The 68,640-nt window shown below is 41.1% G+C and overlaps 1 protein-coding gene across 4 annotated transcripts; it reads left to right on the top strand.

Moving 5' to 3' along the window:
* The first annotated feature begins 8,057 nt into the window (after positions 1 to 8,057).
* tfec (transcription factor EC) lies at positions 8,058 to 45,842 on the top strand. 4 transcript variants are annotated; one of them, XM_075471416.1, is made up of 8 exons: positions 8,058 to 8,270; positions 38,557 to 38,811; positions 39,540 to 39,641; positions 41,607 to 41,727; positions 42,717 to 42,773; positions 42,899 to 42,974; positions 43,863 to 44,010; positions 44,579 to 45,842. In XM_075471416.1, exons 1-8 carry the CDS (start codon positions 8,058 to 8,060, stop codon positions 45,107 to 45,109), a joined length of 1,503 nt encoding a protein of 500 aa, XP_075327531.1. In that variant the 3' UTR covers positions 45,110 to 45,842. The 4 variants fall into 4 exon arrangements, with proteins under 4 accessions (XP_075327531.1, XP_075327534.1, XP_075327535.1 ...); XM_075471419.1 differs by lacking the exon at positions 8,058 to 8,270 and adding an exon at positions 34,486 to 34,695; XM_075471420.1 differs by lacking the exon at positions 8,058 to 8,270 and adding an exon at positions 37,411 to 38,052 and having other exon boundaries at positions 41,607 to 41,652.
* Positions 45,843 to 68,640: the final 22,798 nt, after the last annotated feature.

Below are 68,640 nucleotides of genomic sequence, written 5' to 3'. Positions count from 1 at the left end.
TTGGGGTTTACATAGTTGTCATCATACAGTGCAAAAACAGGTAAGTGATCTGATACATCACATATTAGCAAACCACTAATTTTGGTAAATTCAATTTTATTTGTAAAAATGTTATCAATAAGTGTTGCACTATGCGTGGTAATTCTACTTGGGCGGGTGATAGTTGGGAATAAACACATGCTAAACATTTTATTGACAAATTCTTCTGTTCCAACATGCTTATTCGGATTCAGGAGGTCTATATTGAAGTCACCACATATAAATAATATCTTATTCGTGGATAAAAACATATTATCAATCCACTCATTAAATTGTTCAATACTAGAACCTGGGGATCTATAAACACAGCTAATAATAACATTCTTTTTCTTTCCACAGTCTATTTCTATAGATATGCATTCAAGGAGATCATTTACTAATGACATTTTTTCAATAATCTTGAATTTAATTGTTTTAAGAACATATATTGCAACCCCGCCACCCATTTTGTTAGCTCTATTGACATAATTGAAGTCATAACCTTCTATTGTGAAATTACCACCTTTTTCTTCTTTATACCATGTTTCGGACACTGCTACTACACTAAATTTATGTTTTATTTGCTGTAAGTATTCCTTGATTTTGTAGAAGTTTGCATACATACTTCTACAGTTGAAATGAATGATAGAGAGTTTCCCTTCAGTATTGATGGCATTGTATTGTTCTTCAGAATAATATTTACAGTCAACAGTATTATTTGCAAAAAACATGTTATCTGGGTCTATTTCACAGTATGGGTCATGTTCATCCAGGTTGCTGGTTGGGAGTTCATTTAGTTCCAAATTCTCTACATGATTTAATCTATTGTCTTTAATAGTGGATGAGTTGTGATACATTGTCACTGAGTGAGTGTACACAGGTGAGTATTACCTGATCTTCTTTGATATTACTTGTACTTCTCCAAATCCTTCTCATCCTTGATCCAGAAAACCATTGCCTGCTCCGGAGTTCCATTTAACTTGATAAATACTCTGCAATTCGATGTCCATGTTGCCTGGATCTTCTGCTGCTTGCGGAGATACCGTGCTTCTTTGGCAATGAAGGCATTTTTCTGTGTTAAATGTTCATTTATGTACACATTTGTTCCTCTGAGCTTCCTACCTTGTTTAAGTATGGCATTTTTCTGCTTCCTATTCACAAACCTCACAATAATAGCAGGCTTCAATTTCTTGTCTTTCCGGGGCAGCAGATGGCATGCCTCTATGTCATGACTCTCAAAGTTGATCCCCTTGCTCTGCATGAAACGAGTAACTTGTTGTTCAACAGATTCTTGATCCTGTTCTGTCGGCTCCTGATTTTGTGCAACAGCATTTGCATATGTGCGTGGCTTAATATCCATCCCAGATATGATGAGATCGTTCAGGCGTGTGTATTGCTCCAAATCTGCCAAACGGTATTCTAAAGCATTTATTCTCCTATCTTTTTTCTCGTTTTCCATTTTCAACTCTTTCAGTTCACGAGTAAGACTCATTATTGTGTCTTGTTGATCTGAGATTTTTTTTACCTCACTTGTTAGAGAGTTCAGAAGTTTCTTTATTTCCTCCAATTCTTCCTCCATTGCTGTGTTGTATTTCTTCGGCCCCATGTCTAAGCGTCCACTGCACTCCGTAGCCACAGCACAGTCCCAGGTGGAGAGGACCTAGCAGGCCACAGTACAGTCCCAGGTGGAGAGGACCTAGCAGGCCACAGTACAGTCCCAGGTGGAGAGAAGCCAGCAGGCCACAGTACAGTCCCAGGTGGAGAGGACCTAGCAGGCCACAGTACAGTCCCAGGTGGAGAGGACCTAGCAGGCCACAGTACAGTCCCAGGTGGAGAGGACCTAGCAGGCCACAGTACAGTCCCAGGTGGAGAGGACCTAGCAGGCCACAGTACAGTCCCAGGTGGAGAGAAGCCAGCAGGCCACAGTACAGTCCCAGGTGGAGAGGACCTAGCAGGCCACAGTACAGTCCCAGGTGGAGAGAAGCCAGCAGGCCACAGTACAGTCCCAGGTGGAGAGGACCTAGCAGGCCACAGTACAGTCCCAGGTGGAGAGGACCTAGCAGGCCACAGTACAGTCCCAGGTGGAGAGGACCTAGCAGGCCACAGTACAGTCCCAGGTGGAGAGGACCTAGCAGGCCACAGTACAGTCCCAGGTGGAGAGGACCTAGCAGGCCACAGTACAGTCCCAGGTGGAGAGGACCTAGCAGGCCACAGCACAGCCCCACAGGTGGAGAGGACCTAGCAGGCCACAGCACAGCCCCACCCCACAGCAACTTAGAAGCGCTGAAGTCGTGAATCCCACACACTGCAAAGTGTGTGCACCTCTCTGTAACGTGACGGAAACTAACTCAGATGCTCTCAGGTGTCTGCTGCTGCTGCTGCTGCTGCTGCCCGGACGGTTTCTCAAATGTATAATGCAGTCCTTACTGCTGTAGTGTGCAGTATGCTTAATTTATCGTATTTGGACTTCAGCATCCAGTGAGCTTATTGAGTTTTCATGAAACCATAACAGACTTAAACTCAAGAAGAAAATCTAAACTTCATCATCTATATTTTGCATGGATTCTTGGTGGAATTAGATTATGTCACTTTCCTATTTCAGCGATTAGAATAAGACCAGAAATCTGACAAGGATCTGAACCGCACAGGTTGGAGACTCAACTCTAAATAGTGACCTCAACTTTTCAGACAAGCTGGAGCTCTTCATCATTATCTTGGCTCAGTGATTCAAGTCTTGAGCACAGAGAACAAAACTCTCGCGGATGCCTTGTTCCTGACACAACAAGATGCTTGGAAGAACAATAGGCGAGTATTAGAGGTTTAAAAAAGCAAATAAATACATGACAGCCCAGCGACAAAGCCCACCGTGGAGGAGAGGAAAAGCGAGGCTGATAGAGAGAAAGAAGAGGGGAGAGTGAAGCCTTGATGAGTAGTGGAGCTCAAAGGGAGGCAGGGGTTGAGCGGATTGGAGGTGATGATGAGTGAAGAGCTGCACAAAGTAGAACATCTATGGGAAAGGTTTTAATGAGGCAGACATCAGTGTGTGTGTGTATGTGTGTGTGTATGTGTGTATGTTTTCTCAGCTGTGGCACAGACATTCAGAAAATCCTCAGCAATGATACCCCAAACTTCCTGGCTCCACGTGGGTGGGTGAGGATTTGTGTAAGTGTGGAGAGGCAGAAAAAAACAGGCGGATGGATAGGATGAAGATGATGCAAGAGTTAACAAGCAAGACTATCAATCAGTCAGGAGATGCACAATATAATGCAGACATTTTTTTTTTTTTTTTTTTATAAAGAAAGTGCTTTAAAAAAACTACGGGGACCTTAACTGCTGGAAAATAAGATAAAATGATGACCAACTCTTATTCTTATATAAAACAATTAGTTTGCCTTCACTGAAAAAAGCGACTTTTTGGTGAAGTAAACTCTATCACAGAAGCTGTCATAATTTCTGCCTTGTATTTTTAAGTTTCAGTAAGAACGAGAGCTTCTTAAGTAAAATTAAACATTTTATTAACTTAATACATGAATTATGGGGAAGAGTAAGTTTTACTTCGGTTTCCTCATACAATTTAAATGTTTAATAGTTGTATGTACATAAACCTAGAAATACTACATAAACTTTACTCTGAAAGTGTATCGTTAAAATCTATTAAATTACTTAACAACAGCAAATACTACAGATATATAAAATTTTCTTACAATTTTGAGTAAAATGATGTTCCTGCCTATGAAAAACAAGTAGACTTTACTTAATTTGTTTAAATAAATATAACTTAAAACTTAGATGTAATTAAGTAAATGTTACTTAATATCTTTAAAACTGTTATGTTTTATGGTAAGTAAAATTTACTTGATTTTGAAGCATTAAATATTACTTAAATCATTTGAGTGCAAATACTTAGAAAAGGGTTTTTTAAGTAAATCTTATGAGTTGTTTTTTTCAGTGTACTGCCAAAAATCCTAAAGAGCCGAAGTGTGAATGAAGAAGGTAACTCAGGTGTGTCTGTCCTTCTTTTCTGTCCAGTTTTCTGTTCAGTGTTCTTCTTGTGAGCTCGACCCAGGTGAGACCGCAGAGTATATCCTGTTGTGAGAATCTCCGGCTGTGTCGTACATGTGTGAATGCACGGTCCTCGACAACAACTGGACGTGTTTCTCGAGTCATTGTCCACTGTTAGGAGGAAAAATAAAGAAATATACAGACAAATAAACTTACACAAGAGCTGCCCGTGAAAGAAACCAGGCCTGCAGCCTAATTTAAAGAAAAACAGAGCAGCACTGTCGCTTGCATCTACCAGCATCCCTAAGGCTTTGTATATCAGCAGAGTGTATCTCCAGAGCCGCAGGAGGCCTTTAATTCAACTCTTAGTTCTCAGTTGGAATGAAAGCAGGCTTAGCAGGCTCAAACAGGAGCAACGCTTGTTGAACAATCAGGGGATCATACGGCGGTCGTCTCATGAGATCAGGACATCACAGTCAAACTGTTTACAGCATTACACGACCATTCAACAGATAATCAATAATGAGCCATCAGGGCAAGCTCATTAAGAAGGAAAAGAGAACACCTGATGCTCCAGGAGAAGCTTCCTGTTGAATTCAACCAGTAGCAGAACTTGATCGGGAATGGAGGCATGCTTGAAAGAAATGCTGCTTTTAAAGTTGATTTGTGACTCCTTGACAGATCAGGTTAGATAAGATTAGGTCTATTAGTCTATTTTTGTGAAATGCCTGTTCCATTGACTCACGTCTCAGGAGTAGCTTTCACTTTGAATGTTGAGGTAATGGACAAATATTACTGGAAGACAATTCATGCAGACAGTAACTGTAGCTCTGTAGTTTCCATTTTAGCCAGTAAAATGTAAAAAAAACAAAACAAACTTTTACATCAATCAATCTTAGCACCCAAATTTGTAAATGTAGAATTTTAGAGAAAGATCTGCCCAAGAAGGATTTTTATTCACGAGATGAATAAAATAAATCAGTACAGAAAAAAGGATTAAAAAAGAAATTAAATGTAAATTAAAGCAATCGATGTTGTGTTATCTTACCCAATCACATGCAAGGGGTGAGTATAAGGTAAACAGGCATCAAAGGAACACCTAATATCATACTTTCCTTCTTTCATTAATTCCTATAAAAACAAGAAACCAAAAAAATGTATTAAAGCCTTAAAGAGTGTGGCTCATAAATGAATGGGATAAAACATCTCCCTAACTTTTGTTCCACTACGATGCTTCCTGATATACTCGCGTAGCTTTGTGTTTATAATGTAGAGTCCTGCTTCCATCTTCTATATACTTCCTTTGTTAATTCCAACACTCTCATTAAAGTTAAAGCTTGAGGAACTTGCTGCAACTGATCAGGTTAACTGGCAACAGGTCAGTAACATGATTGGTTATTAAAAAAGAGCACCTTGGAGAGGCAGAGTCTTTCAAAAGTATAGATGGGCAGAGGTTCAACAGTCAGCAGGAAAAACAAATTGTGGAGCAGTTTCAGAAAAATGTTATCCTATAAAACTGTGATGATTCGGAATATTCCATTATCCACATAATATTGTGAAAATATTCAGACAATCTGGAGACATCAGCACAAGGGACAAGGCTGATATTGAAATAAAAATTGGATGCCCATGATCTTTGGGCCCTCAGGCAGCGCCGCATTTAAACAGACATGATTCTGTCCTGGAAATCATTGCATGGGCTCAGAAACACTTCCAGAAATCATTATCTGTGGACACAGTTCACCGTGCCATCCACAAATGCAGGTTAAAGCTATCTCATCCAAAAAAAAGAAGCAAAATGTGAAAATGATCCCTTCTCTGGGGCAAATTTCCTTTCAAATGGACTGAGGCTTCTGTTCAGATGAATCTAAATGCGAAATTCTTTTAGGAAATCATAGACACTGCAACCTTCGAGGCTAAAGAGGAAAAGATTTAAAAGCCCAAACCATTTCTGATGATATAAGAGTATCTAAGTGCCAACAGAAATGTCAGCTTTCCCATCTGGAGAGGCAGTGCTGAAAGGTTTATACATATTTTAGAACAACATATGCTTCCATCCAGATTATGTCTGTTTCAGGGAAAGCTTTGCGTATTTCAATAAAACCATGCCAAGTCGCATACTGCATCTATTACACAGGATGGCTTTGTAGTAGAAGGGTGCTGGACTGGCCATGGATGAGAAAAAAATCCATGCAACAGTAGGCATTCATACTTGCAGCCATCAAAAATCCATCTTAATGCACCCTTCATGGGTTAACAGTATAGTCGGGGTAACTGGGCTAATTGTTGTTTAAGATAGATGCCTTGCTTATGGGTTTAACAAAGAAGCCCTCAAACCCCAGACAAAGACTCAGGCTGAACCCAGACAAGCCATCCACTTGTTCAGGATGACCATTTTTGTTGGAATGCAGCTAGGTGGACAAAACCCTTTTTCTACATTAACAAAAACCAGCTTTCTCATGCCGGGTGTGCGCCATCTACGCCGTTTAGCACAGTGCCCAGAACTGCCGGGCCAATTCTGCAGCCGAAGTATTCTGCAATGCTGGCGATAGAATAAAGGCAATTAAACAGTGTTTGCACCATGCTTGGTATGCTGTGCCAATTAACCTCCCAAATAAGGAGGAGGGACGGAAAAGAAGGGGGACACCCTGAGATTAGAATCACACCCATTGTTCTACTTTCTCACCCACTCCCTCTCTTTGTGTTCACTCAGCTCTGCTTAGCAAAGGCACGAGTCTCTACTCCAGTGGCAGTGACAGCTAATTTGCACTCAGATTTCGTTATACAAATATGAACTGCTTACTCGCTTTCATACGTGCACCTTTGTTAGCTCCCTTTGGGGACCATTAACTGACGACTACTCCAATTCTGACCCACTTCAGCCCCCCCCTCCAGCTCCAGCTGAGACTCCGAAACTTTACTGAACTGCCTTCAACAACAATAACAAAGAGTGGAACATTTTAATTTCTGTCATGTCAAAAGTAAGTCTCCACATGAGACTCTGCATAGGAAGTAAATCAAATAAAAAACATCAGGGCATTTAATGTTCACATTTAAAAATGTTAATATGTGTATTTTCCATTTGTAGCCATCCTAATGTCAAACTTTTGCCAGTTTATCTCCATGATGTGAGTGTGTGCGGGGAAAAAACCCAACTGATTTCTGGGACTTTTAATGAGCCGGTTGCAATGAAGGAAACTTCAAGAAATGGCCTTCTTGTAACCTTACCCAATATCTTTGTGACATCACCAGTTGAGTGACAGATGGACGGTTGACAGTAATGTTTTTTTCTCTATTCAGATTGACAGTTGATTATACACCAACTGATTCTTGTTAAGCCACCGCCACCGAGAAGCTTTGATCTCTTGCATGCTGTTTGTTGTTACTTCAGTCACACCAATAATCAAGTTTGTTTATCCATTCACTTCATCATGGAAAAAAAAAATGTTTATGAAACTAAACTCCCTACAAATTCAAGGACCCATTTATCCATTTTATGAGAAAACTAACGCAACGTTCTATTGTTTCTGAACTTTCCATAGGTTTATGTAATAAACGTGTGCATGTACATCTGCTGGGAACAGGACTAACATGATGGCTGAGGAAAAAACTATTAGAAAACTAATATGGAGACATGACACCGCAGTGTGGTCAATGCGTGCAGATGGGTAGGAAAAATCATCAGTTTCATGTTTTGTTTTGTTTTTTAAAACAGCTCATTGATCATTAGGATTAGCAGCGAGTCAAACCAGTAACCACTGTAATCAGTTCAAGTCTGATTCTGTCTGAAGCAACTGGTGGAACACTGATTCTACCCAAGCAAATTGGAAGATGCAAAAAACACACACACTCATGCTTCTGCCCTCTTTTTCCCTCTCCCTCTCCTGAACCAAGAAATCCAAGTATAAATCATGATTTAATAAGCATAATATGACTATTTCATTACATAATTAGTTAATTGACTGGCTAATTGTGATTTCCCTTTCTTTTTTTTTCATTTTTGCTCCCTCCTTAGATCCAGCTTTGGGTTGCCAGAAATGTTCCAGTCGTGCACCGGCCCAGACAGCGAGTGGGTGATTAGTGGGAGAGATGACGGGCAGGCTTTGTATGATCCTGGACAGCATCCACATAGCTGGCCTGAGTTCTATCAAAGCGGTACCATCCATCATTCTGGCTTACAGTGTCCCTACAGCGGAGGCTACACCAGGGCACAACCCCCTGTGTGGTGGCAATATAAAAACACGAGAAAGGTAAGAGGCCAAACAGGATGTCGTAGTAACACTGTGCACCACACAGACTCTCCCGGAGGCACACTCTCTGGGAGGCACAGCAGTGATTTGAGCTAAATACTAAAACCATATTCCAAATGTTCAGCAGGGACAATTTCACACACAAGAAAGATTTAAATAAATTTGAGGTCTGCGAGATTGCTTGTAAAGACATTTAATTCCTATAAACAGATGCACATTTCCCTATAAATGTAAAACATGTAGCGGTGTACCGATTGGTGGTTGTAAACCATGAGATGATTGCGTATCCCTCGGTTTCTTTTCAGGCAGGCAGAGTTCACATGACATAACCTAACCATAAAGCTAGCTACTAGTAATGACCATGTACTTGACTAAGCATTATCTGGTGGGAAAGAAGTAGAAAAGTGAGGAAGCATAAAAGGAAGGGAAGTAGAAAAGTACAATGACTGTTAAAAACATTGCTCAGGATGAGTCTCAAACAAGCGAGCTCCTGTACGAGTAGTGCATCCTGCCATTCCCTCCTTCTTTCCTACAAGATTAGACGTGGAAAGTAGACACTGTCACGTATCAACACATATGGGCGTCGACATGTTGACAATTCTAAACTTCAATTGTCGTTGTGTAGGGAACAGAGTAAGAAATGTGTATTTTTGCTGAATTTTTGAGCGATGTGGGTATTTAATCTTCAATAGAACAGGTTGGATATTTGCAGACAAGACAGAGCATTATGACACGAGAATATACTGGTTTGTATTTCATTTGCAATCCGAATAATACTGGAAAATCGTGATTGGATAAGTCCAGGTTGACGAATCACATGCTGAACAATAAAAGGCTGAAACCAACTATCGTCTATGAACTAAGTAGCTTTTTAAGTTTAAGAAAACTATTCTAATGCATTTACACTTTTGGCTATCTCTGGTGTCCCACTGTGAGAGATTTCTAGCACAACTATTTTCTTCCATGGTGCATGGAGGGGGAAAAACTAAAAAACTCAAGCAACAAGTTTATTAGCCCATTAGATTCCATTTTATATTTGATAAAACCGTGCTTCTTCTGTGCAGCGTGTTTAATTGTCATGTTTATTTGGATGTGGTATTCTCCACTTCCATTCTTAGCTAAAAATGGGAAATTAAGTCAAGTTTTTGCATGTGTCTATAGTTTCAGAACGACTGAGATATATAAAAGAGAACAATACGCATGGACGGCGTCATGAATTTGGTGAGAAGAATGTGTAAAACCTGTGATCACAGTTAAACTATCTCGTGTCAAAAAGACCTACTATCAATGTGGGCCCCCCCGCACACACACACTTGTCCTAATAGCCCATGTAACACCACAGGTATATAATTACTGAGCTGTCAGGTAAAAAAAAAAGGGTTTACACATGTTTAATTACAGAGCTCCACCAAATGTCATAAATATGAAACCCATGCAGGTTGTAAACACAGAGGGAAGCCTCTGTTAAATCCCCTCCTGCCTGCTGCATATCAATATAAGTTGTCTATTCATCACAGCTATTTAGGGGCCTTTGAAAAACAGGACTGTTACAGTGAAGGTTACAGTTGTAAAAATGTTCATTTGCTGGCTAAACATTTACGTCATATGAATCAAAAGTAAAACACCTATACGCTTATAATTAATGTGGAATCTGTTATCAATACTATACAAGCTTATTTGCTAATTTGTTGCTGTTTTTCCCCACATGGTGGAAACCAATTGAATAACCTGTTTTGGAGGCCACTTGTTTGGAACTGTGGGTTGCCCAAATAATGGTGCTGCAACCTTCAATGAGCTGACAGATCTCTTAAGGCTTACTGACTTCTGCAATGACTCTATGCTAGTGGATGTCTGCATATATTGTGCATTCATTTGCTGTTGCATACTATATGTGTGATTTTTTTTATATCAACTTGTTTTTCTGGGGGATTGCAAGAAGATTGCAGGATTCATCTGGGATTAAAGGGGGATAAAAAAAAACAGATATTTTTTTTACACTGCTTTGATGCAAAAAAGACTGAATTTTGGATGTTTGGGATACTTTGGGATACTCCCAGACTGGCTACAGTATATGAACGGGGGTATATGAATCAGACTTTTAGAAGAGGAGGAACAGAAAACATCCCTACATCAGATGAATAACTGGTGGACTTCAAAGCATTGTTGCAGTATGTTTTTCACTTCAGTAGGAGGCCTTTCATGTGCTAAAGTTGCTCTGGTGTGTGTTTGTGAGCATGCACAAATGCTTGTGGGTGCTTGTGAGTTGATATCAGCCTCAAGGTACAAGCTACCCCCTCTACTATCTGAGGAGGTGTGGTTGTGCTGACTTTAAATGCCTATCTTACGTGGAGTGGCATTGTACATGAATACAATTTATGCAAAATATTCATAAAATGTGATGTAAGATCCAGTTTGGTCTGGAAATAATGCTATCCGAGATTTTTCCTACGGAAAATGTAATTGATGCATAAAATACTGACGTCTTCATCATTTCCTGATCATTTATATCAAGGTCAGAACTGTGAGTTTGCCTTCCGAGGCAAATCCTAGAAAAGAGAAATTAAAAGCATTTTTATTTTCTTTTTATTGCATATGACAACCCAGTTTGTTCGTCTTAATATCCATGGCAGAGCCTGTGAGACACTAAGGAAACAGACATAACTTCAGTGTGAAGCTGGGTGGAGGATGAAGCATAAATGCTCGTACACGCTGTGCAAACCAAAGAAAAAAGCAGCCGCTTCGTACAAAGTGTCACTCTGTCTACAAACACAGCTTATCTTGTTACCATGAAACATAATTGGACATAACTGTGAAGACTCTTCATTTGTCACAGTGGAATGTTTGACAGCAGACTTCAGCGTCTGGCCCACACTGGTGAACACTTATACTTACGTTATGAAGCCAGTACAATACGTAGACAGACTAATGAAAGCCTCAAGATGGGAAACTTACACCTGATGGATTATGCTGCTTCACTGTATCTCTAGTTGCAGTGATATTTGGATCTAAGACCTTAGTCTGAATAAATGGAAACATCATTTTCTGATCATCTTTACCTGAAAAGGTTTTAGATTTGGAGTAAGCAATAATGTGCCCTATGATGTATTCAGTAACAATAGGAACTCCAGACTTAGCGAATAAAAAAAAAAACTAGAAAGGAAGCCTTGTTGCTTTCCCCACTTTGTGAGAGGTCAACTTGACTTCCCACTTCCACAGAAACGGGATAACTGCAGGAAAAAAATAGACACACTTTTGGAGTGAAGGAAAAAGTCGAGTAATCCGCAGTGTGTTGAGGAAAATGGATGCAATGAAGACTTTAGATGAGGACATAATTTAGGTGAATGATCGAATTATGCTTTGTAACATGTAAACAGGAATATGAAAGGAACATCCCATGTGCAACTCATGTAAACTTCATAGTTAGGACACTGTCTTATTTTCACTCTTCACTTTTTACCTTATAACAATGACAAGAAGAGGAGTGAGATGTGTATACGGAATATGGAAATTGGATTATGGCAAGGCAAAACATTTTAGGGTGAGAATGTAGCAGAGAGCACAGCCGGAGGAAAATTGAAAAGGACGAGACTCCGCGAAGATAAGTGAAATGGAAGAGAGGAGAATAAATATGAGGAATGCCCGAGACAGGAAAAAGGGTTAAGAAAGAAGAGTATTAGGGCAGCAGGGACACAAGCAGGCCACAGCAGCAGTGGTTTATGTGGACCACCCATCTGGACTGGCTGAGAGCCTGGGCTGGCTTCTCTTTGCCTGCTGGACTGGATAGATGCCTGAGTGAAGGCATAAACAGACAAAAGTCAAGGGTAGTAGTTCTGATACATGACAAAATATAGCAGCAGGAGATCCGAGTGTCTGATTCTGAAACATCGCAAATAATGTTTTATCCAAGTTCAATCTGCGACTTTGGCTTTGTACGTTCTATTCCTATGCACCCGTTTCAAGAAATATACATGTGGAAAGTATTCTTTTTCTTTTTTTTAGTTGGGCTACATCAAAAGTATTGGAAAACACGTGTGTTGTGTAGCTTTCATTACAAATACCTAATTTGTATCCCCTGCTTATCAACCTGTACATAATGACATCACCATAAAACATATTAGATTATAGTTTGCCTAAAGTTTCACCAGCCTGAAGCTATGGGTGAACATCTGCCACTGACTGATCACTGAAGAATGGAAGTATTTCAGACAGAAAGTGACAAGGTGTGATACAGAAAAAAAAATCTACTTTTTGAACGTGAAGCATGTAAACCCATTCTAGTAGAGCCCAGAATAAAAGTCCACTTTATGAACTTAATATCATTTCACAGCTGAACAAAAATGAAACAAAATGTACAACTTAAATAAATTGAAATTCAATATTCCAAAATACAAAATGTTTCAACCACCGTTGCATTACAGGTTTATTGCTGAAAAAGATTGGTTTCATCACTCCACATAACAGCATCTCTAAACTTCTGTGGTCTTTACAGATTGTCTTTTGCTTTGGGGTCAGCAGTGGTTCACACGGTGGAAAAAGGTCCCCAGCTGGCAGCTTTTTTTTTATGTCGTTTGCAATCATTTGGGTATTTTATCTTCTAAGAAACTAAGTGGTAGTCATTGATAACTTCCTCTTTCTTCCATGCCCAGGTTATGTAGAAACATAATCTTGAAATCCATCATTAAAACTGTATCTCTAGAAAGATTCAGTGTATTTGCGATCTCTTTTCCTTGCTTGTGCAAGGTAATCATCTCTTCTGCAAACATTCTGCATCTCTCTCTTATCGTAGCCACACTGCTGTTTAAAAATGAAATGCAGTATGCACATATAGACCTCATAAGAAGGCAAATAGGAACTCTGTTGCTAAAGTAAGTTTGCAGGCCACTTATGAAGGTTAGGGCTGTGTTTCAGAACAGCTGATTTACATATATTTGGGATGTTAAACAAATCTGTAATCACCAAAAGTAGCCAAGTCTGTTGAGTTAAGAGAAAACACCTGTCAGTTGTATTAAGCTATCCATAGTGCCCTTTATGATCTGATCACATATAAATGATGGGCATGTGATGTGCACGTGTGCATTTACCCTTTCTTGGCAGCTTTCAGTTTAAAAAAAACATACAATAGATACAATAGATGCATTAAAGGGTGCCTTTAATTACATCTCAAGTTTACGATGTCACCAGGAACCTCTTATTCATCAGTAGAGAACAGAGGTTCAAAATAGGGAAGGTTTTAAACTGTTCTGCATTTCCTAATTAGATCTGTGTTTATAAAAAAAAACTATTAGCAACTAAAAGTCCCCTCACAGACCATCTGCACTAACCTTAGTTACTGACCCCTGTTCTATGCTCAACTACCATTTTGATTTACACAGTATTTTATAAATGAAATTAGCTAATCAGATGAAACCTCGGTTTTAGATTCTGTTTTCTATGTGACCTGTGACAATTATCCCTCACAGGACAACCGCTTCACTGTATCTTCAGTTAAGCCATATAAAAACCACACACAGGTAACGTATTGTATGTTACTGGCACGCAACTGTCATTAACACAAGTAAGGAAACTGTTTTCTCTCCCTTTTTTTCCGTACCCGCTAATAACCTAAATTTAATTTCAAACTCACTATCAAACATAGCACTCTGACACCCCCCCCACATCCCCTTATTAACAACCAGAAAATCAGCAATGAAAGAGTGGTCTTGAAAAACAAGATGAAAACACATTTTCATTCCAAAAACATGATTATCAGCTATTCTTATAGAAAAGTGATGCAATCCTAGTTTTAATAGGTTAGAAGAAACACAAATACCTGGCCTAATGCATGCTTACAGACCTCATTTAGATCAGTAACATAAACGTATCATTCTGTCCATCAACAAAAATCTAAATTTAGACAAAACTACCTTTTGTCAATGCATAGGACTGATATACCATCTTCTTTCCGTCTTCCTGTTAAGTTTTCCTCAGAGTTCTTACCCCAGCCTCATCTGATAATCTGATGTTATCGAAGACACTAATAGGATTAGACAAAATAGCCCACTAAATACCTCACATTCACTTCTCAAGTGTTTCACAATGGACATTATTCCAACTTAACAACACACTCGTACACACGCACACACATCACCACCTGTCCTGCTCACCCCTGACCTCCTCCTCCTACACCAATTGTTCTTACAACAGCAGAGCTCAAGAGATCAAGAGAAAACACAGCCTACTTTTGGTTAAAACATATCATAATCCCTCAAGGTGGTGCGGTGGGGGGGTTCAAGGCCACCAAGAAAGCTATTCACAGCGCTCAGAGACACGAAGAGACCTCCGGGAAAGACATTATGAGGTGCTGGTATGAGACTGGGTATGACACTCCTGGGAAGAATGGTGATTAGAAAAGAAAGGGATCAACAAGAATCTCGGGCCTTAGTTACCATCTGGAAACACACATGAAAACATTCACCAGTGCTTCTTGATGCCAACGATATATCAAGAAAAGATGTTACACCCAAAGGAGAAACGACAAGCTTCTTTCTCTCCCTGTTGCTGTGAGTGGAATTCAAGGCCTGTAAATATCAGCATGACTGTCAACCTTTGCAGATGAGTTCAGGGCATGTTGTGTCAGCGTGCAGTGTAACCATGTGGTGGGTTCAAAAGGGGAGAATGAAAGAATAGGAGGAAACAGCAATGTGAACATCTTTGTAAGACATGCAGGTTTGCCTAAATTTGGAGTGAGGCGTCGTCCAGCTTTTTAAGCGTGACCACAGCTACAGTGGAGGATTGTGTGAAAGTATGCGAGACTCGGGCCGAACAAAATATAGTATAATTCAGTCTCACATCAAGAACCCTTCTTAGACCTGGTGTGTAACAGTATTAGCCCCTTCATTCTGTGAAAGTCATGACCTTCAGTCGCTCAGACACTGGTACCCTTTACATTAATGTTTCTTGTTGACTCATACATGCCTTCCATCGTCGTGATTTGACAAACACGCAAGACTGGAAGGAACAACGAGTGTGCCGTAATGAGTTTTCTTATATTAACACGTTATGTTGCAATGAAAATTTAAATTAACCTAAGAAGTAAGCAGTTGTTCTTTAAAACATTTACAATTTTTCTGCTTTTTCTGCTTGTTAACAATGTCATAAAAAATCTGAACAGTTTCTTCCTTGCAAAACTTTTATTGCACTCATACAGTAACACTTACGCAATAAAACAATACAAAACATAGCAGCCAACTTGAATAAAATCCCACTCCATGACTTCACCGACTCCACTGCTGCATCTTTCCTGGTCGTTTTGTCCTATTCATTCAATGCACAAGGCTGCGGGTCAAAATCAACAAGGCACTTTGGAAAACCAAGTAAAGTTTAACCAACATGGTTTAGTCATTTATCATTTTAAAAGCAGATCATTTGCCAACTGAACCTGCAAGCGATAATCATCATTCCAGTAAGAATACCATTACAACGACTAAATAAAGAATAGTAATCAGCTGAAAACTTATCAATCTGTAACCTTCAACCCTACATCAAATTCATTCTATTAAATTCTGTTGGAGTGCGTTACTATGGATGTATGAGCTTAAAATTTTCACAACTGCTCAGCAATTCAAGTCAATTCAACAACACTTAACCACTCCAAAGAAGGAAACTTAATGGTGGTCAGGTTCATTTCCCTGTCATTATGGATAGGAAATGTTCAGTGATGTATGTGACACGTTAAAAAAGTTACAAATCATGTTCACCAAACATAGATCTTATTTGATTTTTGCTAAAATGTTCAGTCTTACATACAATGCCAGTCAGTACTTGACAAAGGGAAAAACCAGGAAAGGACCTGGTTAGGAAAAACTCCAGTGTGGTTTGAGACACAATTGATTTCAACATTGAACCAAATCTCGGATCTTTCTCTAATTTTTGTTGCCTGACAAGATTCTGAAAATGAAAGTACCGAGTTTCGTTGCTGTAAGTTTACTCGTTAAACTGTTTGGCTGAGTGATATATCTAATTATTATTATTATCATTATTATATAAATATATCTATACAGAGCTATATTTAGCCATTATTAGGCCTGTTCTAATTTTAAATTGAAACCCTAAATGCCTCTTTTCCATATGTGCTTTAGATATACATATTTTCTAAAATTCTTTGAAGTTTTTTAGTAATTGTGAAATTGATGTTTTTGTAACGTTACAGCAACACTTGAATTTGTTCAGCATTCGAATTGTTTGAAATAATCAGTTTTGATGTGTTTGGTAACTTCCGCGTGCAGCGCAGTCTGTGAGGATAATCATCTCCATCTGCATATCCACTTTGTACAAAGAGGAAAACTAAAAATCACATCTCAGAATCTTTCTGTATGCCTCACATGGGATGAGATGAGTTTTCAAGTGATGAAGTTTTGTGTCAATAAGATAAAGCAGCACAGTGATCTGTCATAATCTTCCGAGGATGACGCCCCAGTCTCCCTCTATCTTACCCCATCTCTTTATATTTATATCTTCATCATTTTTCTTGACTATGCATGTTCTGTGGCAGCGTTTTTGGCTGCTGACCTTCATACATTCCACAAATCTGTCACAGATTAAGAGCAGTGAGATGTTCATTGTGCCAGTCTGAGTGTTTTGAATCCCGAACGGAAGTTTCTGTTGCCTTCACACTCCTTCAGCAGAAAAGGAAACTTATTTCCAACTTTTATTGTAATATTGTTGTCCAAATATGTTACAATCATTTCAAGTTACCAATTTATTTTACTGAGAGATGCGCATAACCTTGATCACAACATGTCCTTTGATGGTGATTCACCAGCTGAGCCAAAATGATGACAAAAAAATAATTTTACACGTCTCTGATATTCCAAAAGAGTGGCCAGTGCATTATTGTGTGAGGCCAATCCAAATTTGATCATGTTTAAATGATAAAATTTTGGTGATTACAGCAGCAAATAGAAATAGAATAGAATAGAATAGAATAGAAAAAGACTTTATTCATCCCCCAATGGGGGAAATTCTAATTAGTCAAGTAGCTCAAACAAATTATAAATATTTAGAATTGTTGTATATTAGCAACAACAATAATAATACCAATTCTAATAAAAATACTACAACTACTACTACTAATAATAAATGACTAAATAAATAAATAAATTTGAAAAAAATCAACCAAATATAGCACCCATCCCTAGTATGTCTCTTAATGATGCCATACGACTGGGCAACGTCATAATGGGGATGGCTTTTATATGGAATCTGAATAAGACCACCTACGTAAATTTGTACATTTTATTTGTCAGGACTTTGGACATTGAAGCCAATCTCGTGCCATTTCCAACACCATGCTTTCTGGCTACACCTGCAACCTTCTGCGTCATTAAAGCACGTTTCCACCCTTTGGCCACCCTTGCCCTGGTACTGATGCCGTCTTGACAGACGCAAAAACACCTAAAGCAGCAATTCATCCACTCAATTGTGGGCATCACTGGGGCCTCCACATACTCCATAACCTTTATCAGATTAATGCAATGGATTGAGCCGGTGTCTGCCAAAATTCCATTCCTATTTAAAACTCCAGGCCCATACCAGCAGCCTAATCCTATTAGGCCCAATTGAGTGAAGTCGACAGTCTTTTTCAGTTAAACTAAGTTCATGCACTAATAGGATTCAAAAGGGAGTAAAAAAAAAAGGTACAATGTGTGGAGAGTAGAAGTGTGAGTGTGCATCTTGGGAAGAGGACAGTTTGTATCAGGGAGCTGGTAAGCAGGGACTGGACTATGTGCTGGGACCAATAGAGGCCTCCTTCTGAGTTTAAGGAGATTTGTTTAAGGAAGAGGGAGGGAATGGGCTGGAGGTCTCCCCAAAGGTGAGATAAGCTAAGAGTGGGGAACGAGAACATCATCACCGTCGAGTTGTTGATGCAACCCCCTTGTGTGTTTACAAAAAGTTACAAATTTATATATATGTGTGCAAACTTAAATACAGTCATATAGCTACACTGACAAATCTCTGTTAAACTGTAACAGACCAATGCTCTGAACAATGGAAAAGGAAATGAAGAACATTATGTGGTTTAAAAGCACTAATATAATTGATCATAATCATGCATTTATCTGAATGTCAGCACATGCAGTATATTGTGTAAAGGGATATATTACATTAAACCTCATTATGCATGTCACAAGAATCCATGGATCATTTGTTCCTCATATTCAATTGAGAATACAAAATCGGAAAATGAAGAAATGAATTAATTGAATTACTAATCTATGAATAATGAAATAACGACACAGACAAACAAACATAAACAAACCAAAGCAAAAAAAATAATAATTTTGTGCTCAGGTCAAAAATAGAAATTGAAAAAAGTTGGCGACTTCTGTTCCATGTCAATGTTTTGTTTTTCCGAGGAAACCATTTAGGAAAATTTTCAGTACCATCGGACACAAACGAGTTACAACAGCGAGGTCCTGATCCAAACTGGGCTACGAAGAAGTCATGACATTCAGTTTTCTCATGAAAACAAAATCCACCGCATGAGGCAGGAGCGAGAATGCTTCAGAAGAAAATCAACCCATTAAGATTTAGTATCAACGTAATTCAGGGAGAGTTATGATACCTGATGATCTTTAATGTGACCTTTAGGAAAAGCTTTCTACATTAACACAAGTCATAATCATTTATTGGTATTCTTTAGCTGAACACAGAATTGAAAGCAGTAAAAATACATTACTGTTTGTTTTTATGTTGATAAAAAAAAAAAATAAATCAGTTTTGGACTCACAATTGAACATAATAGAAATTTAAATACACACAAACTAATTGCAACGCACTTCCAAGATTCTTTCTTTGACTTGTAATGAAACACACGAAAAAAAGGGAAACTGGCGACTTCCAGCCATCACTTCCTGATAAGAAAGTAATATATTTCTACGCTGAGAAGTTCTCAAGCCAGAAGACTTTGGAAACACCAGCGTAGATCTTAAAAATTGTCAAAGTTTAAACTTTCTGATTCTTGGCTAGCGACTCCTACTCCGTCACCCTCCCAACCTCCCCACTCCCTCATGCCCCTTTGTCCCCGTCAGGAGCAACTCTGCGAGGCAAAGCCTCACACACTCACACACAACAAATTAAGGGGGTCAGAAGAGGACACCTTGTTTAGCCAGTGGTGGCAAAGACAGAGACATGGCCTTAGGATCTTTCATTTCGGAGCTGACCGTAGCCAGAGGTGCTGCACGGGACCTCCTTTGAAGAAAACACATCCAAAGAGACTTGACAGACAAAAGGTTAGCACAGCTTCTGTCATCTGACATGGCTTCATTTTCTTAATGAACAAACAGACAGGAAAGGATCAAAAGAGAGATATATATGGTAGCCCATGGCCTTGTTGTTATCAAATGATCACTTGCCATCAGATATTAGATTATTAGAAAATCTCATAATCATTTAGAAATTTGAGACCCTCCAGCTCTGCAGGACATCTGACTGGGAGGTGCTTCAGGCCGTCAGATTGAAAAACTTTTCCATTATAAGTCACGTTTGTATTAAAATGCTAAGAGTAATGTTGCTATTAAGCTCTGGTTCTGTATTTGAATCATGTGAACAGAACTGATCTTATACAATCCCTAAATCAAATTAAGTTAATTTGGCCCAGAAACCAAAGAGTTTTTACATTTTTTTAAAAACTATTTCAGTTTTTGGCTTCATCCCAGGTTTTACAGCGCATTATGCTCTGAAGTTTGCTCCAAAAGACCTTTTAAAAACTTGTAAAACAACTCGCCTTATCGACAGTTGAGATTGATGACGTTAGAAAATGATAGATGATTAGATAATTAGACCGTCTACATTCATAATCATGTTAAAAAGGTTTGTAGCCGTAGAGAATTCCTGATCTGCTTACGGGTCTGCTTTTCGTCTATTAAACTCCATTGTCTTTCTTTCCTCTTCATTGAATCCCAAAATTAGATGGAAAAAAAAGTTTTCCGACTCAAGCTGAGATGACAGTTGCTTCCTCTCCATATTTGGTATATTATATAAGTAGTGGAAAAAGTCAAATACGTATATACGAATAGCAAAATCCCTTAAATTAGATACTTTATCTTTATTGTTATACCAGAAATAACTGAGTTATTTGAGCAACAAGTAACACATTCCCACTGGCAAAGGTCAGACAATTTAAAGAAAATGCTTGTGCTAAACAGCTGATAAGTTATCAATAAAATGTTTATATTCGTTAAACCAAATGATTATCACATCAAACAGCCTTGATTTTCCTCCTCTTCCTGGCTTTGCAATAATTTACACCCAGACTGCATCTTATTATAAATAAATAGAGTTTTTTATTCTAAATAAATAAATCTATGCATAAGTGGGATGATAGTCCAAGTAAAATACTCAGGTACTGACTTCATGGCTTCAACCTCAACTACATTGAATATTTACTCTTAAGTGGCTTTCCTTTCTTAGACGTTTCTCAAAAAAGTTGTTTGTTAATTAACAAAGGCAAAGTTTTACAGTGAAAAACCCAGAGAAATTACTCCAACTCACGTGCAGAATCAGAGTAACAATGAAAAAGCAGAAGATAAGAGAAAGAGGGGAGTTTAATTCAATTATCCTAACTTTGTCTGCTCACAACACGCAATTTTGTTCGAAAAAAAACGCCACTGATTACATCCATCCCCTTCGCCGACCTCAACACAGTTCTTTCTCTCTACAGCTCCATTAATTGCCCGATGAAAGGACCTCGGTGAGCCACGTCAACCAATTAATACCCCGAAGAAAGCCTCTTTTTGTTAAAGGAATGGTTTAACGTTTTAGGGAAATACACAAATTCCCTTGCTTGCCAAAGACTTGGGTGAGAAGATTGATGCTCTTTGATTCAAACTAGAGCAGTTGGATGGCTGAGGAGCTTAGCCTAAAGACAGGAAACAAACCCTCACCAACACTTCTCAAGCTTCTGACATCTTATTTATTTAATCTGGATAAAAAAACAAGTTTAAAAATGAACACTTATGCCTCTAAGCATTTCAAAATGAACTGGTAGGGGCTTCATTTTAAGCCAAAGGTTGCAAAAGTGCCAAACTAACTCAACTATTACCAAAGCAGAAGTTCATTTTACTTTGGTAAAACATTATATATATATAAGTCAAAGTAAAAAGTAGGACAGAAATCTGAAAATTTAACTGAAGGATCTAGTACATGTACTTTTTTTTACTTTCAACCTCTGTTTCAAACAAACAGCAATGAGTTAAAGCAATACAATGTAACTTCTCAAAAATCCAATTATGGTGCTCCCCCTAAAGGCTGTTCTGAGAGCAACTCCAGTCCGGTCTCTTGCTTTGTCGGCCTCTCTCTTTCTCTTCCTTGCTTCATCAGTCAACGTCTTCTTCTGTTTCTTCGGTGCCTCTGCCATGATGATCGTACTGACAATGTTGCGCCAGCTTAGCCTTATACCTGGGAGCGTGAGAGGGGTCTATTTGTTTTTGCGGTAGGTGTGCCAGAAAGCAAGTCGAAGTACTTCCGCTCAGCTCCCGGGCCGGTCCAGCAAAGTTACATAGCGCAGTTATTCCAACTCAGACCCCCGAAGGGCATAGGAGACAGGCCAATCGTAATATTAAAGGGGAACTCCGGGGCATTTGAAGCGCGTTTCCATTGCTAGAGGTTGTCAAATACTGATAGTAGGACACAGACCGGTGCAAATCTGCGCTCCCTGTGTGGAGATCGCGCTGTTCGCACACCCTGTCATGCGAGGCTAATACGTGGTGGCTAAGGGGCAAGAGCTAAACCTTCCACGTAAAACAACAACTTGCACACTGCAGAAACGTCACACCACTTTATAAACCATCCGACAATAAAGTCACAAGCCTTACCATCAAAACCATATGCATGGTTCTCACATTACTGGCATGGGGACGTTACAAAACAACTTTATAAACAGCATGTAACTCACCGGGTAGTTGTAGGCTCGCGCATGTGAAAGCCCAAAAGAGTCGAGGGACGATAATCCCATATACAAAACAATTATCTTCTCTAGAAAAACTGCGTTCAAGTATTTAAAACATTACAACAATATTACTGGGCATGTATTGTTGTAATGGAATGCGCTTCAAATGCCCCGGAGTTCCCCTTTAAAACTCATTCTAGCCGCACAATTTTTTTCAAGCTGTTATTTTAAGGTAGAAATGTTACATAGTATTGCTTTAAGTGCTTGCAACATGCAACACAAACTGTAAAACTGTCCCTATAGTGTTATCTAATAAATTAACCTGGGAATAAGGACTTCTGTGAGTGTGCGGAGTGACATGTGGGAAAAGTGTTGCACTGCTAAGTGAAATGGTATGTAATACTTATGTTATAAAGAGTCGAGAAGACCTCAACTGTCCATTTGAAATACTAAAGGTCCAAACCAAAGTACAACGGATATTTCTATGTGAGGGATAAAGACAGACTCCAGCGATGTAGACTGAATTCAAGAGGCAGGAGGGAGGGGGGGAAAGACATACAATGATGGAACAGAGAGAAGGAGGGGGAAAGAAATCAAAGAATTGGAATAATTGGCATAATTCAAGGTGGCTGGGCACAGTCAGGGGGAGTGTCAGCGTTGGGCGAATCTTTTGCCATCCTCAAAGAGAGACGGTCTGGACAATTAGCCACACGAACTCTGACCCCGCTCAGAATAATTAATGAATAACAGAGGGGATAAAGACAAAAGGCACGGAGCGGTCTGCTTGAGTGGTGAGGGAGGGTAATACATCAAAGAATGCCGTTAATTGGCCCTGTGGCTTTCATTCTTTGCCCTATTTCTTTCAATTCATTGACTCAAAATAATGGGTTCAGGTTCATTATCAACAGGTCGCAAGCCCTGGGAGTGCCAAAATTCAACAGGAGAGTCAGGGGTGTGTGAGTGAATGTGCGTAGGCTTGCTTGTCCATGTGTACAAAATTTGTGTGTAATGGCTTAGCTTTCGCCTGCCCCCCCAGGTCCCGACAACAGCAAATCCACACAGGGAACACTAACAGTTGTGCTGAGAAGAGAGCGACCGTGTTTATTTATTCTTTTTTATTGCTTTTATTGTGTTTGCCTTTGTGAGTTACAATGCTGGAATATAACTGGTACGGACAGGTGAGTGAAAGTGACACACCTATGCATGCAATGGCGCTGTCAGAGGTAGACAAATGTAAACATCGGATCTTGTACCTGTGTAATACGACCTGTTTAATACCGAATGTCTGTTCAGCCTTGAGACTATTGCTGTATACTGTGAAAATCATTCAGTTTTTGACCACCAGACTTGGACTAGAATGCTTATGATCAGCAAGTAATGTAGCTTAAACTGGATTCTAGACTACCAATTACTTTTCCATCACTTTAAATCAAATTTGCAATTGTTTCGCTTGTGTAATGTGACTGTTTCATTGCGGGTAGTAAAAGGCGGCCTTGTTTCTGGTGGCTCAGACAGTGCCTTAATGACACAGTTGCATCTTGAAATAAAATAAAATATGTATGGTTTATGCTTAAGACTGAAAAATGTGAATTTAAATAGCATCAGACAGATCAAATCCAGTGTGGTATTCAACTTATTTAACCCTGTTGGCAACACCAAACTAAACAGGAAAAAATGACTGAGAATCAAAGCAAATTTTATTAGATTTTTACAAAACAAAGAAGGTCTGTAAAATGGCCATCTCTTCCATTTGGGATTTGGCAAAACCGTAATGAGTTCAAAGGATTTTACATTTCATTTTGCAGTTTTTTACAGTTAATAAAAATGCAGAATAGAGCTCCAAGTGCTTGAACGGAAGGAAACTCTATTCAAGTACTTATCGAATCATTCCCATGACCCCAATGACCAAGAATCTACACCCACATATGTAGAGAATTAAGTTTCACAACTACAGTTCAGAATTCAAACTACACGTGAAAAATAACAAAACAATAAGAATGGAGTATACTCCATCAGCATAACAAGTGGTTCTCTTAGAAAAACATTGCTGCCTGTCCCACACTCTCAGTCTTCTCTCTTTTTCAGTCCTTAATTAACACACAAAGGTTTATCATACCTGGGTGAGCTATGTCAACCAATTAATATCTTAATATCAGCCTTTTAAGTGAGTCTTTTGGTCTCCGGACCTCCCAATTGTGATGAAAAGCTCGGTGTCGTCTCACGTTAGCCTCGCACAGGTGACTTCCCTGCTAGCACATCGGATCGTTACCATTACCAGAAAAGCAAAGAGTAAAACGATAGTGAGAAAGAGGGAGGGAGGGAGGAAAGAAGTCAGACATGGCATAAGAAGAGGGCAATGGAGAGAAATTGAAGAAAGGTAGATGTTGCTGTTGGTCCTATTTAAGCATAGAATATGTTTGGTAAAACACACAAACAGGACTGTTAATGTTCAACAAGAATAAGAAGTTTAATTTTCATCTCGCACCGACCCATTCCATCAACACTTGTAGTTATGTGGGATGGACTGTACTGGGAAAGTTGTTGCTTGTTGATGCGCTCAAAGAGAAAGAAGCTCTGTGCACCTATAGATACAGTTCACACATCCCAGCCATCATGGTGTGATGACTCTGCAGCTCGGATGTAAATAGATATAACAGAAGGATGGATCAATGCTCATAAAAACTATTACAATAAAGATTATATAAAGTTTGCATTTAACATGGTAGAGCGGCTTCCTATGTGCACAGTTTGTACTGTGTTGCTAAAATATACAGAGATGAAAGTGATTACAAATGATGCAACAACAATATCACATCATGGTCATTTACAGGATGGCGCCTGTCCAACTATGTGTGCACGTTGGTGTAAAACAGGCAGAGTTGGCATCAGGTGAGCAATCAAAACGATATATTTCTAGAAGGCTGAAAAGCAACACAGCTGTTGCAGACAAAGCAGGAGAGAAAAATGACTACAAAAAGTACAACCATGATTAATAAAATTAAATTCTGATCAATAGTCACATCTTTAAAGCACAAAGACCTTGATCTGATGATGAATGAATGCGTACTTCTAATAGGCTGCACATGTATTCCAGCACGTGAGAAAGTTTCAGTCCTATTCCGTCAGATGCAACGCTGGCCGGTATAGTTGCTCTTTGTACCAGATAAAGTGATTAAAAGCAGTCAGTGGAATTACTGGAAATGCCTAAGTTAATTTTTTTCATTATTCAGACTCAAATGATGAGAAAACAAGGGTTAAAATTGTCCAGTGATTTTACTTAGCCCAGTTTAAGACATTTTACGAGGTGGATATAAACATGAAAATACAGTCTTTTGATGTAATTACATGTAACATGTAATTACTTGTGTTGATCTCTTATCTCAAAACCTAACCCTCTCCATAGGTCAACCTCTCTTTATGAAATAATTTTAGTTCTTCGGGTTTACAGGCATTTGTCTATGCACAGCTCTGGTCAGGTCCAAATCTGAGGTCCGGACTTTGACTAGAACAATGTGACACATTGATTCTTTTCTTTTTTAAATTTTTTTTTTAGCAATTTTCATTTAGATTTCTGTGTTTCTGTATTTGTTTGTGATCATTGTCATGCTGAAAGACCTGATTTTGGCCAAGCTTCAACTGTTGAACAGATGGCCTCGCCTTTAATTGTGAAATACTTTGGGATACAGAGGAGTGTTTTCTGGACTCAGTGACAGAGCGAGCCCAAATCATCAGCTCTCCACCACCGTGTTTGACAGTTGGTGTGTAGTGTTTGTGCTGATAAGCTGTGTTTGGTTTCCTCCAAATGATATCAGAAACACCATGGCAAACATTCGTCAAGTCTTTTCATGACTTTATTTACAATTGCAGTGTCATGGCTTTGGCCCATGGAAACCTCTAATGTCTAATCTGACATTGTGTTCAAATCTCAACAGTGACTCACAGACAACTGCCCGTATAAATGCCTGCCTGATATGTAGTTGCTTCATCTTGGTGCGATGGCAGGGGTATTTAATCAAACCATTTCAGTTCAATTCTGTTTTGAGTTTGAGCCAGTCTTGGGTGACAGTTGATGAACTTATACTATTTTTTTATCCCCGTACGGTGAATAGAAATTACTGGCATGCACGCTGAAGAGGGCAAACAGAAATGCTTAAATGATGGAAAAAAATAAATTGAACTCAGGCACAGCTAATTACTCAATTTAGCAAAGACTAGCAATTGGCGTGATAGGAGAGGGTGACTGGCAGAGCTGAATGATCCAAAAGGAACTGGAAAATAAATAGGGACATTTGTAAAAATTATACTGATTGCATTAACAAAAACAGAAAAAGATTTATATTCTCTGTACTGGACTGTATTGATTTGGGGTGTTTGGAGGCGGATTTTTAGAATGTTCGAGTAAAACTTCTCATTACTTTCTTTGGGTTTATTTTTTATTTTTAAATATTATATTCTCCAATTCGCAGTCAATGCCATGATCTCCCGAGACTTGGGCTCTGAATCGGACTCTGGTTGCTGCAAGACGTGGCTGTTTCTGCTTCTGGGTAACACCTGTGATAGCTGGGTTACTCCCAAGGAAATGGGTTTTGCTGATGTAACATTTTTTGAGCGATGATATCAGCACAGGGGTGTTGCTCTTCAAACTAATTGCTTTGTAGAGTTTTTTCCTTTTATTTTGTCCTTCTCTAATGGAAACTTATCATTAACCTATAGTGTAAGTATTCATTTTGAATTGTTAGGTGAATCCAAACTCTTGAGTGGTACCTAATGCTCATATTTGTGGTGCAACTGGAAGCTTCATCACCCAACGCTGAACCCTAAATCCACACTTATGTTTAATCGTGGTCCATCTGATCAGAGCTGCATGCTGCTTGCACTTCCCTTTCATTCTCAGTCTGCCTCTCATGCTGGGAAGAGGAGCTTTGGCACTCCTCCTTCCATCACAGCAGCTTACTCGTTCAAAAGGCAGGGGCACAAAGATAGCCAGACGCAGCGAACAGGCAGCTCTTTGTCCGTAGCACAAACCATATATTATTAGCTCTGGTAAGGTCAAAGTTGATTTAATTTTCTGCTTAGTTCTCATTAAACAGCTATTGCATTATTTAATTTCCCAAAATCAAGTTAAGGAAAAGGGGCAGGGGAGCAGGGAGATGGGGGTGGCTAATCAATACAAGTCCACCAAAAGCTTTTGAACAGTGCTCGGCAAATTTAGCCAACAAATGCACTTTATACTGGTGGGGCCATGAAGGATGCTCTCTCTGATACCTCGTTGGGCTTGAAAGGTCAGAGTAGCTGCAGTGAAATATTTCGGATTTTGCTGAGAGCAAAAGTACTTTTCTTTGAAGTTCCTTTGAGAGAAGTAACTTCTCATGAAACTTAAACACTTCAAAGTTGTATCCAAAGTTATTGATATTGAGACATTTACAGCCCCTGAACTTCCCACCACACCCAAGAGTCGACCATAGTTCTTACTATAGTAAGAGAGAAAAAAACACAGTAAATCTAAGCAGCTTGATTAAAGTAAGGGCAAAAGTGTTCATATAATTAGCTAAAAAAAAGTGTGGAAAATGTTTTCCAGCCACCACAGATTATATCGTGACACATGCTCTGTTGTTGTGCTAAAAAAAAACATACTCGAATTGAAGAAGTGTGACACTTAAAAGCAACAGTGAGCAAGAAAAAAAACTTCAGGTGCTTTACACAGGATCTTAGCTTAGCTAACAGGTGATATTGTTTCATTCATTATTAGATAGCATGATGAAAATATGCTACAAATGTTTCTACAAAGAAGAAGATAGAAAAAATTGAAATGCTAAAAGAAAGATAGTTCCAAACAATGCTGCTCATTGTTTGTAGGATCATAGTTTTCCCAGGGTATTAATTCTAATATCTTCAGAAATCAGCAGATACAGATATTTAATTCCACCAAATGTTGTACAAAGTTCTAAATGTTCCATTATTTTCTAGTATAGAGCCTAACTAGATCAGTCTGTAATAAGACTAGTTCAAAGAAACTAGGAAAAGGCACATTTCCACATTTTTCCCATGAGAATCCTTCCTAATTCTGATGCTTTTACTGTCTCTTTCTTGAGTAATGCCTGTCCTATTCTCCGATTCAATGTGCAATATACACTCGCATCTTATTTACTTTGTCATCAGCTGCTCTAATTCAATAAAACTGTCTAGGAAATATATTGTGTGAAGACAATTCTGTTTAAATAATCTAATGTTATTTGGTTTAAGCTGGGAACTTGTGTACTCATTAACTACTATTCTAGATATTTAATCATTATGCTGTGGACACATACAGCAGGTGTGGATTAAAATGAGAATTTTCAGGTTCAATCTATCTAATCTACATTCCTTAAAACTGCTCTAATTGTGAGAAACATAACCAGATGTTATATCTCCTCTTTTACTGGTACCCTGAGCCAGTACCCAATGTCTGCCATGTCGATAGTGTTTCTAACAACTATCACTCACCCCATCTCAGACACACTTTCACTGACAGAACAGAAACCGAACAGTTTCAGAACAGATCAAACATTGTATGAACACACACAAATGTCAATAAGAACTCCAGGGTGTTAAAGAATAATGCATATTGAACATACTAGGAAAAAAGCATATTAAATTAGAGTTAGCCAAACAGCTATACTGAATACAAGTTAAGAAATAGAGTAATCATTTGCTCTATCACGTTTATGTTAAAGTGATGTTTAAGCAAACCGTACTCTCTTCTGAGACATTATCAAAGATTTCTTTGTCCTAGGCTTTCAAGGCCTTTAGCTTGCTGAGCTGCAACTGTCTTGCGATCAATCATGTGCATAATTTTAATAAGACTTCATCTTAATAGTTATAGTTGGAGCTCACTGGGGCTCCCTTTCACTGTTTGCCAAAGTGAGAGATTAAAGGTTGTCTGTAGTAAAGCTTTCTGACATCATTCAGAGAAGCAATGCTAAACACCAATCTAACCTTTTCCAGTTCACTGGACGGTGAGGGTCAAGGATGAGATTCCCCTTTCAGAACTACAACACAGCAGTTTACCCATAATCCTCATATCCGCTGAAGGCAGCTTTGCTGTTTACTTTAACTTGACTTTGACAGACGATTACAACTTATCCTATATACTTAGTTTATTTAGAAGACATTTTTTCCAAGCGGCCGAAATGAGTTTCCTCCGCAGGGTGTCTGGGCTCTCCCTTAGAGATAGGGTGAGAAGCTCGGTCATCCGGGAGGGGCTCGGAGTAGAACCGCTGCTCCTCCGCATCGAGAGGAGTCAGATGAGGTGGCTCGGGCATCTGGTTAGGATGCCTCCTGGACGCCTCCCTGGTGAGGTGTTCCGGGCCCGTTCCACTGGGAGGAGGCCCCGGGGAAGACCCAGGACACGTTGGAGAGACTATGTTTCTCGGCTGGCCTGGGAATGCCTCGGGGTGCCCCCAGAAGAGCTGTAGGAAGTGGCCGGGGACAGGGACGTCTGGGTCTCTTTGCTCAAGCTGCTGCCCCCGCGACCCGATCCCCGGACCAGCGGAAGATAATGGATGGATGGATGGATGGATGGATGGACATCTTTTCCAGATGATCACAGATTCAAATGTTGCAACTGTTCCATTTCAACTTAAGTACATGCATATTGATGCATTATTAAAACTTTTATATTCAGTTCTAAAAGAAAACACAAAAGAGGATTAAAGTATGTAAGCAAACAAAGAAATTACGTGCAGCTACCATGATAACAACATGCTTCTCCCTACTGATTTGGCTACCACACCTGTTCCCGACAGTGGCAACGACGCCACAACTTCTGTGAAAACGGGAGATGTTTATTCATTCAGAAGAGAAGAGAAATCAGGTTTTACTGTTATTGTTTTGGCAAAGGAAATGTAACAAGACACCAAAGTATCAGGCGACAGAACAAAAATGTAACTGAAAACAAAATGAATGATGAAGTAAAACCTAAACAACTAAAGATAAAGATGAATCTCAGAAATCAAACCACGGTCTGCTGCTTAAAGGTTCCACATTTGCAGTAGTGTGTACTTTGTAATTCTGCGCATTTCCTCATTTCAGATTATTTTTGAAAAATGTGAAACAAAACTCAAATGATGGTGCGACTGAAAAAGTGAGAAATACTGAGATAGAGGTGAGTTCAAACCAGGGGTCAAAAACAACACAACACACATCATCGAAGGGATGAAAGTCTTAAAAGTTGGATGAGAAATGATCCCTTGGCATTATGAACATACCACTGACATAGACTCACAGACAAGAGGAAAAAGAAGAAACAATGAGAGGAAATATAACAGAAAGATGGAGCTCTTGGGGATTTCAGGAGTTGACCAGAGTTTGAACTCTCACAAACATTCACACAACACACAACAAGCGGCCCTGCAGCTACAGTAACGTATGCATCATAAACGACCTGTTTGGGTTGAATAAACATGGACTGTACTACAGTTATTGAATTAACTGTGTAACTGTAAAGCGTAAATATTCTTCATGTTGTTTTTGAGCAGTCACACAATATATCAACATGTTATGATTTTATAGTTGCCAAGCAACCTTTAAAGTCTGAGAGATTTTAGATGTTGGGTTGTAAGTTCAGATCATAACAGAAGGAAAGATCTTAACTTGTGATTTGGTGTGAGCTACTTCATTGACTTTGCAACCTTTACCAATGTTACACCCTCGCAAACTAGGGAATTACAAGGTAGACCATTAGTTTAGGTAGGAAATGGTATATACACAGCCACTAACTAATCTGTTAGCAGGATACACAAGAGGCTAAGCTTTCATAGTTCGTCTCTGTGAAGCACTGTGCGTGCAAGACTGTGCAAGAATGTATGCATGTGTGTAGAGGATCTACGACCTCTCAGGTGTTCCTGTGAACAGGCTCCTTTTCACTGCTCACAGAGAGAATAATGTGCTCTAACTGATTTAGCGGCAAAAATTGTATTATTCCATTTCGACTAATTACATCTCCTCTGTACTGACTGAGAGGCTCGGCTGAAGTGCATCCGCCTTTTTCTCCTCCCACAATCCCCTCGTCTTTCTGAAGTCCCTCAGTTGAGTAAAGTTGTTTATGTAACATTTGTAATTTGCACAAATGGAGGGAAATGAGTCAGTAAAAAGTAGAAATACTTCGCTGGTATCTCTCAGATGTTTTGAGACCAGCTTCTTCCTACAAAATTTATGCATTTCTGAACTGATAAAATTATTGTTTATCATGTTAACTTCCCTGCCAACATCTGAAGAATTAAGTTATTTGCTTAAGCTGCTGGCATACGTACTGGTATCGTTTTTTTTTTTCCCCCAACACTAACGGCGGTGCAAGCATTTTGTTTTTGTTTGGCAAAAAAAGAGCATTTAAAAGGTATATCTAAACCCTGTCATGTCTATGTATTGTGCATTGTGCAAATGGATCTCCGCAACGGTGAATTAGGCGCAGTGTAAGGTCCGGCGTGCAAACCGTGCACTTTGTGCTGAAGTTTAAATAAATAATTTACAATAACTTGGAGCCCAGAACTCTGTGATGACCGTTGATGTTTCCAATCAGTGGGAATTTAGCAGATCTGGACAAACCACCCCTCTCCTACGCTTGCCAAACACTGTTTAGAGTGACGGCCGCCTAAAGATGGTTCTCATTTTTTTGTGTCTCTGTGTCAGATTACTCCTTACACAGCCTGAAGTAGACCTAGAAGCAGCCATTGCACAGGTGCAGCTCCTGGATGAGCCTAAACTGTCCCAGCTCCTGAGGATGTTATGAACCCACACCCTCTCAGCTGCTGCTTGTCTCCACCTCCCCAGGAACAGTAAAGGCACATTCCACTGACAGTCTGACAAATACAACCTACATCCAAGTTTCCAGCTCCAAAAAGTACCCCTGTGGGGAATGCAGCACATATGTGAAAGCCCCATTAGGCCGTCTCTGAGGGCCTTTATAAGAAGAGTTACTTACAGCATATCTAGACTGTCATTCTGCTCTAATAATATCTTGATTTAATTATAACAAATCTATCATTCAAGTAACTTATTGACAACATCTGTGCAGTGAATTCATCCATACATACAGGTACAATGATCTCCCACAGATATAGTTAGAAGTTTCAGAATATCCCTAATGTAGTTTCACAGTCCAGTGTCATGATGCTGGACATAATTGGGTTAATAATTTGATTCCCGAGGATGGGGGTCTAATTGAATAACCAGATCCAGCTATAACTGTAGGTCAACTCACCTGTGCATGCAACTGACAGACCTGATTGAACATGTTTGATTGGGAGAAAATAATTTTGACAAACTGAGAATGCAAGAAAGACAAATATTCACAGGTGCACCAGATGTGCCCAATGGCTGACTATCAACTTGATATAAAAGCGGCCGCGGGCTTAAAAATGGAAATCCACAGTGTTTTGGAGGGAAAGAACATGTTTGTTTACAATCAAAACTGCCCCTTTGAATCATTTTACCTTTAAATCAGACCATCTTTACTATAAGCATGAATCCTAATTATTTTCACAGCACTGCAGGAGCAAACTATTTTCATAAATTCAATATTTCATCAAGGTAACAAGAACACACTGACTCACACACTATCACACACGATTTCACGTGCAATCCAGTTAAAATAACTGTAATATTTAATTCATATGAGAATCATTAAAAGTGCAGTGGTGCTGTGCCCATTATGCATTCCTTTTCTAGCAGGATAAAACAGTCCTCAGATGTTGGAGCTGCACTTTGAAGTGTTGTCTCAGAAGCAGGCCTGCTCTTACAGGAAGTCCCTGATGTTTTAAACATGCCGTGCAGGGGGACTAACAAAGGTGAGCACTTGTGGCTTGCCCCAAGACGAGCCAAAAATGGCCAGCCAGGAATTTGGATAGATCTGCTAGTATGTACAAAAAGAGGACATCAAATAAATAAAAAAAGTAGACAAATACACACATGGGTAATGGTGGACAGAACTAACAGAGTGAGGTACTGTAGTGTGCAAGCGTCAACATTCACCCAAATCACAGCAAAATAATGTAGACACCAGTGTAAATGATGCTACTGTATCTGACTGAGACTTGCACAGATAACTTTACATGTACAGTCATATCAAGACTGGCATTCTGTGTGTAATCAAATCATCCTCCATGAACACGTGCAGGACAAACTGCATTTTGACAGCTGAAAGGAGACTTCCTCTTCAAAAAACATATTCTATGTCGGCCTGATTTAACTGAATCATTGTGATTCAATTCCCCTTATTACATTGGATGTCCTCAAATTAATTCTGATGTGTTTATTACAGTGTATCAAAAGATATGAAACCCCCAGTTTCTGTTTGCAATAATCACTGAATCAGCAATGAGTATAAAACTGTGGCTCTCCTTTGTCAGGACATTGGACTGTTCCGGGTTTTAAATTTGTGAGACTGCAAATGTAAACATTGGCCAGACCAAACTTTTAACAGTTGAGGCTGCGATTAAATACTGAATAATGCATCAGTTACCAAATAGGTCCGTGTGACAAGAGCAGGTAAATATCTGAAGGATTCACAGCAAGCAAATGTGCAAGTTGAACAGTCGTTATTTCAGATTCTTCTTTGCTGGCCCATTCGTTAAAAGTGCTGATACACGCACAAGGCATCACTAAAATGTCCGCAGCATGCTTTTTGCACCATGTCTTGCCTCCTGTACACCCCACCAAGGTGGAATGGATCAGGAATTCTGCTTCTGGGAGGTGCATGCATGAACAGGAGAAGGCCAGAGTTCCCCCTTCCAGTTTAGGTCCAATTGACTCCCAGCTGCTGCATAGTATTAGCATTTTATTCCAACTCTCTGGTATGTTTGCAGTCTTAATCATATGTTTACATTTATTCTTAATGTGTAACTTTAGTTGTACTAACGCAATTTTTTTTCTAACAGTCACTTAATGTACTGACAGACTGCATTTAGTATATTTGCACAAATGAAGAGTTTTCAATGCGTTCCCCTTGCTGAAAGTCTAACTGTGGTGGTTAAATGGTGTTCAAGGGGAAGTGAGTGTCATGAAGATAACCTGGGAGAATGTGCTGAGATGGGCTTGATCTTTCGCAGGCAGGAAAGCGCAATGATCCACAAGCAGGAACTCACTTTCTGTCAACTTATTTCGCTTTTACACGCGACCCCCGAACTGTCATTTGTATTCTTGCCTCTGTCAGGCCTTTTTCTGACCAAAAACCCACACACACACAGGAAACGGCCTGTGCGGCTCCCAAATAAGCTGATGTGTCATGCCTTCCTTTCTGGTATTTCTGCAAAAGCTCAGGAAAGAGGCTGCTGCACCTCTCTTTTTCTTCCTCTTCTTGTCACCGTGGTCTCGGTGTGAGACACAGCCGTAAGCAGTTGACTCTTGTTCTTCTTCTGTAAGAATCTGCAGCTCCTGTGGTGGGGGACGCTGCCACTCTGGAGAGCCATGAGCCGTTGTTGTGTGGTCAAAGTGATCACCCTGACAGAGATCCAACTTCTGCAGGTAGGGGGCAAAAACCTAGATACTGCCCAGGGAAACTGGGGCAAGGTCACATGTAGAAAAGTGCCTTTGTGTGTATTTGTGTGCATGCAAGAGACGTTTTCAACGAATTATAAACCAGAATAACTGAATAGCCACCATGGAATGCAAATTTTGTGATAAGTTCTCCATCCCAGTCTTATCTTCCCACGTATTTCATCACAATCTCTTGTGCGGTTACAGCTATTTACTGGTTAGCAGGCTCAGCAAAAAAATATAGTAAGCATAACTGAGAAGGCTTTTTGTTCCACTTTCATCTTATCTTCGTAGATTCAAGATGGGGAAAAAAGATCATTAAACATTTCCACTCTGCATTCCCGAACTGTGTCAATATGGTATATAGCAAAGCATTTTTGCAGAAATGAATCCAAACCTCCTACAAGGTTTGTCCACAATTTGTACAGCTAACTAATGTCCCCATCACCCAGTGTTTCATAAGTTGTTGGATTTTTCTGAAGTGAAAGGAGAACTTGGGCAAGACTGAAACCGAGTTTGGCAAGAGCTGTTCGTACACAAGAAAAAGCTGGGAGTTGGGTTGTTTGAATGACTTTGAGCGCAGCATTTCAGTTCGGACTAGAGAATTACATCTTTTAACTGCGAGGTAAATAACACAACTATTAAATGCATCACATAGCGAAAGGCTGGAGAACATAGACTGTATGGCTGCAGAAATGACAGGATATTGATGTAATATTCTCTTTAGTTGTCACCATGCTATTGCTTTGATATATTTTATAGCTGCTTTTATGTGCACTTGTGTACCAGTAAGATTTGATTAATCTGGAAAATTCATAAAAAACTAATCAAAGACTTTTCGTGACAGAGTGAGGAGAAGTTTGAGAAGGAAAAGGAGAAATAGGCATGCGTGTGGGATAAGGGCTTCATCTGGATCTGGCATCCTGATTTTAGGAATTTAAAACATCTCTAATCAGGAGAATGAGGTTAGGAAGATGCTGCTGATTTCCTGATGACTGACAAGTTTAGATGTTTTATCTAGACACAGGAAGTACAACTGCAAATTGGAAAAATTGTGAAACATAATGAAGAACATTGTGGAAAAATAAATCAAACCATTTTTTTTTTATACTGTAAACAAAATAAAACAACAAAGATGCAACCATGCACCATGGGGTTGCATGTTAGCAGTAGCAGTGTAGATGTGTGTAAACAGAAAGTGAACCTGTGACCTCTTCTCTGTCTCAAACACTGCCTCAATTGTTGAAGCAGGTGCTGGTAGCCTTATTGAAAAAGAGAAAAAAACCGAAGGGTCTGAAACATCCACAACAATCCCAAAGTTGAACCTTGATTGATTAGATTCTTATCTCATTCCTGTCCAGTGTGTATGGCAGGCACTGATAAATTTCAGCATGCACACTTCACACATGCACAGGCCCGCCATTGTCACGGCTGGCCTTGGTGACTGAAGCACCATTACTGCTCAAATCTAATCAGATTCCCTTAAGTGGATAACAAGCGTGTCTCCGGCATTTACAGTAGTGAGAGGGCCGCAGTGAAATCAGGACAATCCGCTGTCACACAAAGCAGATGTGGTGTGTAGCAGTCCTGGCATCCCTCCTGCTATCCGTAGTGGAAAAAAATGTTGATTGGCTAACAACTGAGATCTTGTTTGGCCAGGAGAAGTCAGATAAGAGCTCTCAGTTACTACTGACAAGTTGAGTATTGTGATGAGCTTGTTCTTAGTTAGGTGGACGAGTAGTGAATAAGACAAGCAAGTCCAGCTGACAAGGAGAGTTTAATAAGTTTGGGTGCACTGGTGCATTGCCAGCTAAAAGCTAAAATGTGTGTGCCAGTTATTAGTTTTGTTGTTGCTGTAAGTGAGTAAATCTAATGAGCTTAGAGCAAGCTGAATTCAAACAAGTCCATTTGTGCGACTAAAATTTGAAAGAAAAAAGAAAAGCGATTTTCCCCTCTTTTTTTGTTGCTACTATTAGCTACTTTCCTTTAGCCTTTTTAGCTACTGCAGCTTTTTATTTAGTTTATGGACATATAATCCATGAGAAGAATTTTAAGGACTCTAAGTCAGCCAATAAAATGTGCTAAGAGCAAACTATGTTATGAATTCCAACAAGTCAATTTGTGACTAACTTTAAGCACAAAAAAAAAATTTGTTGCTACTTTTAGCTAATTTTCTTAAACTTTTAGCTACTGCAGATTAGCCACTGCTAATCAAAAGCTGCAGAGTGTTCGTATGCCTTCATGTCCTATGATTTGCTTGTAAGTGACATCTGTCACCTGTCTGTTTTTAAGGCTAAGTAAAGTGTTCTAAATGTGTCAACTCAATGTAGGGACATATAGAATGAGAAAGGTCTTGTTTTTTAATATCAGGTTTCATTTCCTCAGTCGGTTAAGTAATACAGCAGAGTCAACAGAGTCCGCTACCACACCAACTCTGCTGCTTATCAGAGTTTCCTCTAGTTCCGATTGATTAGCTCTGGTCAGTCATGGAAAGAGTACTCATTTAGGGATTCAGATTAAAAAAAGATTGAAAAAAAACCAAAACACTGGGGAATACACCAAAATTCCTGACAAGTGACTAAGGTAACTTTGTAAAATCATTGCTAAAATGACATGTTATTCTTAAGTGCTCACCAAAATACTCTGTAAGACATTAACTCATAAAACAAGTTACAACACAAAACCCCTTTGTGAGAATCAGGCATGTGAGAATTTTAGCCATTTAAGGTGAGATGTTCTTTCTGAAAATAGCGCTAATTTCGCAATAGCTTTATTGCACCTATTATACGTGAAACTAATAACGCTTAACTATCTACATTCAAACCAGTGAATGAATGAAAAGGCTTGGTTAAAAATGGCATTAGAGGAGTTATTTAAAACCCTCATTGGAAAACAAGGGTCAATTGTGCAGCACAATCCCTGAAGCAGACAGCAGAGGACTTTGGGAGATGACCACTGATTGGTCAGCCAGACTGAAAAGGGCGGTCCAGATGAATTAGTGATAGACGCTAAAGGCAGATATCCTGCAGTGATCAAACCCTGGATGATCTAACAGTCTGGTGTTTGAAGTGATTATCAAGCTAAGCAACATAAAGGCTTACGCCCAGCTGTGGGCCTAATTAGTTCACTTAGGGCCCTTTATAAAACACTGGTAGGGGCCTGGAAGGGACAGACGCTCACTGAGAAGTCAGCTTAACAGGAACGCAGCAGCAGAACTGGATCCCTAAAGCTGACCTGCTGTTACGAAAGAATAAACCAATCTGAAGACTACCTACTTTTCCGAGAATGCCACACTTAAGTGACTGCAGTTACTACAAAATGCGGGATGCAACCAGAGCTTCAAAAGTAAGAAAATCAAAGTTTAGAAGTTTTTGGGAACAGTGTTACCATTTTATATTATTTTTTTTACTTGTTTCCAATTTTTTGTGACTTTCATTGGCTTGGCTGATAACAATTTTAAAAATGCAACATAGAAGAAGTGATAGAGGTCAAAGAAAAACAGTTTATATTTTCAACTTCAGCTCAGGCCTCAGGAAACCTTGACAGTGAATCCTCATTGTAATGAAGACACGTTCTAGATCTAACAAACAGTTTACTTAAATATGAACACAAAATTCCAAATAATCTTAGGCCGGTAAGTTTGCAGAACCTCAGTGACTACTTATTGGAAATCTATATTTGTGTGTTGAATAAGAGAATTCTGCAGCTGCTTCAAACAACTGTGAGTATATTCTGAGTCAGTGCCGTCTCAGCATATGAGAAACAATGTGCTATTGCCTATATCCCGATCTGATTCTGATCTGATCTCTTGACTAGCTCAACTGACGTGTGGTTTGTTTTTCTCTACAGGTACAAAGCCACCTGGAGAACTCCAAGTTCCACCTCCATCAAAGCCAGAATCAGCCGGTGAAGCAGTACCTGACGCTGGGCTCCAAACTGGCCTCCTCGGCCGGATCGGGCCACGCCGTGCAGCATCCACACACTCCTGGCCAACCGTTGACCACCGTGCCAATCATGAGGAACGGACACATGCCCCCCGTCAGTGACAGCAGCAACCCCAACAGCCCCGTTACCCTGCTCACAATGACCAATCATGAGAGCGAGGTGAGTGGAAAAAGAAAGAATCACCAATATGTGGAACTGAAAATGAAAGAGCTCAAAATGAACCAAGTGTTTGGAAAAGAGTCGCATAACAGGAAAAAAGTACGAGCCACAGACTGGGTCACATACCGACAAACTGGATCATAATTTTTCAAGATTTCACAACATGCTTGAAACATTTCCTGTTTACAGTCAAAATTCCTGATCTAATATATATTTCCTATGCTTTTGTGTAGCCGCGTGTAAGAGATCTGCTGTATTTCTAAATGCTTTCAAATTATGAGCCATGAATCATAGTAAGCACTTTGTTGGGATGGAAAGTGAATATACAGATACTTCAGAAGCATCAAAAGCTAAATTCAGATCTGGACTGGCTTTGAATCTTCATGCAGAAAGTAACTAATCATCTACACAAAGTGGTGCTGCTTATTGATCTTCCTCTCTCTTTGATGTGCTCATCAATAACTTCAGACATGCAGTCTCTGATGAGAGAACCCTTTCAAAGGAGGAAACTAGTTTGGTAACAGATGCATGTTTTCCCTGCCATCACTGTTAACAAACCCCCGAATGTGGCAGTGAAGAACTTGTCTGTTATTGGATTAGTCTCTGAGCAGTTCCTCCCTGTTGTCATGGCTGTTATGGTTTGAATGTTGAGATCTGGAGAGACTTGGACGGTACACAAACACCATCAGTCTGTCCTTGAGTAAACTGAAGTTAATGTTTTCTTTTAGTTTCCAATGGATGAAGTTATTGATGACCTAATCAGTCTTGAATCTGGTTTCAATGATGGAGGCTTGGATTGCATGGAGCCTAACATCATGATGCAAAACAATGTAAGTATGAATCCCATTAAGTCTTGGTCGAACAGCTACCTTCTAAACCCTCTTTTCATTGCTTCAGACTAGCTGAAGATTGCTTGTCTGTGGAATCGATTTCTGATTCGTCCCCTCCGTTTGTTGAGCACTTCAAAAAAGTTGTGGTTAGGTTTATGTCATGTTCATTAAGCAATGATTTCTTTCTTCCAAAGCCTAATGGAGACTTGAAAGTGAGGTTCCTCCACCTCACTTTCTCCGCAGGCTTGACTAGCTTGGGAAAAAGGGGACCTGACTCACTTTGAGGTCAGCTTAAGTCTAGAGCCAAGTCAAAGTTCACTTGGGCTTAGCAATATTTGCCACATTGCTCAAGAAGTTTAACAAAGTAGATTAAGCTTTTATAAAAAAAAAACGAGGGACAATGTCTCACTAAAATCCACTGTTGTCAAAAGAGCTAATGAGAAACATTGCAACACACAGGCCCAATCAGCAAATGACCCGTTTGGCTGGAGAACACGCCAGCACCCGAAGCAAATCCAGAGCTTTCGATGTGAACATAGATAGAGAAAGAGACACATACAGACAAAGAATCATCCACACAGATAAAGTGACAGAGAGTATAACACAACAGTTACTGTGACGGCGAAGGAATGAGAGGGGGAGGAAAAGTTAAGTGGCAGAGGAGGAGGTAGAGGAATGGAGGTCAGTTAGTTTCCAAAGTAAAACAGAAGTGCAACAGAAGAGCAAAGAGTGAGAGACCTGACTGGAAGAAGTTAGGGAACCATTGGATTGGCCTAATGTATAAACTCCCAATGGGCTTGTTCAGAAATGATACCATGCTTAAATGGATCAATTCATCCTAATTAGTCATACAGTACGATGCATCACACTGTTTCACCATGTCCACACTTTCAGGAATGCAGACGGGAAATGATATGATGATTAGTAAATGAGTAGTAGCAGGAGGGGAATTGTTGCAATCTTTCATTTTCATATGCATGTTTGCCCCCCCCCCCCCTACTCCTCTTCTATTCTTCAATCTTGGGGAGAAGAAACACACACAAACCTACTGCAGATATCCGACGTGACTGCAGTGTCTTCTGTTTGGTATCTCCTCCTCTCTCCTCCTGCTTTTACATTCCGTCCCATCTCTTCACTTGACATGCAGCCTTATCCCTTTCACCGCTCTCGTAGTTACATTTGACACACATGTCATGGATAAAATTGGCTGTGCGCGTCTCGGAAACCATAGTGACTTCTTTAGGATTTTCCCATAAATACACAAATGCGAATTAGACACACATGTGTGTCAGCACGCTATATCCAGACATGCCCCTGCTCCGTGAAAAGGGCGTTATTATTGCAGAAGTGAAGCATGCTTTCCCAGACAAGAAGAGACCAGTACGAAAACAGTTTTGCCTCTGTTCAAGCAGTTGACCCAGCTCGCCTTTTCATCTAATGGGATGCTGTTTTTAAACACAGAGCACACCAGTGTTAGGGGTTCTTTCAACTCAGAGGGGCTTGAAAATGGTGCCTTTTGTGGATCAAGGCAAAAACATCAGTTAAAATTGGCCCTCAGAGATCAGCAAAACTTGGGTTGAAGCAGCTAGGGTTGTCTGAGAAGGTTACAGTTAGGTTACGTTCTTGTTAACTTGTTTTACTCTTCGTCATGCAAGACAAGCAAGTAATCTGAGCATGGCAACAATTGAGGACCACAGCACAGGGTTTGTCTTGTCCTGCTGTGGCAGATGAGGGACTCCCAGCCCTGTGCTGGGAAGACCAGACTCAGAGGCCTGGAGGCTGACAAGCTTCTCCACAAGACTCTGATCATTCCACTTGCCTCTTGTCATTTTTGTCAATGCAACAAAGCCACACAGCGGCTAAAAACAACTATTTGTCTTGAGGTGTGAAATGCAAACCTGCTTCCCCCTTCGACTGACCCTTTCTCCTTCTTTCTCTACCTGTCCCCCTCTCTCTTCCCTATAGGTGTCCCTCAGTAGCAGCATGCTGGACATCTATGGGGGTGAACAAGGTATGAACCCCCCTAATGGTGGAATGAGTCCCACATCTAATCCCACAAAGCTCACTGTAAAAATGGAATACACAGGTATGAACTCATACCATAGTCTCGAGCAAACAACTAATCAGTTAAAAAGGTAGTAGCTTGCTCAGATTGATGTAAAAGTTGAAACATTTGGAGAATTATGTATATGATTAAGAAAAAAACACAAAGCAAAACAAAAAAAAGTGGTTCCTTTATGTATTGAAGCTTTGGTGGAAGGACAGAACTGTGTTTAGTAAAAACGGCAATACTTTTAAGTTAAGGTCAAGTTGTGTGTGTTGGACCAACGACGAGTGTGTTCCTTTCTGTCTGGTATTTGACACTGTGTTGCTTGTCACAAATTTTGTTAATTAGACATGTAGGCTTTTCACCAGAGTGCAAAGAAAGGACAAAAATGTCCTATTAATCCCAAACATAAAGCAAAAAAAACAACTAATTGACTTAGGAAATAGAAAGGATGCCCGAAGAATCCTTCACTCTCAATGGGCAAATAAGTAAATTACCATCCGTTTCATTTGAGTGTGGGCAGAGAGGACAATGGGCTGTTACACAGACTTTAAATTGTCTTGATTGAATCAACAGAGACAAATTGGGAAATTCAATCTCAGGTCCCTAATTATGTAATTTGGAAGAATGTGAATACAAATATGGATGCACTGGCATTTTTTGCCCTCTCCGGGACAGATTAGTGAATTTGCTAAACTGTCTTAATTGCAGAATAAGTAGTCTAAAAGTAATCACGGTTTTCTTTTTTCTTTTGCAATGAGCTTCAGACATGCCAGAGGGGATAAACTGGACTCAGCACATGTGTGTGTGTTGCTATGTGTGTGTAAGGAGGTCATGCTCGTGTCTGCGGTGTCGGCTAATGCACAAAAAGCTTCACACCGTGACCCCGACGCTAAACTCCCTCAAAACAACTGATTGTGTGTCTGCTGAGTTGCTCCCTCTGTGGAGCTTTGTGATCGTCTTTCAGCTTCTAAATCAGTGTGCATTGCTAATCCATTTGTTCCCCTTTGTGATTTATTTTTTGACAGAGCACGACACCAGGGTGATGGCCAAAGAGAGGCAGAAAAAAGACAACCATAATTTGAGTAAGTGCCTCTCCCCGGCATTTAACTTTCTGACAGAGAATGAGCTACGGCTAGCTGTTAGCACATCTGATGACAATGTTCTAATCAACTTTTGCGCTTTTGTCTCTTTTCCTTGCTCTGCTTAGTTGAAAGAAGGCGAAGATACAACATTAACTACAGAATCAAGGAGCTGGGGACACTCATACCAAAGTCGAATGACCCGTAAGTGGCAAAGTTTTTAATATACTGACTGCTTTAGTTTGCTTTATGCCACAAACCAACTGCAAGAGCCTGTGTGACAGGAGAATCGTATTAACTTCACAGCACAAAGACACTCTAAATGTTCCTCACTGAATTCAAATGAGCGCTCAAGCACATTTCAGTCAATTTCTCAGGGTGCACTTGAGCTTCAACTGCATTACGCTCTTAGAGATGTACGCCTTGCCGGGTCCCGGCAGTTCAGCTCAACGCATGAATGATGAGGAAAGGGTCAAACGCGAAAGAACGGGCCACGCCATTTGAATCAAAGTTTGAAGCACAATTGGAACACAGAGATAGTGCGGAACACCGGCCATCTCCCCGCAGTTGAACTTTGCTTCGAATTTAAATGGAAGGTTAGCGTTGTCACAGTGCCATTAACACAGGATAAAAGAGATTATTAGACCAACGTCTCACTTGTGTGTAAAAGGACAATTTTACTGCAGGTCCCCTTGTCCTTTTTAAAAAAGTAATAATACCTGCAAAAGAATGACTTGCACTCCAGCACCTTAAGTCCAAAGCTCCATTTTTCTCCTTGCCTTCCTACTTAGCTCATTTTCCCCTCACCTATTTTTACTCGAGGATTAATTTTACCATACAAGGAGGTACAAGAATGGACTTTCCATATAGCTACTTAACTATTCTATTAAAATCCCCATTCTGCGTCCCTGTGTAATGTCCAAGGATGAATAATTGCCCCATGTAAGTCTCCATTTCTAATTCATATTAATAAAAGGGGGGGAAAAAACTCTGTTAAAACTTTCCCCCCCTTTTTTTTATTGGAAAGGATATTCTGCCTACATCAGTGGGTTCTGTGTAAAAGGTTATCCCTTACATTTCTCCTCTGTGCAGCGACATGCGGTGGAACAAAGGCACCATCCTGAAGGCCTCGGTGGAGTACATCAGGTGGCTGCAGAAAGAGCAGCAGCACGCTCGGGAGCTGGAGAGCCGCCAGAAGAAGCTGGAGCAGGCCAACAGGAGGCTGCTGCTGAGGATCCAGGTAACCGAGTCCTCAGACTGCTTTTGTAGTGAACACATCAATGAAACACACGGCTGAAGCAACAACTCGCATCAACTCCCAGACAGGCTAATGTTCACCTTCACCACCCCTGTTGACTGCAAGAGGTCCTTTCACTTTGTCATCTCGTGGAATTTAGTGCTGCTGATAAATAAAGACAAAGACAGAAACTCTTTCACAAAGAATGAGGCGGTGTGTTTCCAGACAAATGTTTGCATCCGTCTCTGCGACTGCGTTTTTCCTGAGTTTGCTTCAGTTATGGAAGGAATACTGCAATCACCTTTAAAAAAAACACTAACCAGAAAACAATGACCATGGTAATGATAAAGGATAGCTAACAAAGGTCAAACATGGCTTTTTGATGATACTGACAGGTGTGCGTGGGAGAAGATTACGTGGCAAAATCCAAATTTCCCTACCTAACCTCAGTATGTGAAAAAAAAAAGAAAAAAAGGAGGTGTGGTGGTGACAGAGTCAGTGTTACTCCCTGCTTTACTGTCAGTATGCATGTATGGACTAGACAAAACTCTAACTCCCATTTGATTTTCAGGAGCTTGAGATCCAGGCGCGAGCACATGGACTCCCAAACATGGCCACTGCCTTGGGAACAGTCGAACTCTCCTCCCACCTCCTCAAACAACAGCAGCAGCAGCAACAATCATCTCCTCAGGCCCCGCAGCAACAGCAGCAACAGCAACAACAGCAACAACAGCAGCAACAGCAGCAACAGCAACAACAGCAGCCCCAGCAGCCGCCCCTCTACCAGGAGGACCCCAACAGCGACTACCTCCAGAGGATAGCCGTGGTGGCCGGCGTGCCGTCCATCGCCACAGCCAGCGGGCCACAGGATCACATGACCGGCGCTGATGCCTGCACCACGTTCTCCGACCCGCTGTCCCATTTCACAGACTTCTTTACCGCCTCGCTAAAAGAAGAGCACCAGCTGGACGAGATCCTGATGGACGACCCGCTGTCGCCGTTTGGCACCGACCCGCTCCTCTCAGCCGGCTCCCCTGGAGCTGCATCCAAGGACAGCAGCCGCAGGAGCAGCTTCAGCTCCGCCGAGGGCGACGACCTATAAGGGTCCCGGGTCCCACCCCCCCCAACAGCACACTGCTGTTAACACCTCATGACTGCACAGCTGTAACCCCCCGCTGTACGGGGCAAACACAGAGCCTTAAAAAGACCGACTCATGGATCCGGGCATACAGTTGTGACCACTGCCGGGGTTACAGGAGACTTGACAGTACCCCTCAAAGTGCCATGTGTGTATAAAGCGCTGGACTATCCCAGAAGCTGACATTCTCTGAAAGCTTTGCGGGAGCAGAAACATCCCAAAGGACCGCCTGCTCTTTTTTTAAACTTTATTATGGACAATCACTGTGTTTCTCTGCCTCCCAGACAGAGCAGAAGCAGACTTGTAAGAAAAAGGGAGACATTTATCAGTACATAATGTAAATGACATTGCCTGCTATTTTTTGAGTCAACACTGTGGTGGCTATACACTGTAATATATGCAAAATAATCCCTGAAGACATGCCATACCTGTCCTTTTGTTTAGACTTTACAAAAAGGATTTTAACCAGACATTTGCAGCGTGTTAGGGGCCTTATTTGAACTCCCAGTTTTGTCTGAAAAGAGAACTAATGTACTCACCTCAGTGCCTAACATGTCTTTGGCCTTGTTTGTGTCTTTGAAATGTTTTTGTTTCATAAGAATTTTTGTATTTATACGTGTTTTAATCCATGTATTCATAAAAAAAAGGTATAAATATATATTACTATCTAACATGTTACCTTTTTTTATTCTAAGACGGGGTGGGGAAATGTATATTAATAAACCCCTGTTTTCGACGTTTCCTGCTGTATTCCCTGTCGTCACCTTCGCAAGATACTGCAAGAACAAACTTTTCGTCTGTTGTAGCCTCCATGTTTGGTAAAGTACCAGAGTGAATCATTGGGAACAAATCATCAAGTATGTAACTCTGACAGAAACACACCCAAACTGCACACGCCTCAAACCCTGCACGCCCATGAGATCCGAACCGTGATCTGCTGTGACAAACGTGCTAAAAATGATCTTGTGAGGCGACAGCAGGGCTTCATGAAGTTTCATGGTGGAAGTTGAAGGGCAGGCTTACAAGGTGTCTGATTGGAAATGAGTGGCAGAAAGGAATAGAGAAGTGGGAAATTGGATAATAAAGACAAGTAGAGGAAGAGTAATAGTTCTGATGACGCCACTTTGAGCTGATAAGCCCTTGAGGATGAATAATGGAAACAACTGAGGAGTTGCTATGAGAGCAGCAAGCTAACAAAGTTTCCTTTGAGGTAAGAAGTGTCCTCCCATTCTGCAGGAATGCGATCATCAACCATTTTTTATCTGTGACTAAACTTTATTTGTGATCTAGTAGGAGAAATGACTTTTTCAAATATTTACTTTTTCTTTTATCTTGAGCTCATGAATTAATAATCCAACAAACAGACGAGTCTAAAAACAACACGGCACTTCTTTCCCATCAAAGCCTCTCTGAATTAATGTTTCAGAATGTTATTAGAGTCTGTTTCTCTGTGAAATCGAAACATTCCCCACAAGCATCTCCCCTTCAGATGCAAACAAGACTGAAGCGATCAATCATTATGGAGTACAGCATCTCAAACTAAAAAGTGGTTAGTGATGTTTATGGGTAATTGGCCAAAGCAGTTATGGAAGGTAGATACAGATTTTCATTAAGTTAAACAAAAAAGAAAAAAAAAAAAAGTATATGTGAGAGACTCCACATGGCTGGAGTAAAACATCTCAAAAGGTTTAATTAAAACTTCTGTTTTCAATCCCTTTTTTTTCCTCAATAGCCTTCTTTCTTGTGGTGGCAAACTTGGAGAAACACACAAATCCAATTAGTTCTCCACAGTAATTGATGAAAGCTAAACAGAGTAGTGAAAGGAGCACCTTTTACCTTAATGAAAGTATTGACAGAACAGGAAAAATAAAATTTCTCCTCAGAAGTCAGATTATTCTTCCTCACAAACTCAGTTTTTGGCCCATATCAGGAGTCATCACGGGCAAAGTTCAAGGACCATTATGCACAAGCTTCAAAAGGAAATGTGGTCGAATGAGGCAACAGTGACATCAGAACAAGGAACTTTTTTATTTGGAGCATCACACTTCATCGAGGTTTGGAAACTTAGGGAACTGGTGTGTCTGCATTGGATTTTAAAAAACTGAATGCACTGTATCCTATTTGTTAGAGACATCAGTTGCACGTGTTGAATTCAAACGTGTAAAACAAATTTGTTCGAGATTCGAACCATGCAAACCTCCACATCTCCTTCTCTCTTCTGCTGCTGCTTACCTAATCTCCTTCATAAGAAACAGATGGGATTCAAGCTTCTTAAATTATCTGCCAAAAACCAAACACCTTGTAAAATAATCTTTCCAGCCTCTTTTTGTGTGTTCCTGCAGCATGCACAGGAACATGGTCTCCTTCAATGAATTACCTCACTCACAATGCAAAATACACACAAAAAAAAGAGAGCAAAAGGCAACTGCTGTATCAGATTACAAACAGCAGGGGGCAGCAGTGGGCTGTGTTTTATTACAGCACTGTGCTGTAATGGTAATGGACCCAAAGGAGCAGCACTGTGGCACAACAGAGAGGATTTCAGACAGCCCATAAATTTAAATGAGTTTCAGAGTAATGAAGTGTTGGTAAACAGGACTTTCCCTTTCTCATATAGAACTCTGGCTTTGGCAGTACAGTGTATGCAGAGGTCCATGGTACTTCTCCCTACCAGTATAAACTGACAAATCTAAAGAAGGCAAGTGATGTCGTGAACCTCACAGCAGAGTCGTTCTGTCACCAAAACAACGTTGTCAGACCTCCTGCCACCCACCAACACTGACACCGCCACTGAGCAGGAGAAGCTGTCACCTGTGCAGATGCCACGGCTGCCAGCGCGCTACAATGCGCTCACCTGTCGAGCCTGCCATTGGCAACTCTTAATCACCTCCCGCTGAGGTGACTAACTTTGGAAAACACACACACACACACTCATACACACATACGTACGCATGAGGCTCCGCGCACTCACGAACACAAACAAGCCTAATCAAATGTGCTTATGTGCAAACACAAATGTGCACACGCAAGCAGAAACTCAGACCGCTTTCTGTGCAAGCACAGGTGTGCGTCTCATTGCACTCCATTGCCACATATATGAGGAAGAGAAAAAGCCCTCATCAGGATCTGGACTGTGACAAGACTTGTGCACAAATTAGGTGAAATTTGAGTGGGAATAACAATATGACAGTCGGTAGAGGCACCAAACATCAGGTGTCATATCTATTTTCAGCCGTGACTCAGAGCTGTGTGACAAACAACACCATGCTGCTTCTCAATCAGTCAGCCCGTCTGCTGGAAATGTGGCAAACTAGGCCCGGGATGAGCTTTCCCTTCAGGAAAAATAACAAATGATCTGAGGATGCGGTCAAAGTGAAAGGCGAAGTTATAAAACTCAGCCAAAGTCTGGCCATTACATTTACTGCTTAGGAACTAATCAATATTTTCTCTCCGCTGCGCTGCTGTAATCCATCCCACGATTCTTTAGGGCGCTGGCCTCAACACTGCTTTTTTACGAAGGACCACACCCTGACCAGCGTTCAACACACTCCCACGTCACTCGACCAGCACGGCCCCACGTGCATTAACAATGGAACGCAGGAGAGATGAGAAAAAAAGGGGCCTTTTCTCGAGATGCTATAAAATTAATGCGATTTCCAGAGTTTTTATGAATCCAGCCAGATGCCAAATACATAACTTCAAACAAATTGACTTCCAATTATTGGTGCCGCACACCACTTCCAGATGTGCAACAGATGGGAGCTGGGGCGACTGAAGGTGTCTCGGTCCACGCTTTGTGTTATTCTGCAGTAAAACAGCGGTACAGTTGTATGTGTTTTAAATCACAGTGGGCTGTGGGCTGGAGGTGAAGGGAAGGACACGGGGATAGTGGAGGGAAAATGAAAGCACATCATTAGGAAAATGTAAATCTGCACAGCACAGACAGTGGAGAGCCATATGTAGCTTTAATACAGCTTGATATTATGTAAAGGCAGATGAGATGCTGGGGCTGAAAGCTGGGGCCATATCAAGGAGGTGGGGGATTCAGAAATGTAAATTTTAATGTGATCTCTGCTGTATCTTCCAGTGCTGGGATTAAATGGTAAAAAGGAGCAATTATGGGCCTTGCTTTTTCGCACACGTGTTAATGGATTACAGTATCCTTGCATACATAAAGAACATTAGATATGATTATAAGATATCCTCTGTATGTAGTTTTATATACTGAAAGGTTAGCGGTAAGAAGTGCTCCACTCTGTCCAATTGTTCATAAAACCTCTTCTTAGAAACTTTAAATAATTTGATTAGTCACTGGTAAAACTGCATAAAAGTAAAACAAATGTGATTTGAAGCGAGAAAAGTAGCTGAGCACAGACTTCTTTTCACTGTAGAGGAAACTAATAGAATATCCAACAGTGCTACGGTGTCCTGGGAGGGTCATGGCTCTGATCCCATTATTACCACAGACTGGGGCCTCAAGGGAGCCGGAATGGCTGTGTATTCTTCCCACAGTCCGTAGTGAAGTAGTCTACAGGGGCCCTATCTAGTTCACTAGCAGTCTGCTTGAGAACCACAGGTCCTCCCCCTCTGATCCTCGGGGCCAAGGACCCTCTCCTCGCTCCCTATCCGTTTTCACGTATTTCAGGCTTCCTATTCAAATACAGCAGGGAGCAGAGATGCTTTGGCTTGGCCATCGCACCTCTGTGCTGCCTTTAATTCCCTTGCTCTGTCAGGGCTGTATGCTAATTGAACTAGCGACCCTACCCGCCCTCCTCCTCACCCGTTGCCCCACCACCTCCTTAGCACCGCTTTAACCTTGTGTAATCTGGGTGACCTTGGACTGAATGGGGTGCTGGTGAGGAGAAGTCACTGATTGATTTGTAATTCTAAAGAGGAGCAATGGTCCTTGTGCTGCCTCCACACTGCCAAGAAAACTCTCTATTACCTCCAAACCAGGATGACAAACTGAGCCGAGTGTAACTTACGGCAGCTGCTCGGTGTTGCATCTTTCCTCTGGTTCCTCCTGTTGTGTGGACGCACAGTGGGGCGCAGGAGCAGCTGAGTAAGTGTCAGAATCCGGTATGGAAAGGTGTTGGGGAGTGCATTAAGACGATCATCATTAGCAGAGTAGAATAATTGGCACTGCATTTTGGGCGCTCTGATGGGCATCTCGTTTAAATTATTCATTCAGTTTCCTTCTCTTTCACCTCCTCTCCTTCCTGCCCCCCCCCCCACCTTCTCGACCCAAGCCAGGCGCTGGGCCTCTGGAGCTGGACTCATCTATTATAGATGGGTAATTGTTTATTAAATGCAGGCCTGACCCTATTATGCCTATTAAAACTAGGCCCCCGCACCAGTGCGGCTGGCAAGTGTCTGTCTTTTTCCATATTCCACGAGATCTGATGATCCCCTGCCGAGGATGTGAGGCTGCTTTGGCGCTAGTAAGTGTCAGCATGGGTGAGGATGCAGAGGGGAGAGAGAATAATATGGACAGAGAGAGAAAAAAAAAGAAAAAAAAGTTGGCAGAAAGAGGGAGATGAGGATGATGAAAAATAAAGTCAATACTTGTGTGGCTGCCACTGGCTAGAGAAGCATATCTCCTTTTCCTCCAAGACTTGGTGGAAGGAGGCAAAGACAAAGGGTGAGCTAAAGAGACACTTCGCCTCTCATTACGCTGACTCCTAATCTACCTCTGCCCTATCCCGGGCAATCCCTGCTGCAGGCGTTTGGAGGCTAAAGCTTCAAACTAGACAGTTTGTCCAAAAGCGAATTCATTACCTTAAATAGGACTACCAATGAACCTGGTAAACTATCAAACCTCAAACTCACACAGCAGCCAAAGAGCTGGAATAAACTGACACTAGAGGTCAGTATTGGCACAGAGTTCAGATGCCAGGCCTTCGCCGGCAAGCAACGGCAGGCTGACAGCAGATACAGACATTTCAGAAGAAAGGAGAGAGTGGCAAAATAATTCAGGTAATGGAAATGAATTGAAATGAAATGATTAAGTTCAGTTAATTACTCGGTAGCTTAGGCAAATCAGCTTAAGTTATATCAAAATCATTATTTCAGCCACAACGGAAGATTCACTGAGAAGATATTTAGCCAACATCCACTTAAAGCAGTCTATGCAAAGTAGGATCAGGATAAAGGATTAGACCTCCTACATGTGACACTCGGTGTGGTAACAAAAATAAATGTGCTGTTAGACTTTACATGCAGGACTGATTTAAAGTCACAGATGGTTTAAAGGTACAGGATGACGGTGCTGACATACGTCTCTGTCACCGTTCAAGTATTTATACTTGGTGCATGACAGGCCTGCTAAATACCAACTTCCTCTTGAAGGAAAACAGATCTCTCTCCCGTTCTCAGCGAGTCAAAATATTCACTGAGACGTCAGCGAGGAGAAAGGGGTGTGCCGCTGTGTTGGGGTATGATGAAGTGATCTGCATGATGGGATGTCACCGGTTATTGGCCGGGTTGAGAGTGATTAACATGGGGTGTTAATTAGTGGGTCGTCTGGAGTGGGTGTGTGGCTATAATGACATGGCTCGGAACAGCTCGGTCACACGTAAACACACGCCGCAGCTCAGGCCTTCTTTTACAATTAAAATGGATTTGACAATTAGCACGGAGTGAAATCATTTGAATAGCGGGCCTTTATATGTAAGCTTTAATCAAACGCAAAGAGAGAAGAATTAGTGATTTCTGCTGAAACACAACTGGCTGTGTTCAAGACAATTTCACTGATGGGAATAGTGTATACATTATGAGTTTTAATAATATGAAAAAATAAAACCTGCAATCACTTTATACTTGTGACTCAGAAAGGACACAGACAATGTCAAATCATGTCCTTTGGACAGAAAAAACACAAAGCGGAACATTTTTGCCATCCAGGCCTATAGTCATTTTAAATCACTGTCAAAAAAGGAAAAAAAACTCAGTGAACAATAAAAAGGAATCATAGGAAAGAAGCAAATAAGAGACGGTCTTTAAAAACATCTTCAAGCGGAAATCAGTGACAATAGCTCTCCTAATTTATTAGTATTGGTGCACGAAACAGAGCCAACCAGCAGGAATTCCAGTAGCAGATTTGCTGTAATGCCGCTGAGTTGATTAAAGGACTGAGATTAGAGTGACGGAAAGACCAAGTGAGAGTAAGTAAGAAGAGAGGAGGGAGGCAGAGAGCAAGTCAAGCCGCCTCTCCTCCCAAAGCTTATTTATTCCTCCAGCATCCAGCCCGCTGATTAGGCCGCAGCGCACACTTTTAATGCTCCGTCACAATGAACAAGCTGCTGCGACTTCAGGGGGGCTTATGTGTTGTGCTGGATTCAGTAAATAATGCTGAAGCTAACTGTGGCCTCATCGTCAACGTAGCTAATGCCGTGCCAGGATTAGCTGCGTTGTCACCAAGCAGGGGAAGCTCCAAAGTGTTTACAGGACCCTCCGCCCCAAGTGGAACAAGCAGAATGCAATTAAGGGGAGACGACAGCATGGAGGAGGTGTAGTTAGACATGGGTGCACACAGGCTAACATTTGCAAACACATGGTTCCACGTTTACCAATGCAAATGCTTCTTTGTTGGTTGCTCTGCCTTTTAATACCCAGAGAGTAAAATAACCTTTTTTTTTAAAAAACATATTACAGAATTTGTCATGTTCAGTTGGAGCTGTCATAGCTAGAACAGTGTGCGCTAATGTGTGTAATCTGCTTTGCAACACATCAATTATGATGGATATTGCTCCACTGCCATGCTTCCAGGGTTTTTATACAAGCCTGCAGGGGAATCCGTCTTTTCTTGTTAGGCAACCTGTTTAGTAAATAATGATCCACTTTGAGCTGGGCTGATGTCGTATAATGTGATGTGTGTGCTGGTGTGTACCTACAGTAAAGCGTGCGAGCGGAGGTGCTTTTGGTGTACAAGGATCAAGCCGACTAGATCAAAAAACACTTACGAGCAGGCTGGAATTCAATCATGCCTGCGCGGTGCGAAACCCAGAGAAACCTAAGGAATCCATATGTAATAGCTATAAATATCATCAATGGCTGGTGAAGTATTTCCAGAACTGCCCAAGCTACGAGGAGGCAGAAGGATAAATATTATGATCTTACACTGTCAAAGAAAATTACGTTTTTCTAAGTGTCCTTAGTTTATAGATTCGGTAAGGACGCTCTGGGGTAAATACTCTCCAATGTTCTCCAACAATACAAACTCCAACTGTCGGCTTGATACCTTCATCTCCCTGAATTGCAAACTCTCCACTCTTTCCTTTACCCTTACATTTCCTTTGTGGCTTCAGTGTTCTTACTCAAGCAACATCAGCTCACAAACTCCCTTTTCTTGCCTTATAAATTATGCTCCTCTGCCTCACACTCGACAGCACAAGCCACAGAACATGGAGAGAGTGGCGCGGATTTAATCTTACGCTTGCCCTGAAACCACCAGGTGCCCTGAGAGAGTGATTTTTTTCTTTTTTTTTTGCAAACCACAGACTTGAAGAAGTCCACTTCAAACCACTTCTAAGTTTTGCTTGGCTTTGAATCATTCACCTCATGGTTTTCTTGGTTTCAAAGATAGAAAAAAAGGGCAGTTTCCTTATCCATAGCAACCTCCAATGAGCTAAACCCTAGGCATAACAGTGTGTCTTTTTTGCTGAGGTACATTTTGACAAATGTGAAAGTTTTTTGGGAGACTTTTGAGTGGAAGAACAAGGCTGTCTAAACTCTAGGCCACCCTGCAAGCTGGCTCTGCTCAGCTGGAGTAGTGTTCTGCCAATGTGCTCAGGAAAGGCTTTAGCTCTGCGTCCTTTGGGAGCTGCAGCGGATCACGTTGAGATCCCTGTCAGATCCCCACTGCACTACATTTCATTCAGTCAGACATTCAGTCAGTCAGTAAAGTAAGTAAGAGACAGGATGAGTGAGGCCCTTCACTCCTAGATGAACACATTCTTTAGTGTCAGACATAAAACCCTTAGCTGCGCTGGGAACCAATAACAGACACCCTTCCCTGTAAGGGCTTTTTTTTTTAGTTGTATGTTTTTTTGTGTGTGTGTGTTGGTGTGTCTCCTCACACTTTAGTAAAGGCGAAAACCTGCTGAGATTTGGCAGCTACATCCAAGATTGGGACATGCACCACTGGATATTCTATTTACGCCATGCAAGCTGCTCCCCAATGTCCAATAAAGCCCCTCATCTCTGAACTAAGCTGGTCAGGGTTTCAGGGTTAAAGCTCCCCAGCGACAGCAGTCTGAGTACCTGCGCAGGGTGTGCATGTCAGCTTGTTTATGTGTGTCTGTGCATGTGAACACAGCCCTGTCCCCTACCTCTTTGCACTGTAATGGCTTTATTTATGGAGTGGCACCAGCACTAACAGGCAGGCGATAAAAAGAGGAGATAGTATCCCACACAGTATCCCTCTGGCTTTTAAAATGATGATATCACTTGATGTTCCACGTGCATGGGAGATAAGAAGTAAATATTCCCCTGGAAAAGTGAGGTACAAGTCCAACTCTAAGGATGCTGGGTAAAATGTACATAAAAACAGGATAAAATGATTTTAAAATCTCATAAAGCAATATTTCATTCACCACAGAACACAGAAAACATAAAGAATATCTAATATGAGACATTTTACTATTTCATGCATTATATTTGCCTGTCTTTAATTATATGGCAACAGCGTGGCTCAAAAAGGCTGTGAAGGGGGAAACGAAAGGCTGGAAAAGTCAGTATTGCTCACAGGTCACTAACGTGACTGCATTAAGAGCACCCTGGAGTGGCAGAGTCTTTCAGAAGTTAAGTTGGGCAAAGGTCCAGTTATGTACAAAAAAAGACTGCACAGGGATGCTCTACAGCATGACCCTGCGCCAACTTTTCTGAGACCAGATGCTGCCATCAAATATGTTTGATGAAATGGTAAAATGTCTCCATTTCAACATTAGATATAATTTCAAATTACTTTTTTTTTTTTTTAAATAAAACATGTTTTAAATGTTATATGATGGAAAAAGTATTGTTTTAAGAAGTTTTCAAATCCTTGCACTTTGCTTTTTTTGGAATAGGGGTTATGAAAGGTACACTAAGAGGTTAAAGTAGCATTTAACTTTGATTATGCTCTGTGAACTGACTTGTTCAGCTCATTTTCATGCTTTTCAGTTGTTCTTTGTGTCGTTTTGCAAAGAATCTCTTCCTTTTCTATGAAAATATGGGCTATGAGCCCACATGGCTAACATAAAGTGAAACTGATTCTCTAACAATTAATCTATCTAACACAAAATAAATAAAAAAATCCACCACCATATGAATAGAATTTGCAAAATAGCCAAAACATAAGCATATTTTACAGCAGAAATGAAAGGCATTCTTACTGAACAAATATATCCATTCTCTATACTCACTTTCCTGTCAGGAGCTGCTGAATGTTCAAGCCAATCGCAGCTGGCACTGGGCATGAGGAGGGACAGGTCTCAAGATTATGACTGAAAATATAAAGAAAGAAATGAATTAAAAATCTCTAATCATGCCACACCATTGTAAAATCTATCAATCTGCTGATATTCTTGTGCCACAAACAGTATTAACAGTATTTTTCTAGAAAGCCCAATTTCTCCTGGGCTGCTTTGCAAACGGACATGTGCACACATGCAGAGGTGTGCCTCTAAAAACAGAAAATGAGGACATTTCCTCAGTATTCCCTGGGGCAGCGGCCTGCTGGCCAAGCAGGTTTCCTTGAGAAGCCGAAAGCTGTTGGAACACACAGACCTCATTCAAACTCTTCTTCCTGCTCCTCTTCTCTCCCTGCCAGCTGTACTTAAAGTTTGTGTGGGTGACCAGGAGCTTTAACCTCTTTACCTCATCGCACCTGTGGTCCGGGTAAACCCGTCATTAAAATTTACATACAGACTTGGTATTAAATCAACACGCTGGTTTTGTTTTTCTTTCACGTTTTGCCATCGCGAGCGAGCCGCTGAGCAACCTCAACAGTTCTCTGGGGCACCATTCCCATGTTGTTTACCTGAATAACTAATGTGATTTACTATTTCTTTCAGCCCCAAAGACATCGAATTGATGGCGTCTGACTGCGACCAACAGTGCACGACAGCCAAAACAGCGGTGCATTCACATGCACAATGAAAGCCTGGTTTAATATAAACCAAATGCCTTGTGAGGCCAGGCTGTTGTCATCACAATCACCTGGTTTGTGTATGAACGGAGACAGACAGAGTAAAGAAAAGAGGAGATGAAGACACTTTCTCTCCGCTCGTGACTCATCAGGACTAAATATAGCATCTGGGTTTTGGAGGCTCCGTTCGATCCCATATTTCAGTCTGCTCTGATCTGAAAACAAAGCAGGAGTTCACCGTGACTCCTGGTGCCCTGTTTTATTTCCAACTCCATGACACCTTCTTGTTTGTACCTAAATGTACAGATAGGACAACAGAGGGCAGGCTTTTCTGATGCGTCGTCCTACATAACAGCTCATTTTCTCATGAAGACATTGCACTCTGTCGCTGTCACGACCGGGTCCCATCTTGTTTTGCCAGGTGGACCGAGCCCCTTCCCTCCTGCTCCAGCGGCCTGTTTTGATCCAAAGCAGCTGGTAGGACGCGATACCCGTTTAGTCTGAGAAATCAGCTTGTACAAACAAACACCTCGCCTGCAGTGCATCTGCCAACCATTACAACCTCAGATCTGCCTCATATCTGTCTTTGTGTCAAAATAAGCCAGATCCTGTTTCCAGTGGGACAAATAAACAAAACAGACCCAAGGCTTCATTATTCATTATTAACGATGATACGGCCCAAGCAGGGGCAGTTTACAAAAAGCACCTGTAACAGCCAGAGAATTCCAGAGTGACCCAAACTGGTAAATATCATGAAAATGCCTTGTGTTACGCACAGGTGTGGTGGGTAATGCATGCCGCACTTGACAAGCAAGTTAGGGGGCAAGATATGCTATTACCTCATATGGAATTCATGCATTTTTATTAATTTATTCAATGTGTCATCAAACAAAACCCACGTAACATGTGAAAACCACAACTTAAAGGAAACTTGTAGTTTCCCTGGCACATGCAAGGTACAAACATGCAGCTGATGGCTGTGTGTTGTCAGTCATTCCAATGCAAAACTGCCAGGCTGATGAGAAATGTGCTGAGTTAAGCAACTCTGGAGTGTCGAAGTTAACTTGTAGGCCTACACTGAGCACTTCTCCCAAGAGAGCAAAATTGTTACAAAGTAAGGAAGCGCTTTTGTGTTGATGGAGTGAAACTGAAAGCCGCTATGGTTGGTTACAACAGCTCGAAGCTCGTAGAGACCTCACAGCACTGCCAGGGAGAGACGGGAAGAAAGAGAGCCAGAAAGCAGCAGGAGAGAGGGCAGACTGGAAGGTAAAGACCCCGTTAGAAGCATAACACGAGAGATGGAATGAGAGAAGAAGTGTGTGTTCGCAAATTAATGTGGATGTGTTTGGAAGGGTAAAACGGAGGGTGGGTAATTTTGGCATGTTTTCCTTGGCACCCCCTGCCCAGAGAAGCAGCCATGAACAGGAAGGTCTAAAAGTTAATTACATCGCTTGTCCGAGCCAAAATAAATGTCAGCCCCTGACGGACACTGCAACACCTCCTCGACTCTTGTTTGCCTCTCAGCAGGCAACCCATCTGCTTTAAGTTATGGGGTGAAAATCCATGCAAAGAACATTATCTCTGAGATGTTTAAAGCTAGTCATTTCGGAGGTCTTTTTAAGGTAGAAAGTCAACGTGAAATCTTCTTTGTCTTGTTATGGACATTCAGCCAAATGTTTTTCTCCTTCTCTCCAAGAATTAGTCGGTGTATTTCCATAAGTGTCCATTTGCATGTATGTGAAAATGGAAGTGTGCCGTCCTCCTGACTCCTTGTATGTAAAAAAGCACTGCCCCTGGTCTTTCTTGCTTCTTAATCATTCTTAATTTCACATTGCACCTAAGGGTGCCCTTCCTTGCCCACTTCTTTCACCAATCCAGCACCTCTGGCCTATATCATCAAACTTCTGCTCCTCATATGCCTCGAAAGGCAACTAGTGCCAGTGTCTCCACACCGTTCAACCTCCGGGCAACGTGGACTTGCTATCAGCTAGCACAACCCGATGATCCCTGTACATTAACATAACTGAGCCCAACACCTCTGGTCAGCCTGAGCAGAGACAGACAGGACACTTTGAAACCTGGGAGAATGGTGTACTCTTTAAGGGTTTATGAAATGAACATTAACATCATCTGGATTTGATGAGCAAGAGTCTTGTGTAGATACCAAAGGATGACATTTCCCACAGAAGCTTAATAATCCTGGATGTAAGCTGATTCTAACAGTTTGCACTTTTTATTCAAAGTTCAAATGTCAGCCCTGGAAATAGCATCACATTGACCAGGCAGTCATGCATAAAGAGAAATGCAGGCTGGGATTCAACACTGGTAAAAAGTGTCCATGTACTGAAGTACATTACACTTACACTCCGCTGCACTCTGAAATTTCAGACTAAAATCTTGTTCTCTCTACTTTATTGCAGTTATTTGACAGCTTTAGCAACAAGTTACATTCAGGTTGATGATTTTACACAAGGGATAACCTGACAAGCTTTTATAATACAGCAAAGCTTTAAGTTTAAAGCGGTGGCCTTCAGGCTATTTTGGCTGCTGTTTGGTCAATGCTCAGATGTTCACGAGTTGTTATCAGCTCTGCCAAATAGTGTTTTTCCCCTCTAAACTCCTCACATTGTTTCATTTCAAACATTTTTCTAATGAGCCAATATCTTCTTAAAAGTTTTCATGCAGGACTTCGGATGCACTATTTCAACATTGCTGTATCAGTAATCTTTCAGTGCTGTAAAAAGAAAATTAATATTTATATCTGTGTTTGTTTTTATTTCCTCTAGGCAAAGATTAAGACAATTGAGGCAACACAAAGGAAAATTGATCTCAAACAGTCTTCTGTGAACTGAAAAACAATCGAAAATACACGATTTAATCCCTTGTCTTTATGGTTCTGCATGCACACACCTACTTTTTGTACCGTTTTGCTATCACACAGTCTCTTTCAAGATAAACACAAGAAACTTGTGTTTGGACCAGACTCAGTGAATAATTCCCTATAATCCCTATAATATAGATCAGTGAGCAATGCTGACAAACATGTCATTGAGGTCATCAGGTGGGAACCTCCTTTCATCAGTGTTTCGTCAAGTCGGGCCCACGACACCTCCAGGAGGCTAGACAATGATCACTGGCGTCCCAGAGTCACCCCCCTAATGCCAGCCAACACTGCTCCTCACACCACAACAACCATCTTTTACAGCCACAAGCTACCTCAGCCTCTCACCAACTGCACACCAGTCACAGCGGGGTGGGGATACAAACCGTGGTTTGGGTTGGGGGAGAAATAAAAGAGGTAAAGATAAGTAGGAATGGGATTCAAACCCTGGTTTCGGGTAGGGGGTGATGAAAATATAAAGGGTGCCAGAGGTGGAGGCAGGACAAAACACACTAGCAGATTCAGCAGACAAACTCATCTAAACAGTCCTATAATCACTAAAAATGCCAGCAAAAACAAAGCCAACTCGCCCAAAATGGCCGCCTGGTTTCAAAAGGCTCACATGGGCCACACCCTCCACTTAAATATCTTGAACTTCTTCTTTGCTTTTCCAAAGTCTGTTTTCCCTAAGTGCTCCCCCTGCTGGGCCCCCAGCTGCTATTGCTTCTTCTAATCCAAATCCACTAGACTGGACTTTACTGCCTCATCTGATACTTCCTTCTAATAAACTCGTGGAACAATATGAGGTGAAGGCTCCTCTTGCTTGTGTTTATGCTGTTTAGTTTTGTTCTGTCGCAGAAAGACAAAAAAACAGATAAAGATCTTTGTAGAGTGAAGATTTTCCAGTGTAGCCATTATATGAGCTTTTTACTCTTATTATGGGGCTTTGTCCTCTTTGTGATGAAATCTGTTGTGATGGCCATGCATGCACGCCCATCTGCGTTTGGTTGAACATCTCTGCATCCTAGAAAGAGTAGATGGCCATGTTTTGCTGTGAAAAACTGTTTTGCTTTTGCATCTTCCATTGCTACATGCTGAAAGCAGAACTGGGTAGGCAGGTGGTGGCAGGCGGCAAATCTCCCATCCTCCTCACGCTGTCACTTCGAGCATCTTCTCTCCTCCTCTCCTCTTTCCACTCATGGCAGGAGCAGTGCGTGGGAGTTGCTCAGGAGACATCATCATGAGCCACTTCACTCGAGTGCTGCCTTCAATCAGCCCTCGAATTAATATTAATAATTCCTCCATCCCCCATACAACAGGCCATTCGTCCTCCTGCTGCCGATAAATACTGATGTGGAAAGAAGCGGCAAATTAAGCTTTTACAGTCATATATGGACACGTGTCAACGGCGGCACGTTGGCAACATCCCACCTCTTTCCCTTTGTCTTTCTGTACCAGTGGCTTTATGGTTCAAAATATAGTTCAAGGCTTAATTGTTCCTAATCACTGAAGAAGGTCATTGCTACTCAGCAATACATCTCGCTTTCTCTGGCCTGTCCTTCTGCTCTCTTTCCAGCCCCCTCTTTTTCATATATTCCTCTCTTTCTACAACAACCTTGATACTTTGAAAGAAGATGCTGGTACCTGTTGTCGTTTGAAAGTGTCACAAGAAATGGATTTGATTTTCAGCTTTTTTTCACAAGAAGGTATAGGAAAAGAAGAGTTGAAAGCTTGGAAGCATCTACAGCTTTACTTAATCTGACAGAGATAAAGAGGGAATGGGAGATTGGATGAAAATATGAGACCTAAAATCAGAAGGGATCAACCAGAGGAATGTTTGCATGTGTGTGTGTGTGTGTGTGTGAGAGAGAGGGCGAGGGTGCCGAAGATGGCTGAAGGTCAGGGAGACATTGAGGCAATCACACTAATGAAAACAAACGAGGGATAGAAACGGAGAGAGACATGGAAAGAGAGGAAGGGATGCGGGGAGAGACAGACAAGAAAAAGAAGGCGAGAAAGTGCAGCGCGCACGTCTGAGTGTGTGCTGAAAGATAGCCTGCACTGGCTCAGACTAATCAAACACAACACAGTGCTATAAAAGGCTGGAGAGAATGTACAGATACATAAGCAAACTCTCCAAGCCTGCCTGCCAAGTACTGCTCTTTATTTACATGCCCCCCTAACCTTTAGTGAGGCTTGAGGACTGACACGTACACATGCATACTGTACGTACACAAACACACATACACATGGCAGTAGCAATATGTGAAGGTTATTCCTGCAGAGGGTTGACAGTGTTTATTCAGGGCTAGCAGGCAGACTCTGTGACATTCAGCCTGGTGAAAATGATTAATGCTATAATATACATAGGCACGAGGAAAAAGAGTCGTACTGTTCCCCCCGGTTGAGCGGAGGCCTTTGTAGCCACATACACTGTAAATCCAGGTGTCTTCAACATTTTTAATCAAGTCCACTTCTAATTAACCAATGCTTATAGATCGATAAGGATGAGTGATCAAGTAGCAAATGCTAATAAACAAGACGCAGATACAGCCATACGAAACTGCCTGAAATCCACACACGTAATAAGGATATAATGGTACACCTCACTTGATCTCACAGTATGGCTCCAGTCAGAAATCATGTGGATCCAGCGGGGGATCATTGAGACATTGGTGGTGATCAATATATAGAGGGCCGACCGCAACATGTAAACCTCCCCAGAGAAGAGACACTGCCTCGGGCGGAGAGCAGAGTGAAGAGAGAGAATTGAATTTTCTTCGCACAAACCAACTATTTCTGTTGAATTTCAGTGCAGATAGAAGGTGCCTTCAAAAATGTTTCATTCTTAGCCGAACAACATTATCAAAACTTAATTCATGTCATTCCAGGAGCATCTTTCCTCTGGAAATGGTTGGTTCAAACTTTGAGTAAACTTTAATCAACCACTCGCAGCTTCCTGACAATAAAGGTTACATGAACATGAACGCATAATTAATGCATCTGTGTAATATGTCAATGTAACCCGACTCTTGTCTTGTTTACCGCATCATTTGAGTCATTTTCAAGTCCTTGTTGGCAAAACAATGGCCAGCAGTGAACAACGGAAAGCTTAGAAATATGGTGTCTGAAGGGAGGGAATGGAAGAGCATTTTCACATCAAAATTAAGCTCATATTGGCAAGTTTTTTTGTTGTTGTGGTAGCTCTTTTAACACTCACTTGAGTCATTCTCTTAATCCTCTTGTGTCTTTTTTTGTAATCAACTTTCAAAACCGCCATGTGAGACTGTAAGAGCCGGTAAACATGTATTTCTGCCAAGAAAAAGGGAGCTGTGTTCCCCCTTGTAAGCCTACAAGCAGAAGCATCCTAGACAAAATTAGTGTGTATCTCCCCCCCCCCGCCGGTGTTGTGTTCCCATCAATGTCGATCAGAGCCAGAGACGACTACTACTCCAGTCATTTGATGTAATGCTGACTGCTGATCAAACACTCAAATGTCTGATGTTAGTGGGTACAAGCGAATGTTTTTACTGGTGTAAAAGGGGCATATCACTGCTGATCTGGGCTGGGGTTTATAAATACCCATGATTATTGCAGTAATCTCCCCCAGAGATGACTGGGATGACTGGGAATACACCCTGAAAGACTAAGGCTGGGTGTCAGTGGATCTAATGGTTTTAGTCCAGTTTAAGCTGGAACAGTTCACATACATTAAAAGAATCGAACCAGTCAGTTTCCACAAAACAACTATAAAAAAGTTGAAAACAAATACCACTTAAACAACAAGAAAGTAGAAATATTAATAGCTCATTTAAGATGATAAAGGCGAAACGTATTTGGCTGACTGACCCCATGAAAACAAACCACTCATCTAACAAACCAGCCAGCAGCCCAACACGCTGACTCAGCAGCTCTCACACAACATTCAGGCTGCACCGACCCATTCTACTGCAGAGGAAGGCCCCAAGTTTATATTTCCTTCAAAGGGGATTTGGCTGCTATCAAGTGCTTGCAGCCCAGTATCAAACACGCGTCTGGGTTGTAAACAGGCAGCTGGCAGCAATTCAAGCTCCCCACAGTGTGCAGCGAGGCCAAGCTGAGCGGAGCAGAGCTGTGACACTGATCCCACCCCTATCACTCTCCGACAGCCCGCGCTAATAGACCCTTCAAACACTCTTACCTCTATCTATATTTTATTTGAGACTTGCCAAGCCTGTTGTGTGTACATGTGTTTATGTGCGTGTTTGCTTGCTGTTACTGTGGATGTGCATCCTGTTGTGTGTGTATCTCTCTGGATGAGGCATCTTCTTTATTGCTTCTTGTTGACCTGGATCCCTTTAGCCCTTAACAGGAGTCAGCAGGAGGGTTAAGCTGCTAACCACCCACTCTGAGGCACACACAAACACACACAGTCACAAAGTGTACAGCTTCTGCAGACTAAAAGCATTATTCAGCAGGTCAACAACCACTCTCACTGCTTTGGAGTGTGTGCCTGTGTGTACAGTATGTGCGTGTCCGCTGGATGTGTGCGCTTGTGTTTAGCGCTTCAGGCTAAGGCACTCAGAGTGAAATTATGTTCTCAGACAGGCTCCGTGTTGCCCTCTTTATCCTGACAGGCGAGGAAACAGCCACAAATAAATAAGCAGAGAGTTCTCCTCCCAGACGTGACCGCCATGGCATACTAGCACTCCACAAAACAGCGTGAAGAAAACAGAATTGTATTTTATTGTACGGGTGGCAGGGGACTGCAACTTGATAAGCGTGGTGTATTTGTCGTATTTGTGCCACTTAAAGTAAAGCTGCTTCTGTGGGAAAAGATGTTAAGGGTGTGTGTAAGGACAAAACAAGCATGGAGGAATTTGTTACTGGGGTAGGGGCCGTTTATAGCTTTAGGCTTTTTTTTTTTTTCATGCTACACAGCTACCACAGATTACACAACTAAAAATATTATCTTTAAAGACTGTGAGGATTAAATGTCTCACAATTGTTGAGACAAATAATACTTTTTTCATTGAGTCTTTACAATCAATCAGTCGACTTTTCAGTCAGTCAGGAAAAAACTTTTTGGGTGGATAACCACTAAAACGTCCATCTATTACTGTATCCTAAATTCTCGTGATATCCCAAGTTGCTTACTTTGTACAAAAACCTCCTCTGCTACCTCTTTTTAAAAAGTGTGACCTCATATGAAAGCAAAAATAAAACTGAAATGCTGCCATGGACAAGAAAAAAACAACGACTCATGTTTCAGTGCTTAAAAATTGCATTTTTGTGTGGAGAAAGGCCTGAATGCATAGAAAACGCCATGCTTTGTACATGTGGAGAGGGCCATGGGCTAAACCTGGGTGTTAAAAACCCCAGAAGCCTGTTGGATTTGAGAAACTACAAGATCCATCCCATTTTTGATAAAAAATAAAGTAAAAAATATTTAATCTGATAGCATTTAGTCACATATTTATGACTTATATCACTCTGTTTTCAAGTAAAGTACATTATTACCCTCAACCTTGGTCTCCAGCCCTCCTTATCCAAAGGTTTTCAAACTCATCTTTGCTTTAAATAGCAATATGCTAATGTGATGGCTGTTCTCAGTGGTTGTTCAGCTCATATAAACAAGGTCTTGTTCAAGAGACTTATTGAGCACACAAAGGCAAAGGCCAGGTTGTGCAGTTTCATAATGAGCAGCCATTTTGTTTTTGCTTTTCTAGCCACAGGGAATCTAATTGATTTTGTGTGTGTGTGTGTGTGTGTGTGCATGCCAGTGTTGACAGAGGTTTTATTTAAATGTCCAGTCATAGCTTAAAAAAGGAAAAAAAGGAGCGTTCAAATGGTAGATGATGATAATGAAAAGAAAACCCCTCCCCAGCTGGCCTATAAAAGACTTGCAGAGAGACATCTTTGAAGGTTCTCCTTCAAAGCCCCGGCCTGCCTCCACTGCCGCATCAGGGGATTTCTGTTATTAATTGAAGTTAATTTTCTGGGATATCAGTTTGCTGTGCACGTGAGAAAGATTGATAGCCCCCACGCGTCTCCAGAGTGTTGGGATGTGGAAGGGGGCGGGCGAGAGGACAGAGAAATGACACTGTTCCCTCACCATCCCAGAACCCGGCTTTTACTTTTATCATCCCCAAATCAAATTACAAACATCGGAGGCCAACCTTGGCTGGAGGAGATTTCCATAAGATTAATTAGGCCAGCAAGCCAGAGACAGAGTGGGCAGGAAAAATATAAAATAATAAATATAGAAAGTGTGGGGGTTTAGAGATGTGGCTGGGGGTTGGTAGAGGGAATGGGGATGAAATGCGTGTGAGAATGGGGAAGTCAATTGGACAATGGGTAATTAGTGCAAGAAGCAGAATCTCAAAGGTATGAGGAGGACAGTAGAGCGGGGGCTCTTCGTTGGCCCCGTGATGTGGAGGGCCGTGCAGCGGGGCCCACATTTAATTAGTGCCACTTTGATACCCACAGGAGTGCCAGGGGCCCCGGGGCAACCCAAACAGTGACTGACAACCCCACACCTCCGGACGCTCCCTTCTCTCCAATTATAGATGCACCAAGCTGAGAGGACCTGGTGTAAAACCTCATACAGAGGAGCTCACATGAAGATATTCACACATCTTTGTACTGCATGTGCACAAAATGCCCAAACAAGTCAGCCAACTAGGCAGCGAGCTTCAGCCTCTTCCGATTTGTGTGGTATAAATTGGCATTTGGATTAAATGGAGCTTGAGATGCCCTGAAGGCGGAAAGAGAAGACTATCTCTCACCTGGCCTGATCTGCTACCAGAGCAGACGTTTAAAATGAGGATTAATTTTGGGGGTGTCAGGGCAGGGGGTGCCCGGAAGCAGAAAAAGAAAAACTCCTCTGCGTCTTCTGTTTCCTAAGACAAGGAGCGCCGGTAAAAACAGGCTCGTGCAAGCAAGCGCGCACACACACACACAAAGCTTCGTCGTGCCAGTGTGCAATCTGCAATATTAATGTGTGCAAGTGAGTCTGAATAAGTGACTGAAAAGCAGGAGCTTTTCCTTTATAGAACTACTCTATTTTTAATGTGCAGGGATATGTGTGACACCACAACATTTTGCAATGCATCAGTTAGGCGAACAAACAACTCCTGGCTCAATGAATTATGTAACCGCAGCAACTGTCATCCCACTCCAAACACATATTTAGTAAACAAACTGCTTACTCTTTGGCTAACAAGATGTTTATGTAAATAATACATTTTTCGATCTGCTCTCCTGACACAGACGAAAGAAGCTGCGGTGTAATTTGTTATATTATTTAGCACGTTGCTTTTTTTCCATCTCGCTCTCAGACTCCCTGGTAACCAATTCGCAGCCCGCAAACTGACAAACACAAAAATGAAAACATCAACAGGGTTGCTGTTTTGTTTCTCAACACATGCGTCGAGAAAATGCTTCTCTGAACTGTCATAAATGAATCACCAGACTTTAAAACATTAATCCACATGACACATATCCCTCACAAAGGCGGGAAATGAGAGGCAAGCCAATGGCGACTGCTTAGATTTTTAATCAAAAGAAATCAATAGGATCAATATTGCATGTAAAAGATGGCAGCACTGGAAATATGGCATCTAACAACTTGTTTATGCCTATGCTGTTACAAAGAATTCCTCCACACGTGTCTTGTTGGAAACCTCAGAGGTGCATTTTGCGATGATGAAATGTGGAGAGTTTTCCACAGCAGACTGGTCAGACTGGTCAGGCTGCCCCCCCCCAGCTACCACAGCAAGCCACGTTGTGTTTATCCAGAGACCTGGAGGTTGTGTTGTTTCATCAATAAGGCTTGTTTGATTGGGGATTGCCTTTAATCGATAGAGGAAATCAAACAAACAGACACTGCTAATAGCTGGATAATCTGTGACAGAGATCTGAAATCCACTAAAATCCCAGGGGTTTGATCCACATTGCACCTGAGGGCACGAGGAGCGGCGCTGAGAAGACAAGTGTTTACTGGCTCCTCTGCGGCCATGCAAGATTCCAACTGAACTTGATGAAAACCACACGTGAGCTTTTAAGGCATACAGGTGCAGAAATAAAAAATAACGTTGACTATGATGTTTCTCAAAGGCAAAAGAGGTTGGAAATGGAATATAATTTACTTAATGCAACAATATGAGATCTGCAGACACAAAGTCCAGCCAAAACAATAAAACCACTGCAGGTGAAGTGAGTCAACGCTGCTCTTCTTCTGTTTATTATACTTTATGTTATATGATATATGTTATTGGGTGTATCTTGTTATCACACGGCAACAGCATCCCCTCAGCAGGACAGTAGCAGGCCCAGCAAAAACTGCTTAGGAAGGGCTCAGAAAACACAGGAAAGACTGTGAAGCCACTTTAAAAAGACACTTGGCAGGTGATTAGGTAAAGTGTCTGTCCAACTATCACAAGCTAACTTCAATCTGTTAAATTAGTGAAGCATGACCAGCAGAATCAGAACATGAAAAGGAACCATAATTGTCTACTGTTGTCAAAGTTGTTGATGAAGTTCCTAATGACACAGTTCACAGTTTTTAAATAATAAGTTGAAAAATGTTGATCAGTGACTCTGAGTCTTTAAAGCAACAGGACAAGGTCAGCAGGTGTATAACTGTATCATTCAGTGGGATTCCACATGAACTTCAGTTATAAAATAAATTACTTTCATATTACAAAAAATGATTTGCAATAAAAGAAGGAATAAAATGTTATGTCAGCCACACTGAGACATTAGGTATAACTTCTGTGTGGATACCTGAAGAACAATATTTCTGATGGGATTAAATGACAAGATTGTGGGTCTTTTAGCTCCGGTTATTTCTCAACCTGAATAAGCAATCTCTCCTCATCCATTCTACAAATAAGTTTGTAATGTGACAACGCTGCTATAAAAAGTAAACTGCTGAAGCACCCCTCTCTGATAACTGCTGGTTAAGCCAGAAGCAGGTCAGTTTTCCCAGAGGCTAACTCAGCAGACAACAGCTGCGTTCCCTGGCTGTCGCAATAATAATACTACAGCAGTTGGAGAAGGCTACATTATATTTCTGTGTAGCCTACGTTTCACATGTCACCCTGGGTGTGATTAATAAGACTAATTATGGCCGACTTCCAATCGGCTCAGCCAGATAAAGAGTGCTCGTTTTGTGCACACCGGATCACTGGAATGCCTTAAACAGACTGAGACCATCATTTACTTATTGCTTACACATGTGCTTTTTCTGCTACAAGTTAAACTGTTGGGTGTGAGAGATCAATTGCAATAATTGTGCGAATGTGGAATTTCTTAAAGGGACGAACACATGTAAGGGGACAACAGCAGACTGTTGTTGAGTGCCAGAAGTTGTTCAACGATGGCATGCTTAGTTTCTTAGTTTCAGATATTCCAGAAGCCATCAGTAATCAGTACGTATTTGTGTTAACACCTCCGTCCACCAGGTGGCGCCCCTCTGTTTTTGGTGAAAAATGAGGAGCAGTT

The sequence above is a fragment of the Odontesthes bonariensis genome, chromosome 8 (genome assembly GCF_027942865.1).
Source record: "Odontesthes bonariensis isolate fOdoBon6 chromosome 8, fOdoBon6.hap1, whole genome shotgun sequence".
NCBI lineage: Eukaryota > Metazoa > Chordata > Actinopteri > Atheriniformes > Atherinopsidae > Odontesthes > Odontesthes bonariensis.
The sequence above is the reverse complement of the archived record's forward strand: the minus strand, read 5'-3'. Positions and strand labels throughout refer to the sequence as shown.

Coding starts and splice junctions, on each gene's coding strand:
- tfec (XM_075471416.1), top strand. CDS start 8,058: ATGTTCCAGTCGTGCACCGGCCCAGACAGCGAGTGGGTGATTAGTGGG. Junction 8,271..38,556: donor AATATAAAAACACGAGAAAG/GTAAGAGGCCAA, acceptor TTTTCTCTACAG/GTACAAAGCCACCTGGAGAA. Junction 42,774..42,898: donor AAAAGACAACCATAATTTGA/GTAAGTGCCTCT, acceptor TGCTCTGCTTAG/TTGAAAGAAGGCGAAGATAC.